Source organism: Oncorhynchus masou, unplaced genomic scaffold (assembly GCF_036934945.1).
Source record: "Oncorhynchus masou masou isolate Uvic2021 unplaced genomic scaffold, UVic_Omas_1.1 unplaced_scaffold_1253, whole genome shotgun sequence".
In the NCBI taxonomy this organism is placed as follows: domain Eukaryota; kingdom Metazoa; phylum Chordata; class Actinopteri; order Salmoniformes; family Salmonidae; genus Oncorhynchus; species Oncorhynchus masou.
Window position 1 is genome coordinate 104,023 of NW_027002353.1, and position 72,089 is coordinate 176,111.

The window sequence follows — 72,089 nt, forward strand, 5'->3', positions numbered from 1 at the left end:
GGAGGAGGAGGAAGAGGAGGAGGAGGAGGAGGGAGAGGAGTAGGAGGAGGAGTGGGAGAGGAAGAAGAGAAGGAGGAGGAGTTAGAGGTGGAGGAGGAGGGAAAGGAGGAGGAAGTAGAGTTAGAGGTGGAGGAGGAGGGGAAGGAGGAGGGGAAGGAAGAGGGGAAGGAGGAGGAGGAAGAGGAGGAGGTGGTAGAGGTGGAAGAGGAGTGAGAGGAGGAGGAAGGTGGAGGTGAGGAGGTGGAGGGAGAAGAGGTGGAAGGGAGGGAGGGAGAGAAGGAGTAGGAGAGGAGGAGGAAGGTGGAGGTGGAGGAGGTGGAGGGAGAAGAGGTGGAAGGAGGGAGGGAGAGAAGGAGTAGGAGAGGAGGAGGAGGAGGAAAGGATGAGGAAGAGGTTAAGGAGGAAGAGGGAGAAGAGAAGGAGAAGGAGGAGGTTGTTAGTTGCAATACAAATCATATTATGCCATATTTGAACTTAATTCTTTCCATATGGCAGTCAAATACATCAGTAGAATGAAGTGAAGTACATGGAAATACTGTAGTCTACTTGTCAGGCTGAACAGACTGGAGGTAGAACTTACAAACTCCTTGCATGTGTCCTCTTTAGGCTGAACGTCTGCAGGTTCATCTTCCTCTTCCTCTTCATAGGGGTCTTCACAGTCCTCGTTGGGCCTGTGGACCTTCTGTCTGTTTCCAAACTCAATGGGGCTCACTTTACGACCTGCACGGAAATGAAACGATGTCATCCTTCATCAATAAGTGATTAGAAACTTATATAAATGTATATTAATGAACTTACAACCTGTGTGAAATTATAATGATGTTACTTGATGTAATAATATATAACAGTCACAGAATATATTAATAAATAGCACGGTAATAAAACAACTTAATAAGTCATTATAAATGTTTAGATAAATGCTTACAAAGTCGTTATAAGTGACTATACATGTAATAAATGATAATATTAGCCACTTGGAATATATTGATTACTTAACACCATAAAACCTTACAGGAATAAGCTATTATAAATACTTGTACATATTAATATAAATGATTATAAGTGTGTTATAAATGACTATACATGTTATAATGCTCATGACTCGTAATGCTAATAATTGTTCTAAATGCTCACCGTTATGAACAAACTCATTGTGGACTGGAAGGCCATTGAAGTCTCCACAGAGACCACAGGTACGGTTGGTATACTCCGTGTCCAGCTCCACCTAACGCAAACAGTGATGGGTCAACTATTTTCTAAGGTCGACTCAGGGAAATGCCTTTGCCACGAGCAGCAGAGCAGATATTGAGATGAGATACAAGACTTCACTCTCACACAGTCACACACATGGCATCAGTGCATGTGCACGGGTTCGTTTTACACTGTTCACTGTTTAATGACAGCAGTCAATTTCAGTGAACTTATTGAGTCTTACAAAGCAAATAAATAAATAGACTTCTGTATGCATTCTTCTAAGTAACGTTTTGATTCTTATAAAAGCTTACCATGACGGCATCCTCTCCGTTCCACATGACAACCAGGCCAACCTTGGAGTAGAGTTTGGTGTAAACTGCATTCCTCTCCAGTTGGACTCCTCCATTGTAGTATGGCAGAGTTACACTGGGAATAAAGACGGAGAACATAATTAATGACAGAGATGACATAGAAATGTACCAACGTGTCAATTAACAACAAACACAAAATAGACACAAAATACAGTTAAATCCTTTGAATTCAAAATGGAATCCCTGGAAATATGTCAGAGTGCTGTCTCAGATGGGAATAGGTAACAGATACTATAAATACATCACCTTTTACAGAGACAAAATGTTAGATAGATAGATAGATAGATAGATAGATAGATAGATAGATAGATAGATAGATAGATAGATAGATAGATAGATAGATAGATATCAATATTTTAAAAAAAATTTGACAGTCTAATTGATTTTTTTCATGGCTCACTTGAATAATGATGTCAAGCTCAGTGTGACTTCCCTGATGAATTAGAGGACACATAACATAAAACATTTGTGGAAAACTTACATTTCTCCATTGACCGCGACCTGAGTCTTGGTCAGGTGGAAGACCAGGTCGTTGATAGTGACCACTACGTGTTTGACCGTAGGGTTCCCCTCAGCCTCAGTAGCCTCGTTCCTCTTCAGGTGCACAGAGAACTCCTGGTAGGACTCCGAGTGGCAGTCGGAGGCCAGGTTGTACTCACACGTCCCTGGGAACTGGTAAACGTCTCCATCGAAGGTCTTGAAGTGCTCTCTGCCCCAGGTGCTGCAGATGCTGTTCACATGGTTGGACAGGCGTGCTGAGGAGACGAAAACAGAAAACGTTACCCACTTGAAATGTATGGAATCAGAAAGAGACACAATTTATCACTTTGCTGTAAATTGTGCATAATGCACCATGTATTTCAAAATATCCAATTGTAGTGGATTGTGAATCAAGATATTTAAATATATGACACTCCTAGACAGACGGAACTCAGATTTGCTCCAACCAAAATTGTTCATAATAACAAAATGTGTCTGTTCTTGACTGATAGTTAACTCGAAATAGATAGAAACGTAATCTAACGCCATCTCTATACAGTATCTATTTCTATGTTTTACTGTTTGTCTTTGTCTGCATAGATCGAAATAAATCACTGCTATTTCCAAAATTATCGTGTATCGTCTCACCTTTCTTGGCTTTCATCTGGATGGTGCTCGTTAGTGGCAGAGCGAGAACACACAACCACAGAGTTGTCCACCCCATAGTTAGTGTCCAGGTGAAGTGGGCTTCAGGTAAAAGTGTAGAGTGCTGCTTGACGGCCTCCTTTATAATGCCATTGTTTAATCTGTGTCTGTCAGTTCACACCCATCAGAAGGAGGATGTCAGACATCTTTATTGAGACATGGTAAACATGTCTATTGACAGGGACAGATTACCGACTGGGCAATCAGATAACATAAGAACATGGCATAAGTCATTGCAAAATGTGAAGAATTGCAGGATATTAGCTTTAAAACAGCAACATTTTCTCTTCGTTGCCAAGAGGGGGGGTTCTCTAAAATGTTATTGTACAGTGCCCCAGATGTGGGTTTATTCCAGCCCCGTCTAAGGAAATTCAACCACTTTCAAAAGTCCCCTTTACTATCTATTATTTCCTTTATTCTGAATGTAAATGTTAAAAAATGAATAAAGCAATGTTTTGAACTCTGGACTTGAAATAAATACTATATATTCATAACGGGAGACAGTGTCGTGCCTCCTCCAATGATGCATCATTTGATTATTTAAGGTATAGCACCTCTTCGAAAACAAGGCCATGTCCAGAACCTAAAAGGGTTGTTCGGCGATCAAATCAAATCAAATCAAATGTATTTATATTGTCCTTCTTACATCAGCTGATATCTCAAAGTGCTGTACAGAAACCCAGCCTAAAACCCCAAACAGTAAGCAATGCAGGTGTAGAAGCACGGTGGCTAGGAAAACCTCCCTAGAAAGGCCAAAACCCAGGAAGAAACCTAGAGAGGACACAGGCTATGAGGGGTGGCCAGTGCTCTTCTGGCTGTTCCGGGTGGAGATTATAACAGAACATGGCCAAGATGTTCAAATGTTCATAAATTACCAGCAGTGTAACAGCTCAGGGTTCCATAGCAACAATGCTGGATGTGTAACCATGCCGACCCTGTACAGCTCAGCTTCACTTGACTCATTTGGGCCCTACAGTAAGAGTTGTTTCAATTCAACGGCTCATCTCAGCTGCACTTGACTCATTTGGGCCCTACAGTAAGAGTTGTTTCAATTCAACGGCTCATCTCAGCTGCACTTGACTCATTTGTGCCCTACAGTAAGAGTTGTTTCAATTCAACGGCTCATCTCAGCTGCACTTGACTCATTTGGGCCCTACAGTAAGAGTTGTTTCAATTCAACGGCTCATCTCAGCTGCACTTGACTCATTTGGGCCCTACAGTAAGAGTTGTTTCAATTCAACGGCTCATCTCAGCTGCACTTGACTCATTTGGGCCCTACAGTAAGAGTTGTTTCAATTCAACGGCTCATCTCAGCTGCACTTGACTCATTTGGGCCCTGCAGTAAGAGTTGTTTCAATTCTACGGCTCATCTCAGCTGCACTTGACTCATTTGTGCCCTACAGTAAGAGTTGTTTCAATTCAACGGCTCATCTCAGCTGCACTTGACTCATTTGGGCCCTACAGTAAGAGTTGTTTCAATTCAACGGCTCATCTCAGCTGCACTTGACTCATTTGGGCCCTACAGTAAGAGTTGTTTCAATTCAACGGATCATCTCAGCTGCACTTGACTCATTTGGGCGCTACAGTAAGAGTTGTTTCAATTCAACGGCTCATCTCAGCTGCACTTGACTCATTTGGGCCCTACAGTAAGAGTTGTTTCAATTCAACGGTTCATCTCAGCTGCACTTAACTCATTTGGGCCCTACAGTTTGAATTCCACTTAAGAATTGTTTTATCAAACCTCCAAAAATACTTCTTACTGGGGGTTTCTCATTTATACTCCTGATTGAACCTCTATCAAGTGTAGCTCAGCATCAGTATCACTACTTACATGATCAATATGGATAAATAGCTCATAAATAGTCATGATCACTTTATTACGTCCTCATAATCGTAAAGCCTCGTACTTCCTGTAATCTAAGGTGAATATGTAAACATTACACAGGTTAAGAGCACTTCAACCGTTCAGTTTAAACCGTGTAGTGATGCATGTACCAGTATGCTTGAGGCTTGGATGACGCCAGTGAAAGATCGTGCCTGAGGCCTGAATGACACCCTAGTCACTATTTAGTACACTACTTTTGACCAGGCCCCATAGGCCTCTAGTTTAAAGTATACTATATAGGTAATAGGGATCAATTTGAGATGTAAGCCAGTGTTTGTCCCCCAGCAGCAGCAGCAGCTCAGTAGAAGGGTTCTATCAGGGATATATAAGAGTCATCTAGACATGGTTCAGGGTTGTGTCACCTTCTATCTGCCATCTGTCTCTCTTGAAGGAGGAACAACCGAGGTGATGAGCAGTGATACATCCTGGTCCTGCCCATGTTCTGAATACTTTCAGACCCTTTACAACCTCTGGGTGTCAGTCGGTTTCTGCTCTCTTGTCAACGCCTTGTCATTTATTAGCACGCCAAACATGGCAATTTCATAAGACGAAATATGCAGTGCATTCGGAAAGTATTCAGACCCCTTGACTTTCTTCACATTGTGTTACTTTACAGCCTCATTCTATGATGTATTCAATTGTTTTTTCCCCCTTTCAATCTACACACAATACCCCATAATGACAAAGAAAGAACAGGTTTTAGAAATGTTTGCAAATTTAGTGTTGTGAAGAATGGTCTGCAATGTAGGTAGAGTGGTTTGATAAAGAATGAATACACTCCTGATCAGGCGTAAACAGAGTTCCCTCTCATGACAACCACGTTGTATTCCTTCTTTTCCCTTTGCTTGTGGACTTCAATGGACAACACATCAGCTGTATATGTACAGGCGGAAAAAACCCGCTCCAACCCAAACCGCTCCACACAGCCTACATCGTTGTCACCATATTAGCTAAAGTAATATAATAGTCAGCATAGCTAATATAACAAATGCATTAGTAAACCCTCTGAAATCATGCAGTAACGTTAGTGTACAGTCAGTAAGCAGTTACACCGGCGGGCCCTGGTGCAATAATTTAGTAATACAAAAAGCTTAACTTGACTTGGAAGAGTTTCAGTATTGTGTTGTAAATTCATAGCCAGCTAGCTAACATAGCATCCCTCTGTTATAGCCAGCTAGCTGACATAGCATCCCTCTGTTATAACCAGCCAGCTAACATAGCATCCCTTTGTTATAGCCAGCTAGCTAACATAGCATCCCTCTGTTATAGCCAGCTAGCTAACATAGCATCCCTCTGTTATAACCAGCCAGCTAACATAGCATCCCTCTGTTATAACCAGCTAGCTAACATAGCATCCCTCTGTTATAACCAGCTAGCTAACATAGCATCCCTCTGTTATAACCAGCCAGCTAATATAGCATCCCTCTGTTATAGCCAGCTAGCTAACATAGCATCCCTCTGTTATAACCAGCCAGCTAACATAGCATCCCTCTGTTATAACCAGCTAGCTAACATAGCATCCCTTTGTTATAACCAGCTAGCTAACATAGCATCCCTCTGTTATAACCAGCTAGCTAACATAGTATCCCCATGTTATAGCCAGCTAGCTAACATAGCATCCCTCTGTTATAACCAGCTAGCTAACATAGCATCCCTCTGTTATAACCAGCTAGCTTACATAGCATCCCTCTGTTATAGCCAGCCAGCTAACATAGCATCCCTCTGTTATAGCCAGCTAGCTAACATAGCATCCCTCTGTTATAACCAGCTAGCTAACATAGCATCCCTCTGTTATAACCAGCTAGCTTACATAGCATCCCTCTGTTATAGCCAGCCAGCTAACATAGCATCCCTCTGTTATAGCCAGCTAGCTAACATAGCATCCCTCTGTTATAGCCAGCTAGCTAACATAGCATCCCTCTGTTATAGCCAGCTAGCTAACATAGCACAGTGGTTTGATAAATTATGAAGTGCGAGTCTCAACTTCTCCACTGTTTTCATTCCCTGGCTACCACATTGTGAACTGCGTGAAGTGAACCCATGTAACACATTACACATTCGAAGGCTGTACATACATTTGAAGTCGGAAGTTTACATACACTTAGGTTTGAGTTATTAATAAAAATGGTTTTTCAACCACTCCACAAATTTCTTGTTGACAAACTATAGTTTCGGAAGTCGGTTTGGACATCTACTTTGTGCTTTTGTGCGTGACACAGTCATTTTTCCAACAATTGTTTACAGACAGATTATTTAACTTATAATTCACTGTATCACAATTCCAGTGGGTCAGAAGTTTACATACACTAAGTTGACTGAGCCTTTAAACAGCTTGGAAATTCCAGAAAATGTTGTTATGGCTTTAGAAGCTTCTGATAGGCTAACTGACATCATTTGAGTCAATTGGAGGTGTGCCTGTGGATGTATTTCAAGGCCTACCTTCAAACTCTGTGCCTCTTTGATTGACATCATGGGAAAATCAAAAGAAATCAGCCAACACTTCAGAAAAATAATTGTAGACCTCCACAAGTCTGGTCATCCTCTGGAGCAATTTCCAAACGCCTGAAGGTACCATGTTCATCTGTACAAACAATAGTCCGCAAGTATAAACACCATGGGACCACACAGCCATCATACCGCTCAGGAAGGAGACGCGTTCTGTCTCCTAGAGATGATCGTACTTGTGCGAAAAGTGCAAATCAATCCCAGAACAACAGTAAAGGACCTTGTGAAGATGCAGGGGGAAACAGGTACAAAAGTATCTATATCCACAGTAAAACGAGTCCTATATCGACATAACCTGAAAGGCCAAAAAAAGCAAGGAAGAAGCCACTGCTCCAAAACCGCCATTAAAAAGAGAGACTAAGGTGTAAAACTGCACATGGGGACAAAGATCGTACATTTGGAGAAATGTCCTCTGGTCTGATCAAACAAAAGTAGAACTGTTTTGGCCATAATGACCATCATTATATTTGGAGGAAAAAGGGGGCAGAAGAACACCATCCCAACCGTGAAGCACGGGGTGGAGGCATCATGTTGTGGTGGAGGCATCATGTTGTGGGGGACGCAGCATCATGTTGTGGGGGTGGCAGCATCATGTTGTGGGGGTGGCAGCATCATGTTGTGGGGGTGCTTTGCTGCAGGAGAGACTGGTGCACTTCACAAAATAGATGGCTTCATGAGGAACTGAAATTATGTGGATATATTGAAGCAACATCTCAAGACATCAGTCAGGAAGTTAAAGCTTGGTCGCAAATGTGTCTTCCAACTGGACAATGACCTCAAGCAAACTTCCAAAGTTGTGACAAAAAGGCTTAAGGACAACGAAGTCAAGGTATTGGAGTGGCCATCACAAAGCCCTGACCTCAAGCCTACAGAAAATTTGTGGGCAGAACTGAAATAACATGTGAGCAAGGAGGCCTACACACCTGACTCAGTTACACCAGCTCTGTCAGGAGGAATGGGCCAAAATTCACCCAACTTATTGTGGGAAGCTTGTGGAAGGCAACCCAAAATATCTGACCCAAGTTAAACAATGTAAAGGCAATGCTACCAAATACTAATTGAGTATGTAAACCTCTGATCCACTGGGATTGTGATGAAAGAAATTAATGCTGAAATAAATCATTCTCTCTACTATTATTCTGACATTTCACATTCTTAAAATAAAGTGGCAATCCTAACTGACCTAAGACAGGGAATTTAAATGTCTGGAATTGTGAAAAACTAATTTTAAATGTATTTGCTAAGGTGTACTTCCGACTTCAACTGTAAGCATTCCATGAATTTATAGGCTACAGTATCTTGGCTACAGTATCTTGGCTACAGCATCTTGGCCTCAGTATCTTGGCTACAGTATCTTGGCTACAGTATCTTGGCCTCAGTATCTTGGCTACAGTATCTTGGCCTCAGTATCTTGGCTACAGTATCTTGGCCTCAGTATCTTGGCCTCAGTATCTTGGCTACAGTATCTTGGCCTCAGTATCTTGGCTACAGTATCTCGGCTACAGTATCTTGGCTACAGTATCTTGGCTACAGTATCTCGGCTACAGTACATTGGCTACAGTATCTTGGCCTCAGTATCTTGGCTACAGTATCTTGGCCTCAGTATCTTGGCTACAGTATGTTGCCCACAGTATCTTGGCTACAGTATCTTGGCCTCAGTATCTTGGCCTCAGTATCTTGGCTACAGTATCTTGGCTACAGTATCTTGGCCTCAGTATCTCGGCTACAGTATCTCGGCTACAGTATCTTGGCAGCAAAACAGTAATGTATAGTTCTGTCCCATTCAAAACAGAATGACAGCCAGCCAGTTGTCAGATATGTTGCTACACCATAGAAACCCTTCCAAGGTCAAATACAGGCATCTTTATACCGTACAAGTTAAGCGCATGAGTGGAACCACTCCCTTCAGTTAGACAGCTGTATACTTGGTCATGACCTCACCCATTCCCTTCCTCCATCTGACAGCAGGTCGTCTACAGTGTTGGTTTAGGGTGGATGGCAGGGAGGCTGTATTGCCCTCCTTTCTGAGAAATGTCATTACGTTTATTAACAATGCGTTATTGTAGTCTGTTGTTGACACTGTTATGTTTGATCAAATACTTGTCACTGACTGATATGTGTGGGTTAATTCCATACACCAGACACTCCCTCGGTGAGGTTACCTGTGGGTTTTCATATTCTATGCGGGCTATTTCACCGGGAAGTTAATTTAATTGAACTTTAATTTAGGTATAATGTGTGTTTCTTTTTAATCGAAATTACAACTCGATCCTGCTTTAAAAGACTTTCATCTTATAAAGGCTTTATAATGCCTTCATAAGCACTACATAAATGTGTTAAAAAATAATCTACAAACATATGTCATGCTTTATAAAGGGTTCATAAATGTGGCGTAACTGTGTGACATAACCACCAATGTCAAATGTGACATAAGTTTATAACCCACTATGTCGAATTTGCTATAAACGTGTGCTTTATAAAGGGTGGCATTTTGTGCTGAAGGATGGCATACGCTCTAAAGTGATGTCATATGCTCTAAAGTGATGTCATACTCTCTAAAGTGATGGCATACTCTCTAAAGTGTTGTCATACGCTCTAAAGTGATGGCATACTCTCGAAAGTGATGTCATACTCTCTACAGTGATGCCATACACTCTAAAGTGATGGCATACTCTCTAAAGAGATGGCATACTCTCTAAAGGATGGCATACTCTCTAAAGTGATGTCATACTCTCTAGAGTGATGCCATACACTCTAAAGTGATGGCATACTCTCTAAAAAGATGGCATACTCTCTAAAGGATGGCATACTCTCTAAAGAGATGGCATACTCTCTAAAGTGATGGCATACTCTCTAAAGTGATGTCATACTCTCTACAGTGATGCCATACACTCTAAAGTGATGGCATACTCTCTAAAAAGATGGCATACTCTCTAAAGTGATGTCATACTCTCTAAAGTGATGTCATACTCTCTAAAGTGATGTCATACTCTCTAAAGGGATGTCATACTCTCTAAAGTGATGTCATACTCTCTAAAGTGATGTCATACTCTCTAAAGTGATGGCATACACTCTAAAGTGATGTCATACTCTCTAAAGTGATGTCATACTCTCTAAAGTGATGTCATACTCTCTAAAGTGATGTCATATGCTCTAAAGTGATGTCATACGCTCTAAAGTGATGGCATACTCTCTAAAGTCTTGTCATACGCTCTAAAGTGATGTCATACTCTCTAAAGTGATGGCATACTCTCTAAAGTGATGGCATACGCTATAAAGTGATGTCATACGCTCTAAAGTGTTGGCATATGCTATAAAGTGATGTAATACTCTCTAAAGTGATGGCATACGCTCTAAAGTGATGTCATACTCTCTAAAGTGATGGCATACTCTCTAAAGTGATGTCATACTCTCTAAAGTGATGGCATACTCTCTAACGTGATGGCATACGCTCTAAAGTGATTTGGTTACTACATGATTCCATATGTGTTATTTCATCATTTTGATGTCTTCACTATTATTATTATATAGTGTAGAAAATAGGAAAAATAAAGAAAATCCCTGGAATGAGTAGGTTTGTCCAAACTTTTGACTGGTACTGTACATTGAACATTACACAGGACTGTGAATAGTGTAGTTTGTCCCTGAGCTGGTGGACAAATGGTTATTGCCTCTCTTCCAGCTGAAGGTACTGCATGTTGGTTCCAACCTTAAAAATAACAACAAAGAAAGTTAGCAGGTCTGTTAGAAAATGCCTTTGTCTCACCATCTGGATAAGGTCTGTGCTGCACCAGGAACTCTAAATGGGCAGATGGGAAACTCCATTTGATTTGTGTTATTATATTCCTCTTTCAAATCCAAATCTCATGATGTGACTATGAGATGTGGCTGTATCTAGGGGGATTTGTACAGCATTTTGCTTAGCCTGCTTGCTAGTTAAATTTCAGCTAGCTAGCGGTTGCTCTGAAGTCACCATAATTATTTGAAATAACGATTGAGGTAGCTACAGAATGTAATCTAACTCAACTACTAAAACTATTTTAAATTACAATAAATAAATGTTAAGTTACTTGTTTTTTGCTGTCCAGTGGCAGCACAAGTTTGTATTAGATTTTATCAGCAACACTAAAAAAGTACTTCTGGGTCACGGACTTTCTGAAATAAAAGTAGAAATTGTGTCAATAACCATTCATGATATATACAAAATAATTGTCTAAACATGAACATTGATTCATATTTGTTCATATTTAAGTGACAATTGCATTAAATGTGGGTTTTAAAAGATGTTAGAAGGTCAAATAAATGGTCCCAGTGCAAATCACTGTATACAGAATACATATTGGCTTATAGAGCAAGAACTATTCTGGGTTCAGAGGTAAAAGTATTGTAGATAACACTGTAGGGTCTGTAGAATGTATATGTGGTGTAATTTCAGGGGCTGTGAGTAATACGGAGTGTTGCTGGACTTTTAATCCACACATTCTATTGGCGGCTGAATCACTTCATGTATCTTACTGTGTTACAGAAAACCCACTAACCAAACAACAGTTCAGGGTATGCTCACTGAATTAAAGGGCAAATATACTCAAAAATCTAAGATTCTTAGATTTTTTTCCAGACCTCAAAAGTAATCTTGGCCAGGTCGCAGTTGTAATTGAGAACTTATTCTCAACTGGCCTACCTGGTTAAATAAGGTTAAATAAAAAAATATATACTAAAAAATCTCCTGATGTGGTTTAAGCATTGTTGTAAACACACAAAAAAAGCACAATTCGTTGTTTTTCTATTAAAAAAAGTGAGAAAAAATGGACTAAACGAGAGAAAATGGGATTTAATTCGAAACCTGGAAAAACAAAACCAAGAAAATGTAATTTAGGAGAAAAAAAACAGAAGTAGGTCAAAAAAATATATATATATATATATATATACGGATTTTAAATAGGCCCTGCCAAAGTTTTTTATTGCACTTTAGAGTGTGTGTCATTCTGTGGCACAGCAGTGTGGGGGAAGTTGAGGTCAGGTCCAATATTGACTATGCACCCAGGAGGGAAAGAGGTTGGGCCTTCCTGGAAATGTTTTAGTGAAATAAAGTACACTATATACAATTTAGCAGACGCTTTTATCCAAAGCGACTTACAGTCATGCGTATGGGTGGTCCTGGGAATCAACATGTATGTTGTGTTTATGAAGCCTTTTATTTTTTTATTTTATTTTACCTTTATTTAACTAGGCAAGTCAGTTAAGAACAAATTCTTATTTTCAATGACGGCCTAGGAACAGTGGGTTAACTGCCTGTTCAGGGGCAGAATGACAGATTTGTACCTTGTCAGCTCGGGGGTTTGAACTTGCAACCTTCTGGTTACTAGTCCAACGCTCTAACCACGAGGCTACCCTTTATAAGCTGGGCATCATTTAGAGTGGGACCTAAAACTCAAAACATCTAACAAACTGTAGTAATATGTACCGGAACTAGGCACTTATTATAAACCATGCCAATTTCAAGTGAAGCTGGGGATTCAAATGTAAAATAAATTTAAAAAACACAACCAGGAAATGAACTATTGGAGAAAAGAAAAGGAGGGTAGAATGTGTCACCTTTCAAGCTCCTTTAGCATACAGTAGGCGCTAGGTAGCACTGGGGAACTAGCTACACACCTTTCAAACACCTGTAGCATACAGTAGGCGCTAGGTAGCACTGGGGAACTAGCTACACACCTTTCAAACACCTGTAGCATACAGTAGGCGCTAGGTAGCACTGGGGAACTAGCTACACACCTTTCTGATATTGGAAATAATCACCTGTAGAATGTGTCACCTTTCAAACACCTGTAGCATACAGTAGGTGCTAGGTAGCACTGGGGAACTAGCTACACACCTTTCTGATATTGGAAATAATCACCTGTAGAATGTGTCACCTTTCAAACACCTGTAGCATACAGTAGGCGCTAGGTAGCACTAGGGAACTAGCTACACACCTTTCTGATAGGGGAGAGGCCATACGGACACACCTGCTGCACAAATTGATATACGTATATTGCGCAGCGAAGGTCGAGTGGAGGCCAACGGATTCGATTCAGTCAGTTCAGTCAGTCCTCCTGATCAAATCAAATCAAATTTTATTTGTCACATACACATGGTTAGCACATGTTAATGCGAGTGTAGCGAAATGCTTGTGCTTCTAGTTCCAACAATGCAGTAATAACCAACAATTAATCTAACTAACAATTCCTAAACTACTGTCTTATACACAGTGTAAGGGGATCAAGAATATGTACATAAGGATATATGAATGAGTGATGGTACAGAGCAGCATAGGCAAGATACAGTAGATGGTATCGAGTACAGTATATACATATGAGATGAGTATGTAAACAAAGTGGCATAGTTAAAGTGGCTAGTGATACATGTATTACATAAGGATGCAGTCGATGATATAGAGTACAGTATATACGTATGCATATGAGATGAATAATGTAGGGTAAGTAACATTATATAAAGGTGGCATTGTTTAAAGTGGCTAGTGATATATTTACATCATTTCCCATCAATTCACATTATTAAAGTGGCTGGAGTTGAGTCAGTGAGCCCCTTCCAAGCTAGCTAGTGGCTAGAAACTTCAGTGAGAATTTTTAACTTGTCTGGCGAAGTTGGGAGCTGGGAGAGTGTTCAGAATAAGTCAGTTTATCTGAAAAGTTGTTTGGTTTTTATGTACTGTAGATGTATTTATTATTTTGTAGGGGTGAAAATCACTACACTAAATGTGCAATAACTGTCAGCCTGATTTGAAGTGGTGAGGAGGAGCTCCTGGGACCCTTCATGTCCGGAAGTCATTTAGCCATTCATTGGAACTACAGAGCCCCACAGTGGAGGTGTCACAATACCCATAAAACCTGGAGGTCAAACAGGGAAATGGTTCTAATAGTTTTTCAACCATTCATTTTTTTCCTATAAGGGGATTTTAAAAACACTTCAAATAAGACCTGTGTTTTGTGTAGGCTTACCCTGGCGTGACGATTTGATAACCATCTAAATCTCTCGGACAATGTGCCATTTATCAATATATTCTACCCTATTTACTCTAAGATTCAAAGTAGACATCATGCAAGATTACAAATTCCTTCAAGCTTTGTAGTCTTGCAACTAATACATCAGATGACAAATATTTAAGGAGAGCGAATCGATATACAATCTTGAACTCAGCTGTAACTGTCAATAGTAAAACAAAGCTAAAACCATGGTCGAATGTGAAGTCACTTCTGGAAACAGTAGACTCCTCCTCCTCACCACACTACTGGCTACAGCATTTAGCAACGTCACTCACCTTACTGAGTCAAGTGGTAAGGTCGAAAAGCCATAACACACGTTTTCTCTACAACAGGTTACGGTCAATAATATCAAAGGCTGCACTGAAATCAAACAGTTCCTACAATCTTGTTCTTATCTATGAATTTCCAATCAATCGTCAGTCATTTGTGTCAGTACATGTTCAGTGGTCTTCTCTATAAGCATGCTGAAAGTCAGTTTACAGGGAAATAGCATTGTGTCTGGTCAAACACCATGGGTTTTTTTTTTTTCAAAAAGTTTGCGGAGTTGTCAGCAAGCTGATTGGTCAGCTGTTGGAACCAGTAAAGGGTGCTTATTAGCCACTCCTTTTGTCCCGGCTCTTTGAAACCATATAGTTTTTCAATTCCTCATCAATCCATGGAGCCTTAACATTTCTAACAGTCAGTTTACTTTGGGCCCACTTTTCATCCAGACGTGAAAATACCGCCCCCTATCCCAGAGAGGTTAATAACAAGAAAAACAATTCAAGAAGTCATTTCATAAATTTATCAACTGCAGCTTCAGGATGGTCTACATTACAGACCAACAAAAATATTTTCAACATAGGAAATCACTAAAAAACATTTTGTATGATCTCTTATACACAATTTCAGGGATATATAAGAGTCATCTAGACATTTACATTTACATTTAAGTCATTTGGCAGACGCTCTTATCCAGAGCGACTTACAAATTGGTGAACATGGTTCAGGGTTGTGTCACCTTCTATCTGCCATCTGTCTCTCTTGAAGGAGGAACAACCGAGGTGATGAGCAGTGATACATCCTGGTCCTGCCCATGTTCTGAATACTTTCAGACCCTTTACAACCTCTGGGTGTCAGTCGGTTTCTGCTCTCTTGTCAACGCCTTGTCATTTATTAGCACGCCAAACATCTATCGTATGTCATTATTCTGTGAACAGCGTGAAGCAAAACCGTGCGTACCTTACATTGCGTGCATTACACATTCAAAGGTTGTACGTAAGCATTCCATGAGTTTATATGACAACAATCGCGAGGTGATAATTTCTTACATACTTCTTATGAATGAATCAAAGTGTTGTGAAGAATGGTCTGTACTGTAGATACAGGGCTTTGATAAAGATGGCAGGACATGGAGGGTAAGGTCAGTGGTCTGTATTGTAGATACAGGGCTTTGATAAAGATGGCAGGACATGGAGGGTAAGGTCAGAGGTCAGTACTGTAGATACAGGGCTTTGATAAAGATGGCAGGACATGGAGGGTAAGGTCAGTGGTCTGTACTGTAGATACAGGGCTTTGATAAAGATGGCAGGACATGGAGGATAAGGTCAGTGGTCTGTACTGTAGATACAGGGCTTTGATAAAGATGGCAGGACATGGAGGATAAGGTCAGTGGTCTGTACTGTAGATACAGGGCTTTGATAAAGATGGCAGGACATGGAGGGTAAGGTCAGTGGTCTGTACTGTAGATACAGGGCTTTGATAAAGATGGCAGGACATGGAGGATAAGGTCAGTGGTCTGTACTGTAGATACAGGGCTTTGATAAAGATGGCAGGACATGGAGGGTAAGGTCAGAGGTCAGTACTGTAGATAGAGGGCTTTGATAAAGATGGCAGGACATGGAGGGTAAGGTCAGTGGTCAGTACTGTAGATACAGGGCTTTGATAAAGATGGCAGGACATGGAGGGTAAGGTCAGTGGTCTGTACTGTAGATACAGGGCTTGATAAAGATGGCAGGACATGGAGGGTAAGGTCAGTGGTCTGTACTGTAGATACAGGGCTTTGATAAAGATGGCAGGACATGGAGGGTAAGGTCAGTGGTCAGTACTGTAGATACAGGGCTTGATAAAGATGGCAGGACATGGAGGATAAGGTCAGTGGTCTGTACTGTAGATACAGGGCTTTGATAAAGATGGCAGGACATGGAGGGTAAGGTCAGTGGTCAGTACTGTAGATACAGGGCTTGATAAAGATGGCAGGACATGGAGGGTAAGGTCAGTGGTCTGTACTGTAGATACAGGGCTTTGATAAAGATGGCAGGACATGGAGGGTAAGGTCAGTGGTCTGTATTGTAGATACAGGGCTTTGATAAAGATGGCAGGACATGGAGGGTAAGGTCAGTGGTCTGTACTGTAGATACAGGGCTTGATAAAGATGGCAGGACATGGAGGGTAAGGTCAGTGGCCTGTACTGTAGATACAGGGCTTGATAAAGATGGCAGGACATGGAGGGTAAGGTCAGTGGTCTGTACTGTAGATACAGGGCTTGATAAAGATGGCAGGACATGGAGGGTAAGGTCAGTGGTCTGTATTGTAGATACAGGGCTTTGATAAAGATGGCAGGACATGGAGGGTAAGGTCAATGGTCTGTACTGTAGATACAGGGCTTTGATAAAGATGGCAGGACATGGAGGGTAAGGTCAATGGTCTGTACTGTAGATACAGGGCTTTGATAAAGATGGCAGGACATGGAGGGTAAGGTCAATGGCCTGTACTGTAGATACAGGGCTTGATAAAGATGGCAGGACATGGAGGGTAAGGTCAGTGGCCTGTACTGTAGATACAGGGCTTGATAAAGATGGCAGGACATGGAGGGTAAGGTCAGTGGTCTGTACTGTAGATACAGGGCTTGATAAAGATGGCAGGACATGGAGGGTAAGGTCAGTGGTCTGTATTGTAGATACAGGGCTTTGATAAAGATGGCAGGACATGGAGGGTAAGGTCAATGGTCTGTACTGTAGATACAGGGCTTTGATAAAGATGGCAGGACATGGAGGGTAAGGTCAATGGTCTGTACTGTAGATACAGGGCTTTGATAAAGATGGCAGGACATGGAGGGTAAGGTCAGTGGCCTGTACTGTAGATAGAGGGCTTTGATAAAGATGGCAGGACATGGAGGATAAGGTCAGTGGTCTGTACTGTAGATAAAGGGCTTTGATAAAGATGGCAGGACATGGAGGGTAAGGTCAGTGGTCTGTACTGTAGATACAGGGCTTGATAAAGATGGCAGGACATGGAGGGTAAGGTCAGTGGTCTGTACTGTAGATACAGGGCTTGATAAAGACGGCAGGACATGGAGGATAAGGTCAGAGGTCTGTACTGTAGATACAGGGCTTTGATAAAGATGGCAGGACATGGAGGGTAAGGTCAGTGGTCAGTATGGATGCTGTACAGTTGACATGGAGGGTAAGGTCAGTGGTCAGTATGGATGCTGTACCGTTGACATGGAGGGTAAGGTCAGTGGTCAGTATGGATGCTGTACCGTTGACATGGAGGGTAAGGTCAGTGGTCAGTATGGATGCGGTACAGTTGACATGGAGGTTAAGGTCAGTGGTCAGTATGGATGCTGTACAGTTGACATGGAGGGTAAGGTCAGTGGTCAGTATGGATGCTGTACCGTTGACATGGAGGGTAAGGTCAGTGGTCAGTATGGATGCGGTACAGTTGACATGGAGGTTAAGGTCAGTGGTCAGTATGGATGCTGTACAGTTGACATGGAGGGTAAGGTCAGTGGTCAGTATGGATGCTGTACCGTTGACATGGAGGGTAAGGTCAGTGGTCAGTATGGATGCGGTACAGTTGACATGGAGGTTAAGGTCAGTGGTCAGTATGGATGCTGTACAGTTGACATGGAGGTTAAGGTCAGTGGTCAGTATGGATGCTGTACAGTTGACATGGAGGGTAAGGTCAGTGGTCAGTATGGATGCTGTACAGTTGACATGGAGGTTAAGGTCAGTGGTCAGTATGGATGCTGTACAGTTGACATGGAGGGTAAGGTCAGTGGTCAGTATGGATGCTGTACAGTTGACATGGAGGGTAAGGTCAGTGGTCTGTATGGATGCGGTACAGTTGACATGGAGGGTAAGGTCAGTGGTCAGTATGGATGCTGTACAGTTGACATGGAGGGTAAGGTCAGTGGTCAGTATGGATGCTGTACCGTTGACATGGAGGGTAAGGTCAGTGGTCAGTATGGATGCTGTACCGTTGACATGGAGGGTAAGGTCAGTGGTCAGTATGGATGCTGTACAGTTGACATGGAGGGTAAGGTCAGTGGTCAGTATGGATGCTGTACCGTTGACATGGAGGATAAGGTCAGTGGTCAGTATGGATGCTGTACAGTTGACATGGAGGGTAAGGTCAGTGGTCAGTATGGATGCTGTACCGTTGACATGGAGGGTAAGGTCAGTGGTCAGTATGGATGCTGTACAGTTGACATGGAGGGTAAGGTCAGTGGTCAGTGTGGATGCTGTACCGTTGACATGGAGGATAAGGTCAGTGGTCAGTATGGATGCTGTACAGTCGTACCTATGGATCCATGAAATGGAGTATCAGCCTTCTCAGGGACACCCACATTTCATGGTCCCAAGATCCACTGGTAAGGCTGTACATTTTCCTGTGAAAGAAACAGAATCATTCGATTATTTGATTTGGTACTGTCGCCGGTTCAGGAATGGCTGAAGATTTGTAACGTTTCCCTGCAGCTATCTCTGCAAATAGCACTGCTGGGAGATTTAAAACGTCATAGTCAATCAATCAATAATAGAATGATGCTCTTAGCAAAAATGTGTATTCTTTAATGTACAATCTGTAGAAACTATGAGAATAAAAAATGTCAGAACATTTTGTGTAACATCATCATTGTATAACATCACAGCACGGTTATGGCAAACGGAAAACGGGATGGTGTTAAGAGATAGATGGGAGGAGTTGAACGGAGCTGAAGGGTGGGACTAATAACAAATTAAATAGCATTATTGTACAATATACCGTGTCTCTAAAATGTATATAGAATGAATAAACTGGAAGTAGAAGTGTTGTTGTCCATTAGTTTACTCCACTCCAATTAGTGGAGGGGTGGTAGGGTTATGGGAAAATTATAAAGGATAATATATATATATATATATATATATATATATATATATATATATATATATAAAATATTAATATCTGTATATATATTGTGGCAGACCAGGGGGTTTGGTCAAGACGTTTACACAGATCAGAGTTATATTAGTTCGGTTTCAAGACCGTTTATTAAATAACAAACAAAGAAACAAATAGCAGGTCTCCTCCAGGAGATTCCGTCTCCTCGGTTACGGGAATCTTGCTGTTTCCTGTTGGGGAACCAAACCGAGCTCCCTCTGTTATCTCTGGTACTGCGCATGACTGTCCCCCAGTCCCCGCTCTCGTGTGTGCTGCCATTCTGGCAGCTTTACGCGACTCGTTCAGCTGCTGAGTAATCAGCCCCAATTAGTCCTGGCCGGAGAGCACGTCGAGACCTGGCACGTCCAGTAGAGGGAGCCATCGCCTCGTGATGTAGACTCCGTCTGTCACCAGGCATTTGACGAGTCTCCCCCTGCTGGCTAACCTGATGTACGTTACAATATTTACAAAAAATATATATGGGGATTGAAAATGATGCAGATAATTACATTGATGGAAACCAAAATCTATCTGCAATATTAAAGCTGATCTACCCTATTTAATTTTGTTTTAAGCCTGGACATTGCAATATGAACGTTTAAGACACGAAATAGGCAGAATAGTGAGGTGATTTCCCCAGTTAAGGTTCCACAATAAGAGCTTCGATATTTCTGGGAACTCTCAGAATTGTGAATGTGTAGGCTGATACCCCATTTCATTAACCGAAGATGCAGAGGTAAGGCTGTACAGTGCATAGAAGTATGCCCTTAAATGTAATTCTGAATTCTAATACACTACATCCACAGTCTGATTTCAAATTATTACTTTTTTTATGTCAAATTAACTATTATTGTATTTTGTTGATTTATATAACATTCCAACCTTGTTTAGTATTATATAGTCCAATTGTGGCAGGATTCCACCTTTGCTATCCGTTTGCATCAGTTTCCATGGGCATTATGGGGGACTTTTATTTTGAAGGCAAACTGTCGATTCCACGGATGATGTTCACGACTCGCACATCAAATTGACCATGTTACCCCTCGATCAAACGTTTAGGGAATTTGCGCAAAATAGTACACAGCATCATCTCGATATGTGTGCAACAACATTTCCAATATTCACCTTCTGCTACCATTTTAGTCATGCCATCAAGGCAGTTTCCAACACCCAGCACTACAGTACCAGTCAAAAGTTCGGAAACGCCTTCTCATTCAAGGGTTTTTCTTTATTTTTTACTATTTTCTACTATGAAATAACATGGAATCATTTAGCAATCAAAAAAGTGTTAAACAAATCAAAATGTATTTTAGATTTGAGAATCTTCAAAGTAGTCACCCTTTTCCTTGATGACGTCTTGGCACACTCGTGGCATTCTCCCAACCAGCTTCATGAGGTAGTCACCTGGAATGTGTTCAATTAACAGGTGTGCCTTGTTAAAAGTCAATTTGTGGAATTTCTTTCCTTCTTAATGCGTTCGAGCCCATCAGTTGTGTTTTGACACGGTAGGGGTGGTACACAGAAGACGGCCCCATTTAGTGAAAGACCAAGTCCCATATTATGTCAAGAACAGCTCAAATAAGCAAAGCGAAATGACAGTCCATAATTTCTTTAAGAAGGTCAGCCAATTGGGAAAATTTCAAGAACTTTGAAAGTTTCTTTAAGTGCAGTCACACAAACCATCAAGTGCTATGATGAAACTGGCTCTCATGAGGACCGCCACAGGAGAGGAAGACCAGCGTTACCTCTGGGATATGTTTATTCGAGTTTCCAGCCTCAAAAATTGCAGCCCAAATAAATGCTTCACAGCGTTTAAGTAACAGACACATCTCCACATCAACTGTTCAGAGGAGACTATGTGAATCAGGCTTTCATGGTCAAATAGCTGCAAAGAATCCACTACTAAAGGACACCAATAAGAAAAAGAGACTTGCTTGGGCCAAGAAACACGAACAATGGGTATTAGAACTGTGGAAATCTGTCCTTTGGTCTCATGAATCCAAATTTGAGATTTTTGGTTCCAACCGGCTTGTCTTTGTGAGATGCAGAGTAGGTGAATGGATGATCTCCGCATGTGTGGTTCCCACCGTGAACCATGGAGGAGGTGGTGTAGTGGTGCTTTACTGGTGACACTGTCAGTGATTTATTTAGATTTCAAGACACACTTAATCAGCACGGCTACCACAGCATTCTGCAGCGATACGCCATCCCATCTGGTTGGCGCTTAGTGGGAACATCATTTGTTTTTCAACAGGACAATGATCCAACACACCTCCAGGGTGTGTAAGAGCTATTTGACCAAGAAGGACAGTGATGGAGTGCTGCATCAGATGACCTGGCCTCAGCGGTTTGGGATGAGTTGGACCACAGAGTGAAAGAAAAGCAGCCAACAAGTGCTCAGCATATGTGGGAACTCTTTCAAGAGTGTTGGAAAAGCATTCCAGGTGAAGCTGGTTATGAGAATGCCAAGAGTGTGCAAAACTCTCATCAAGGCAAAGGGTGGCTGCTGTTTAACTGTGACGATCTGAAGGATCAGGTGAAAGTGGGTCCGCTCTACAGTGTGCTCTCTCTCGTAGAGGGGAGAGCGGGAAGTCGGCTGTTTTATGGCGGTCGTAAAATACACTGCCTCTACGCTCTGTAGAGTTCGAGATTGAAATGTAAACTGTGGAACACAGGGAGACAAGTGGACATCAAAAGTTTAAATAAATTAAACAATATTTATATTTTTGAGAATGTGGGAGGGGTCCGTGGACACTTAAGGGACAGTCATGTCGAGTGTGTTTCATCTTGTGATCTCATGAAGGACAGGAAACACACATTACTGTGTCTCTGGTTGTGTACATCTTTCAATTATGGGGTTTACATGTAAATGTTGTGAAAAAGATATGATTAAATATGAAACTATTTGTGAAAAGATGAAATGTGATGTTAGCCTTCTAAATGAGAGTATGGATTTTCATATATAGTTTAACTGGTCAGTGGTCACGCCCCCCATGAGCCCAGCCATTACAGCAGGTGTCATGGAACACCCCTTCTTCTACTAAGTATAAAACCACTTCAGCGGTAGCGGTAGCTACATGTTGAAATGGTTGGCAACTCTACAAGAGTCAAAAACGAAGGGACAAGGTACCCACATTGAAATGACAAAGAAATCTACAAACGAAAGAACAATTATTCAGACTGCAGCTGTTTCAATACTTTAGTCTGGTAAACGCATCCAAAACTTAAGAACATTCCCGAATGGTACTCTGAAGTATCAATTCTAACAACCTACGACTTTGATCTCTGGTGGACAAACTAGAGGCTCTCTGTCGACTGACGATCCAGCAGACAGATCCCTACGATCGCAGAGAGGGACAGCCAAAACATACACTCGGGAATATGTAAATGGCTATTTATTTTCAAATGAGTGGTTGTTCATGTTCAAGGAATTAGCCATTTCTATGAGTTATCAGCTTTGAGTTTCCCCGATCTTGAGCAGTCCCCACCCCTTTCCTTTGTCTACCAGGCTGTCATATTGGTTTCGTCCGCTAGGGACTTTTCTTGGTATCATGTAGTGACCAATGTGGGACTATTTGTGTGTGTGTTTAAGCAATTCTGTGATTAACTAAGTTAGTTAGTAAATAAATAATTAAGCCAATTTGTATTATTCATGATTCCATGCTAGGGTTCGTGCAGATATCCAAGGGTTTACGACGTTCAGTAATGAGACTGATGAGGTCAAATTAATTAATAAGTGACTGTTTGGATAAGATATGAAAATATAGTTATATTTGGGAAATTGAAACTCTCAGCATATGTGGGTTAAATGACACAAAACATAAAATGAACACAAAACTGTGAACATACACTTTGTGTGCATCACACACTCCACAATAAACAAAACGGCTCCTGACATAACGAAACATCGTCCCGTAATTACATAATGAAACATCTGTCACGGCCATCGTCGGAATGAGACCAAGGTGCAGCGTGGTGAGCGTTCATTTCTTTATATATAATGTCGCCAACAAAAAAAGAAACAAAGGAACGACCGTGAAGCATACAAGGGGTATAGTGCCCCTAACAAAGACAACTTCCCACAATCACAAAAGGGAAAAAGGCTGCCTAAGTATGATTCCCAATCAGAGACAACAATAGACAGCTGTCCCAGATTGAGAACCATACCCGGCCAAAACATAGAAATACAAAAACATAGAAAACAGAACATAGAATGCCCACCCAAATCACACCCTGACCACACCGTGCGTGACAGTATTCCCCCCGAAAGGTGCGGACTCCGGCCTCAAAACCTGAACCTATGGGGCGGGTCTGGGTGGGCATCTATCCGCAGTGGCGGCTCTGGTGCGGAAAGTGGACCCAGCTCCACCTGGGGCTCACCCCACTTTGGCGGCGCCGCTGGTGCGGGGACCCTCGTTGCCAGTCCCGGACTGGGGACCCTCGTTGTGAGCCCCAGACTAGGGACCCTTGCTGCTAGCCCAGACTGGGGACCCTCGTTGTGGGCCCCGGACTGGGGACTGTCGCTGGGGGCTCCGGACTGGAGCTGTCTCTGGGGGCTCCGTGTCATGACTCATCACTGGAGGCTTCGTGCCATTGATCATCACTGGAGGCTTCGTGCCATTGATCATCACTGGAGGCTTCGTGCCATTGATCATCACTGGAGGCTTCGTGCCATCCTCCTCAGTGAATTTCAGAAATGTTTTTACTGTAAAACATTTAAAGTTATCCTTTTTAGTTAAAACTATACTGAATATATTCTATATACTCTATAGGGTAGCACCATGTTGTAGCTGGTGGACAGCTAGCTTCCATCCTCCTCTGGGTATATTGACCTCCGTACAAAACCTAGGAGGATCATAGTTCTCACCCCCTTCCATAGACTTACACAGTAATTATGACAACTTCCCGGAGGACGTTCTTCAACCTATCAGAGCTCTTGCAGCATGAACTGACATGTTGTCCACCCAATCAAAGGATCAGAGAATGAATCTAGTACTGAAAGCATAAGATACAGCTAGCTAGCACTGCAGTGCATAAAATGCGGTTGATCAAAGAGAGAGAAATACAATAGTTGAACAGTTTTGATTAAGTTTGTTTCTTCCAAAATAAAGGAGAAGCAAGAGAGAAATTAGAGAGAATTAAAATTAACTTACTGAGCTAGCAAATGCAGCTAGCTAATTTAGCCTACTGAAACACCCTGCTCAAACAGAGGGATACTATGTTAGCTTGCTGGCTATAACAGAGGGATGCTATGTTAGTTAGCTGTCTATAACAGAGGGATGCTATGTTAGCTAGCTGGTTATAACAGAGGGATGCTATGTTAGCTAGCTGGTTATAACAGAGGGATGCTATGTTAGCTAGCTGGTTATAACAGAGGGATGCTATGTTAGCTAGCTGGTTATTACAGAAGGATGCTATGTTAGCTAGCTGGCTATAACAGAGGGATGCTATGTTAGCTAGCTGGTTATAACAAAGGGATGTGATGTTAGCTAGCTGGCTATAACAGAGGGATGCTATGTTAGCTAGCTGGCTATAACATAGGGATGCTATGTTAGCTAGCTGGCTATGACTTTACAACACAATACTGAAACTCTTCCAAGTCAAGTTAAGCTTTTTGTATTACTAAATTATTGCACCAGGGCCCGCCGGTGTAACTGCTTACTGACTGTACACTAACGTTACTGCATGATTGTAGAGGGTTTACTAATGCTTTAGTTATATTAGCTATGTTGACTATTATATTACTTTAGCTAATATGGTGACAACGATGTAGGTTGTGTGGAGCGGTTTGGGTTGGAGCGGGTTTTTTCTGCCTGTACATATACAGCTGATGTGTTGTCCATTGAAGTCCACAAGCAAAGGGAAAAGAAGGAATACAACGTGGTTGTCATGAGAGGGAACTCTGTTTACGCCTGATCAGGAGTGTATTCATTCTTTATCAAACCACTTACCTATATTGCAGACCATTCTTCACAACACTAAATTTGCAAACATTTCTAACACCTGTTCTTTCTTTTGTCATTATGGAGTATTGTGTGTAGATTGAAAGGGGGAAAAACAATTGAATACATCATAGAATGAGGCTGTAAAGTAACACAATGTGAAGAAAGTCAAGGGGTCTGAATACTTTCCGAATGCACTGCATATTTCGTCTTATGAAATTGCCATGTTTGGCGTGCTAATAAATGACAAGGCGTTGACAAGAGAGCAGAAACCGACTGACACCCAGAGGTTGTAAAGGGTCTGAAAGTATTCAGAACATGGGCAGGACCAGGATGTATCACTGCTCATCACCTCGGTTGTTCCTCCTTCAAGAGAGACAGATGGCAGATAGAAGGTGACACAACCCTGAACCATGTCTAGATGACTCTTATATATCCCTGATAGAACCCTTCTACTGAGCTGCTGCTGCTGCTGGGGGACAAACACTGGCTTACATCCCAAATTGATCCCTATTACCTATATAGTATACTTAAAACTAGAGGCCTATGGGGCCTGGTCAAAAGTAGTGTACTAAATAGTGACTAGGGTGTCATTCAGGCCTCAGGCACGTTCTTTCACTGGCGTCATCCAAGCCTCAAGCATACTGGTACATGCATCACTACACGGTTTAAACTGAACGGTTGAAGTGCTCTTAACCTGTGTAATGTTTACATATTCACCTTAGATTACAGGAAGTACGAGGCGTTTACGATTATGAGGACGTAATAAAGTGATCATGACTCTAATCTGAGCTATTTATCCATATTGATCATGTAAGTAGTGATACTGATGCTGAGCTACACTTGATAGAGGTTCAATCAGGAGTATAAATGAGAAACCCCCAGTAAGAAGTATTTTTGGAGGTTTGATAAAACAATTCTTAAGTGGAATTCAAACTGTAGGGCCCAAATGAGTTAAGTGCAGCTGAGATGAGCCGTTGAATTGAAACAACTCTTACTGTAGGGCCCAAATGAGTCAAGTGCAGTTGAGATGAGCCGTTGAATTGAAACAACTCTTACTGTAGGGCCCAAATGAGTCAAGTGCAGCTGAGATGAGCCGTTGAATTGAAACAACTCTTACTGTAGGGCCCAAATGAGTCAAGTGCAGCTGAGATGAGCCGTTGAATTGAAACAACTCTTACTGTAGGGCCCAAATGAGTCAAGTGCAGCTGAGAAACAACTCTTACTGTAGGGCTGTTCACCGGACGTGCTACGTGTCCCAGACCTGCTGTTTTCAACTCTCTAGAGACACCAGGAGCGGTAGAGATGCTCTCAATGGTCGGCGATGAAAAGCCAACTGACATTTACTCCTGAGGTGCTGACTTGTTGCACCCTCGACAACTACTGTGATTATTATTATTTAACCATGCTGGTCATTTATGAACATTTGAACATCTTGGCCATGTTCTGTTATAATCTCCACCCGGAACAGCCAGAAGAGCACTGGCCACCCTCATAGCCTGTGTCCTCTCTAGGTTTCTTCCTGGGTTTTGGCCTTTCTATGGAGGTTTTCCTAGCCACCGTGCTTCTACACCTGCATTGCTTACTGTTTGGGGTTTTAGGCTGGGTTTCTGTACAGCACTTTGAGATATCAGCAGATGTACGAAGGACTATATAAATACATTTGATTTGATTTGATTTGACCGCCGAACAACCCTTTTAGGTTCTGGACATGACCTTGTTTTCTAAGAGGTGCTATACCTTAAATAATCAAATGATGCATCATTGGAGGAGACACGACACTGTCTCCCGTTATGAATATATAGTATTTATTTCAAGTCCAGAGTTCAAAACATTGCTTTATTCATTTTTTAACATTTACATTCAGAATTAAGGAAATAATAGATAGTAAAGGGGACTTCTGAAAGTGGTTGAATTTGCTTAGACGGGGCTGGAATAAACCCACATCTGGGGCACTGTACAATAACATTTTAGAGAACCCCCCTCTTGGCAACGAAGAGAAAATGTTGCTGTTTTAAAGCTAATATCCTGCAATTCTTCACATTTTGCAATGACTTATGCCATGTTCTTATGTTATCTGATTGCCCAGTCGGTAATCTGTCCCTGTCAATAGACATGTTTACCATGTCTCAATAAAGATGTCTGACATCCTCCTTCTGATGGGTGTGAACTGACAGACACAGATTAAACAATGGCATTATAAAGGAGGCCGTCAAGCAGCACTCTACACTTTTACCTGAAGCCCACTTCACCTGGACACTAACTATGGGGTGGACAACTCTGTGGTTGTGTGTTCTGGCTCTGCCACTAACGAGCACCATCCAGATGAAAGCCAAGAAAGGTGAGACGATACGCGATCATTTTGGAAATAGCAGTGATTTATTTCGATCTATGCAGACAAAGACAAACAGTAAAACATAGAAATAGATACTGTATAGAGATGGCGTTAGATTACGTTTCTATCTATTTCGAGTTAACTATCAGTCAAGAAAAGACACATTTTGTTATTATGAACAATTTGGGTTGGAGCAAATCTGAGTGCCGTCTGTCTAGGGGTGTCATATATTTAAATATCTTGATTCACAATCCACTACAATTGGATATTTTGAAATACATGGTGCATTATGCACAATTTACAGCAAAGTGATAAATTGTGTCTCTTTCTGATTCCATACATTTCAAGTGGGTAACGTTTTCTGTTTTCGTCTCCTCAGCGCGCCTGTCCAACCATGTGAACAGCATCTGCAGCACCTGGGGCAGAGAGCACTTCAAGACCTTCGATGGAGACGTGTACCAGTTCCCAGGGACGTGTGAGTACAACCTGGCCTCCGACTGCCACTCTGAGTCCTACCAGGAGTTCTCTGTGCACCTGAAGAGGAACGAGGCTACTGAGGCTGAGGGGAACCCTACGGTCAAACACGTAGTGGTCACTATCAACGACCTGGTCTTCCACCTGACCAAGACTCAGGTCGCGGTCAATGGAGAAATGTAAGTTTTCCACAAATGTTTTATGTTATGTGTCCTCTAATTCATCAGGAAGTCACACTGAGCTTGACATCATTATTCAAGTGAGCCATGAAAAAATCAATTAGACTGTCAAAAAAATCTATCTATCTATCTATCTATCTATCTATCTATCTATCTATCTATCTATCTAACATTTCGTCTCTGTAAAAAGTAATGTATTTATAGTATCTGTTACCTATTCCCATCTGAGACAGCACTCTGACATATTTCCAGGGATTCCATTTTGAATTCAAAGGATTTAACTGTATTTTGTGTCTGTTTGTTGTTAATTGACACGTTGGTACATTTCTATGTCATCTCTGTCATTAATTATGTTCTCCGTCTTTATTCCCAGTGTAACTCTGCCGTACTACAATGGAGGAGTCCAACTGGAGAGGAATGCAGTTTACACCAAACTCTACTCCAAGGTTGGCCTGGTTGTCATGTGGAACGGAGAGGATGCCGTCATGGTAAGCTTTTATAAGAATCAAAACGTTACTTAGAAGAATGCATACAGAAGTCTATTTATTTATTCACTTTGTAAGACTCAGTAAGTTCACTGAAATTGACTGCTGTCATTAAACAGTGAACAGTGTAAAACGAACCCGTGCACATGCACTGATGCCATGTGTGTGACTGTGTGAGAGTGAAGTCTTGTATCTCATCTCAATATCTGCTCTGCTGCTCGTGGCAACGGCATTTCCCTGAGTCGACCTTAGAAAATAGTTGACCCATCACTGTTTGCGTTAGGTGGAGCTGGACACGGAGTATACCAACCGTACCTGTGGTCTCTGTGGAGACTTCAATGGCCTTCCAGTCCACAATGAGTTTGTTCATAACGGTGAGCATTTAGAACAATTATTAGCATTACGAGTCATGAGCATTATAACATGTATAGTCATTTATAACACACTTATAATCATTTATATTAATATGTACAAGTATTTATAATAGCTTATTCCTGTAAGGTTTTATGGTGTTAAGTAATCAATATATTCCAAGTGGCTAATATTATCATTTATTACATGTATAGTCACTTATAACGACTTTGTAAGCATTTATCTAAACATTTATAATGACTTATTTAGTTGTTATTATTACCGTGCTATTTATTAATATATTCTAAGTGACTGTTATATATTCTTACATCAAGTAACATCATTATAATTTCACACAGGTTGTAAGTTCATTAATATACATTTATACACATTTATATGCGTTTCTAATCACTTATTGATGAAGGATGACATCGTTTCATTTCCGTGCAGGTCGTAAAGTGAGCCCCATTGAGTTTGGAAACAGACAGAAGGTCCACAGGCCCAACGAGGACTGTGAAGACCCCTATGAAGAGGAAGAGGAAGATGAACCTGCAGACGTTCAGCCTAAAGAGGACACATGCAAGGAGTTTGTAAGTTCTACCTCCAGTCTGTTCAGCCTGACAAGTAGACTACAGTATTTCCATGTACTTCACTTCATTCTACTGATGTATTTGACTGCCATATGGAAAGAATTAAGTTCAAATATGGCATAATATGATTTGTATTGCAACTAACAACCTCCTCATTCTCCTTCTCTTCTCCCTCTTCCTCCTTAACCTCTTCCTCATCCTTTCCTCCTCCTCTCCTACTCCTTCTCTCCCTCCCTCCTTCCACCTCTTCTCCCTCCACCTCCTCCACCTCCACCTTCCTCCTCCTCTCCTACTCCTTCTCTCCCTCCCTTCCAGCCACCTCTTCTCCCTCCACCACCTCCACCTCCACCTTCCTCCTCCTCTCACTCCTCTTCCACCTCTACCACCTCCTCCTCTTCCTCCTCCTCCTTCCCCTCTTCCTTCCCTCCTCCTTCCCCTCCTCTTCCACCTCTACTTCCTCCTCCTTTCCCTCCTCCTCCTCCTCTAACTCCTCCTCCTCCTTCTCTTCTTCCTCCTCCCACTCCTCCTCCTCCTACTCCTCTCCCTCCTCCTCCACCTCGTCTTCCTCCTCCTTCCCCTCCCTCCTTCCCCTCCTCCTCCACCTCTAACTCTACTTCCTCCTCCTTTCCCTCCTCCTCCACCTCTAACTCCTCCTCCTCCTTCTCTTCTTCCTCTCCCACTCCTCCTCCTCCTCCTCTCCCTCCTCCTCCACCTCTTCCTCCTCCTCCTCCTCTACCTCCTCCACCTCCTCGTTATTCACCTATACCTTCTCCTCATTCACCTCTTCCTCCTCTTCCTCCTCCTTCCTCCTCAGCATGCCCAGTGTGACCAGCTCCTGCGCTCGCCGTTGTGGAGCTCCTGTGGTGCGGTCGTGAACCCTGACCCCTACATCCAGGCCTGTGTTCAGGACCTGTGTGGCTGCAGCAACACTTCTGATAGCTTCTGTGTCTGCAGCACCCTGGCAGAGTACTCCAGACAGTGCTCCCACGCCGGGGGACAGCCACCCCACTGGAGAACAACAGCCTTCTGTGGTAATGGGACATCTCAATAACTGTCTGGGTGTTCAGGAAAACATTTATTGGATGACAGTAGAGTTGTAGATCAAAAAGTCACATGCAAAAAATAACTCTTTATTGTCCATAGTCAGCTTCAGATTACACAAATGTCTTTAAAAATAACATAAAAATATTTATATACACATTTACATATAATAATGAAATGCACTATAATTTATTTCCTTTGTTTTCTTAGACAAGCAGTGTCCGTTCAACATGGTCTATCTGGAGAGTGGCTCTCCCTGCATGGACACCTGTACCCACTCAGACACCAGCTCACTGTGTGAAGAACACCTGATGGACGGCTGCTTCTGCCCCCACGGTCAGCCTTTAACCAGATCACACCTCAATGTATCAGTATAACAGTGATGATAGAGATCTAGATCACACCTCAATGTATCAGTATAACAGTGATGATAGAGATCTAGAACACACCTCAATGCATCAGTATAACAGTGATGATAGAGATCTAGATCACACCTCAATGTATCAGTAGAACAGTGATGATAGAGATCTAGATCACACCTCAATGTATCAGTATAACAGTGATGATAGAGATCTAGAACACACCTAAATGTATCAGTATAACAGTGATGATAGAGATCTAGAACACACCTCAATGTATCAGTATAACAGTGATGATAGAGATCTAGAACACACCTCAATGTATCAGTAGAACAGTGATGATAGAGATCTAGAAGACACATCAATGTATCGGTATAACAGTGATGATAGAGATCTAGAACACACCTCAATGTATCAGTATAACAGTGATGATAGAGATCTAGAACACACCTCAATGTATCGGTATAACAGTGATGATAGAGATCTAGAACACACCTCAATGTATCAGTATAACAGTGATGATAGAGATCTAGAACACACCTCAATGTATCAGTAGAACAGTGATGATAGAGATCTAGAACACACCTCAATGTATCAGTATAGCAGTGATGATAGAGATCTAGAACACACCTCAATGTATCAGTATAACAGTGATGATAGAGATCTAGATCACACCTCAATGTATCAGTATAACAGTGATGATAGAGATCTAGAACACACCTCAATGCATCAGTATAACAGTGATGAAAGAGAACTAGATCACACCTAGTAACACACAATAGTAACACGTTGTCTGTTTTCACCACTCTGTAGGGACTGTGTCAGTAACACGCTGTCTGTTTTCACCACTCTGTAGGGACTGTGTCAGTAACACGTTGTCTGTTTTCACCACTCTGTAGGGACTGTGCCAGTAACACGCTGTCTGTTTTCACCACTCTGTAGGGACTGTGTCAGTAACACGTTGTCTGTTTTCACCACTCTGTAGGGACTGTGTTTGATGACATCTCAAAGAGGGGGTGTGTCACTCAGGACCAGTGTCAGTGCAAACACGACAAGGTTTACAACTCTGGAGAAGTATTCAGACAGGATCGTGAGGAATGGTGAGTCAAAGGTTTAGACTTAAAATGCTCAATGTAAAGCACTGTACTGTTAACATAACAAGTTACATTAAAACCTGATGGGGCTACGGGTTCCCAACTGGGAACCCCCTCCCCCCTTCAGCCCACAACGGTGGCGCAGGGAAAGCAAAAATATTCTTAAAAATATTTAACCTCCACACATTAACAAGTCCAATAGCTTAAATGAAAGATAAACACCTTGTTCATCTACCCAGCATGTCAGAATTTTAAAATGTTTTACAGCGAAAACATAGCACATATTTATGTTAAACCACCACTAGGGAAACATACAATATGTAGCCACATGGCTATGCAAATTAGCACAATCACAAACGCAGGATTAAAAGAAAAATAATTCACTAACCTTTTGAAAATCTTCATCAGATGACAGTAATAGCACATGTTACACAGTACATTTATGTTTTTTTCAATAATATGCAATTTATATCCATAAATCTCCATTTACATTGAGCCATGTTCAAAAATGCAGCAGAAATGACCGGAGAAATTATAAATATCTCCAGCAGCTAACGCCAGATAACAGCAATAAACATCATAAACTTTGACTAAATATACATGTTCTACATATATTTAGAAAGATACACTTCTTCTTAATGCAAACGCTGTGTTACATTTATTTTTAACGTTACAGAATTCGTTCACTATTCAATAATCTGAGACGGCGCTCAGCCATTAGCATTATTTCTCTACTATGTTGGAATCGACAAAAATACAATTTTATAACATAAATATTCCCTTACCTTTGATGGTCTTCGACAATAATTCCGTGGAAGGAGTTATACTTACCTAACATAACGTTTGGTTGCAGTTGGTGTGTCTTTGTATTAGCAAAAGCTAACATCTTCAGGTGAATTACCCCAAAAAGGACTTCTGATCACGAAAATTGCGCATCAAAAATTCAAATTTACATATTATATGTCGACTAAACTGGTCAAACTAAATGCAGAATCAAGCTTTAGGATGTTGTTAACATACAAAACAATTGGCGATTAAATCAAACGTAACGAACTCACTTCAACCAGTTTGGAAAAACGTCCGTTTTTCCAGAGCGCGCTCCTGAAAACTCGTGACACCTCAGTATTTGGCCCACCCAGCAGTCAAAGCTCGTGCTATTTTCTCCGTTGCACGTCTCACTGTAAGATGGGAGCACGCTGAAGAGATAGAAACTGTTCCCAGAGCCATAGCTGGTTGGCAAGGGTGGGGGCGATGACGTCAAAGTTGGAGGAATTTTCTAAGGAGGGAGAGAGAGTTTGGGAGAATGGCTGCCCTGTGAGTTGTGCTTTACATACAGACATAATTCGAACGGTTTTAGAAGCTTTAGAGTGTTTTCTATTCAATAATAATTATTATATGCATATATTAGCAATTTTTGACAGTTTTTTTTTAGTTTACTTTGGGCACACAATTCATCCAAAAGGGGGCAATATTTCCCATAGCCCCATCAGGGACAGAAGTCGTAACAGAGGGTTCAACCTGGTTTATCCAGTAAATGACTTCATTGTTTGTTCTGTGTCTGTGTTCTGTGTGTCTGTTTGTGATTCAGTGTCTGTCATCATGGTCAGTGGTCCTGTAAATGACTTCATCATGTGTTCTGTGTCTGTGTTCCGTGTGTCTGTGATTCAGTGTCTGTCATCATGGTCAGTGGTCCTGTAAAAGTCTGCCCAGCCCTGCTACATGTGCCGTTGAGGAGGGTTCACACGTGACGACCTTCGATGGGAAAGCATTCACCTTCCATGGGGACTGTTACTACCCCTTAGCCAAGGTGGAAAGCAAGGTAACTGACAATTACACTATACTTTTCTGGAGAGACAATCTGGATGAGAAGTGGATGACATTTTATATGTCACAACGTTTTCTCATCATTTTGTTTTTGTTTTCCCTTCTCTGTTTCAGGATGAAACCAGTCCAAAGTTCACTGTACTGGTCCAGCTGGTTCCCTGTATAAGACAGAAGTTTGACACTTGCCTCAAGAGTGTTGTGGTCTTGCTAAACAATGATAGAAACAACGTGAGTATTTCCTTCATTAAAAGATGGAGATTTGACATATACACTTGAACATATACACATGTATATTATACACTATCTCTGTGTATTTACAGTCAGGTCCAAATGAAAAGGCATCCTTGATAAAGATGAGCAAGAAAGACTTTTAAATGAAGCTCTTTGGCCACACGCACCAATGGTGGGTTTGGTGTCAAAAGGGAGAATCATGTGCAAAACAGAGCCTGATTCCTGCTGTATAAAATGGTGGTGGATCTTTGATGTTATGGGGCTGTTTGTGCTTCCACTGGTCTGTATGGGAGGAATGGTTCTAAGATACTTCCCAATGTGTCCTCCAATCTCCTAAAACCTTGTAGAGAAAGGCTCAGTGTTGTTATCCTCGCAGGGTGAGGTATTGAAAAATAATGAAAACAGAGGTGCTAATCATTTTGGATCTGACTATAACTACTCACATGTAAGTGAAATGTATATAGTGCACAGCTAGTCTTGTGTTGAATAGGATTAGTTGATCATGGCTGTTGTTTTCTTTTCCAGGCTTTGGTGATTACCGCCGATGGGAAGGTCAGCCACAATGCACAGATCACTCTGCCTTACAACACAGGTGGGACATGGAATAATTAACAATAAGGCCTGAGGGGGTGTGATATATGGCCAATATACCACGGCTAATGGCTGTTCTTGGGCACGACACAACTTCCCTTACCAATGGTACATTGGCCATATACTACATTCCCCCATGGTGCCTTACTGCTGTTATAAACTGGTTGCCAACATAATTAGAGCAGTAAAACTACATGGTTTGTCACCCCGTCTGATATACCACATCTGTCAGCCAATCAGCATTGAGGGCTAGAACCACCCAGTTTATAATAAAGATTATGCACACTTTTATAAGTTATGAAAGTGCAACCAGTAACATGTAATGAAACATAGAATGAAACATTCGCCTGTATAGATATCAACTGCCTAATTCTATTTATTATTACACGGTACTTCCAAAGCTATTGACACAGTAATAAGTACAGTAATGTTTTAAATAAAAAATAAATCATATTTAATTGAATGATTATTAGCCCCAAACCCCTCTTTCTGTTCCCAGCTGACATTAGTGTACGGTGTCTATATTAGGACAACCTCAGTCTCAGCAGGAGCTCTTTCAGTCTTGTTCCCAGCTGACATTAGTGTACGGTGTCTATATTAGGACAACCTCAGTCTCAGCAGGAGCTCTTTCAGTCTTGTTCCCAGCTGACATTAGTGTACGGTGTCTATATTAGGACAACCTCAGTCTCAGCAGGAGCTCTTTCAGTCTTGTTCCCAGATGACATTAGTGTACGGTGTCTATATTAGGACAACCTCAGTCTCACAGGAGCTCTTTCAGTCCTGTTCCCGTCAGTCATTAGTCTATTTGTTTTTCTTCCCATAGCTGACATTAGTCTATTTGTTTTTCTTCCCATAGCTGACATCAGTGTGTTCAAGCCCTCGTCCTTCCACATGATGCTCCAGACCAGCTTTGGGCTGCAGGTTCAGATCCAGCTGGTCCCTATCATGCAGGTCTATGTCACCCTGGACGAGAGCTACAAGACCAAGACACAAGGTAAGTTAACTCCCAAGCTGTAGGCATATAGCTCTGAAGGTGAGCAGATATCAGTTATATACGGAGTTTGAATTCTACTTTATGTAAATGTAATAAACATTGGTAATCTTACTCACCAGGGCTCATTAAACTAGTAAAGACAGCAAGAAAGTACAAAAATGTTGTTGATTTCTGTATGGTGTAGGTTTATATGGTGTTGATTTCTGTTTGGTGTAGGTTTATATGGTGTTGATTTCTGTTTGGTGTAGGTTTATATGGTGTTGATTTCTGTTTGGTGTAGGTTTATATGGTGTTGATTTCTGTTCGGTGTAGGTTTATATGGTGTTGTTTTCTGTTTGGTGTAGGTTTATATGGTGTTGATTTCTGTTTGGTGTAGGTTTATATGGTGTTGATTTCTGTTCGGTGTAGGTTTATATGGTGTTGATTTCTGTATGGTGAAGGTTTATATGGTGTTGATTTCTGTTCGGTGTAGGTTTATATGGTGTTGATTTCTGTTTCTATTTCTTCTAGGTCTGTGTGGGAACTTCAACAAGGTTCTGTCTGATGACATGAAGACCCCCCAGGGTATGGTGGAGGGAACAGCCTCTTCATTTGGGAACTCCTGGAAGGCTAATCCTACCTGCAGAGACAGAGAGGAGAGGCTGGACGACCCCTGCTCCCTCAGCGTGGAGAATGGTAAGCCCTCTTCACTAACTCTTTAATTGAAGGTTAACCCTTACATAACTCAATGAAAAGCAGAACATAAGCATTTCATAAATGTTTATGTCAACAACCACAGTATCATGTCGTTGGATTCAAATCGAGGCAGGAAGCAGCAGTTTATACTGTATCAGACATATTTGAACTCTTACCATGTTCTGTTTACTCAGAGAACTATGCTAAACATTGGTGCTCCATGCTAAGAAGTTCTGACAGCACTTTTGCCAAGTGCCATGCCATGGTGGACCCCGAGCTTTACTACAAGGTAATACATTTTCTATAACTGTAACTGTCACATTTCATTGAGTTACATCTGGTTTGGAATGCTCACAATTATACATATTTGTCCTGAACTTTCTTACTGTTTTTAATGCTGTTTGTAATACTGTTTGTCATGCGAAAGCTCTGGCCAATGAGATTTGTTAAATATTTATTACGTATGGAACATTTACTTAAAGTTGATATTTTCTACAGCGATGCACGTACGCTAGCTGCAACTGTGAGAAGAGTGAAGACTGCCTGTGTGCCGTCTTCTCCTCTTATGTGCGAGACTGTGCTACCAAGGGAGTGGTCCTGTCGGGCTGGAGAGAGAACATGTGTGGTAAGTGATTTACACTTCTCATATTTATGTCTTGTCGTATATTGGTGAAAGGAGATGACAGTATAGGCCTCTCCTGACTACCAATGAAAGGTTCACTGATATTCTCATTAGAATATATGCGTTCTGCAAATGGTTCTACTGCCATCTCTAAAAGTATGGGAGACAGAGGACAACCTTGGTAGATTCCACTGCCATTGCAAAAAGTAGGGGAGACATGGGGTAACCCTGACAAATTCCCCTACTCAGGGGAAATTGCGGTGCCCGGTCAAACGGTTGTGGATGTTTGTAAAAGTTTTTATTTTATTGTGATGTCAACTTTTACCTGTTACGGCTGGGGCTTCCGCTAGCGGAACGTTTCGACAACATCCAGTGAAATTGCAGAGCGCGAAATTCAAAAGAAATTATTAGAAATATTTAACTTTGATACAATCACAAGGTTATACACCAAATTAAGGTTTAACTTCTTATTAATCCAGCCACTGTGTCAGATTTCAAAAAGGCTTTACGGCGAAAGCAAACCATGCTATTATCTGAGGACAGCACCCCATCAAACAAACACATGACAGTCATATTTCAACCCGCCAGGTGCGACACAAAACTCAGAAATAACGATATAATTCATGCCTTACCTTTGAAGATCTTCTTCTGTTGGCACTCCAATATGTCTCAGAAACATCACAAATGGTCCTTTTTTCTATTAATTCTGTCGTTATTTCTCCAAAATGTCCATTTATTTTGCGTGTTTGATTCAGAAAAACACCGGTTCCAACAAGCCCAATATGACTACACATTATCGAATAAGTTACCTGCAATCTTGGTCCAAACATATCAAACAACTTTCCCAATACAACTTTAGGTACCGTAAATAATTGATCAAATTTAAAACGGAATAAACCCTGTTCAATAGTGGATAAAATGAAAGTGGAGCGAGCGCCAGGTCGCGCTCCCCAAACACAACTGTATACCAGACTCGGCCCTCGTTCTGAACAGCCATACTTCTTCATTACTCAAAAGAAAACATCAACCAATTTCTAAAGACTGTTGGCATCTAGTGGAAGCCCTAGGAACTGCAACCAGATCCCTCAGAAATGTAGATTCCCATAGAAATCCAATTGAAAACATGGTCACCTCAACAACAACAATTCATGGATGGTTTGTCCTCGGGGTTTCGTTTGCCAAATAAATTATGTTATACTCACAGACGCAATTTTAACAGTTTTAGAAACTTTAGAGTGTTTTCTATCCAAAACCAATTATATGCATATCCTAGCTTCTGGGCCTGGGTAGCAAGCAGTTTATTTTGGGCACTCTTTTCATCCTGACGTGAAAATACCGCCCCCTATCCCAAACAGGTTAACAACACTTACTTACTTAATCCTCTTCCTTCCTGGAGTAAAATAGAGCCTTTAGTAAAGTTTTCCAACACTGCCAATCTTAACTTTATCCAACACTTTCCATATTTCCCTACAAACAGACAAATACATTGGTCACTGCCCAGCGTCTCAGACCTACTCTGACCAGCTCCAGAGATGTCAGCTGACCTGTAGCTCCCTGGCCAGCAAAAACCAGGGTTGTACCAACGACTTCCTCCCCGTGGATGGTTGCTCTTGCCCGGACGGACTCTACATGGATGACAGGGGCACCTGTGTACCCATGGACAAATGCCCTTGCTTCCACAACGGGGTCCACATCAAGCCTGGGAAGTCCATCAACATTCAGGAGGAGCACTGGTGAGAGACTGTTTCCATCTAATAAAGTGTTTAGCTACCTATTTAAGTGACTACTTACCTACCTACCTACCTACCTTCCTACCTACCTACTTACCTACCTACCCATCTACTTACTTACCTAATTTACCTACCTACCAAAGCAGCAAATGTGTCATATTACCTGCTAGTATAAAAAGTACAGTCCTGCAATGTTACTCCAATATTAAAATATCTCTTGACGTCATGTGTGTTCTACTAGTGTCTGCAACAACGGGAAGCTTCACTGTCGTTCCTGGAAGATGCGTTCAGAGAGTAGTAAGTAGCCTTTCTGTGTCCCCTTGCTATTCATATCCCATTAATCCTCTGATGTATACAGTATTGTACCTAGACTTGGGTTCAAATACTATATGAGAGATCATTTCAATTACTTGAGTCCAGGACTAGGATTAAACCTGTTTTAAACCGGCCCTGGAAGTATTTGAAAGATAGTATTTGAACCCAGATATAATTTGACAACTTATTGTGTAATAATAATGAAACTGCTTCTGTTACAGCCTGCCAGTCGCCGAAGGTGTTCTTGAACTGCTCCAATGACCTGGGAGTACAGTGTACACGGAGCTGTAGGAACCCGGATTTCATGGACTGTGTGAGTTGACTTGTTGACTTCCATTAGTACCTGACCTAAGGGTTGACTTCTTTATTTAATTCCCGTCTCTCTCCTTGACCACAGTTCTCCGCAGAGTGTGAGTCTGGGTGCAAGTGTCCCACGAGTCTGTGGGAGGATGGGAAAGGCATGTGTGTGAAAAAACATGAATGCCCGTGCAGCCATGACGGATTCCTCTATGCCCCAGGAAAACAGATCCCAAACGGATGTAACACTTGGTGAGTTATTGACACGTTACTTACTGATCAAAACGATACAATGTGAGGTTATGCGGTATGATATCACGTTATATGATACAATACCATTATAAAAAGGAATGGAGATGAAAATGAAATGGAATGAGATTTCATGACACGAGATGAGCGCTTCCTTCATCCTCTCTAGCTAATGTGATCAGGATTGTATTTGAAGAGGATTTTTGACTTAGTGTCTCTCATACTGTACACATGTAGCACCTGTAAGAGTGGGAAATGGGAGTGCACAGATAAGAAGTGCCCAGGAACCTGTACCATCTATGGCAGTGGCCATTACAAAACCTTTGATGAGCGCACGTATGGCTTCCAAGGAAAATGTGGCTATGTGGCTGTCCAGGTAATTAATGCTCATCAGGACATTTCAATACATTTCAATTCAATTGTGATGTGTTTTTATACAAAAAATATGTTTGTATAATTGTACTGCTATTGTCTTCTATATTACCAACTAATCATTTAAATGGCAAAAGTCTCATTTGGTTTCTAAAGTACTCTCTCCCTCTGTCTCTCTTTAAGAACAAATGTGGGAACCGGCCTGTCCAGGACAAATTCATGGTGATCACAGAGAACATACCGTGTGGAACCACAGGCACCACTTGCTCCAAGTCTGTCAGGGTTCAACTGGGGGTAAGACTGGACAAATGATACACACCAACAGGCGGCTGGTGGCACCTTCAATGGGAAGGATGGGCTCATAGTAATGGCTGGAACGGAATGAATTGAATGGCATCAAATGCATGACTGGTTTTGATGTGTTTGATACCATTCCATTTACTCCACTCCAGGCTTTATATTGAGCCATTCTCCTCTCTATACCCGTTGGATCATAATGAGAGATCATTTGACATTCATACATACAAAAAAATACATCATTTTGCATTATTTAGCAAATGCTCTTATTCAGAGCGACTTATTCAGAGAGACAGTACAATTAGTGAATTCAACTAAAGTAGGTCAAATCACCATCACAATCATTGCAAGTAAAACTGTCTTCCAAATAGCCACTAACTACAAAAATCAGTACGACATTCAAGCCATTTTTTTCTTCATATAAAGCTTTATAAAGTGTATTGTCTGTCAAATTTTTGCAAAATTCCGGTAACTTTCCCCAAATTCCCTGTTTTTCCAGAAATAATGAATTAATTGTCTGTGAACAGGAAGTGATAAAAGTGATAAATCCTTATCCTTACAGAGAACAGAGCTGAAACTATCAAAGAGGACCCATGAAGTGGTGGACCTAGGCGTGGGCTCTCAGATCCAGTACCGAGTGAGGACCGTCGGTCTGTACCTGATTGTTGAGTCAGACATCGGGATCGCAGTGCTGTGGGACCGCAAAACTACCGTCCGCATCGTCCTGGAGCCACAACATAGTGTAAGTTTAGTGTTGAAGGGTCAACACATAGAGAGGCTGTGATGAAATAGATGAACAAGACATCAGACGTCAGAGTGCATTTTGTATTGCTGACAGTGATTGATTTGGTACAGTTCCACTGTGTTTGCCTTATCGTTTCTATGTGTCTACAGGGAGCAGTGTGCGGCCTGTGTGGGAACTATAATGGAGAAGGCAGAGATGACTTCACCACACAAGGTCAGATGATAGTCAGCAGCCCTGTGGAGTTTGCTAACAGCTGGAAAGTGTCAAGCACTTGCCCCGACGCAGAAAGCAACGTGGACCCATGTGGAGCCAGACCCAACCGTCACAACTGGGCTAAGATGCAGTGCAGCATCATCACAGGAAAGACTTTCCAACTGTGTCACAAGAAGGTACACTGCTGAAACTGATTGCTCTGTATAAACCGTACAACTATAAACCAGGTGAAAGGTTCAGACAGGACACTGATAGGCTGGTGGACAGTCAAACTTCTCAACCAAAAATACACCCAAATCGTTTTAAACATTGACTTTCTTGTCATCCTCGATGATTTTATTCATGTCTGTTGTTATATGTGTTTTGAATAATTCTCTAAGAAACAAACAAAAAAACAAATAAACACAGTATTAGTGCATCATGTGTGTTCTCTCTGTATGTGTTTTAAAGGTAGACCCTAGTCTGTACTTTGAGAACTGTGTGAAGGACTCCTGTGCCTGTGATAGTGGTGGAGACTGTGAGTGTTTCTGTACAGCTGTAGCAGCCTACGCCCAGGCCTGCACCGAAGCTGGAGTCTGTGTTGCATGGAGAACACCAGAAATCTGTCGTAAGTACAACAAATCTTTTGGGGTTCATTATGCTTGTGTCCCAAAGGTCACACACTTCCACTGTTTGACTGTCAGGCTTGGCATTGAAATGATTTGGCATGTCTGGTGTAATTTGACTGATTAGAATTTACAATGCGAAGTAAATGAATATGTTGTTGAAAGAACCCAAAACATGGTGACAATGTGAGGATGTGGATCTAAAGTATATTTTAGCTGGTTGGTTTAACCAGATATCTTAATGTGTAATGTTATAGTGGATGATTTTGACCAGGGTACATAGGGTTCTGATAATAAGTCATGCACTTCATATGGAATAGGGTGCCATTTGCTGAGGGCATGCAATGTGTATTCAGTGTATGAACCTGTACGTTTTCCCTTTTGTAGCTGTGTTCTGTGACTACTACAACGATCCAGGTGAATGTGAATGGCATTACAGCCCTTGCCACACACCTTGCTTCAAGACCTGTCTGAATCCAAATGGGACCTGTGACAACCCTCTTCCCAATCTGGAAGGTGAGGCAGCTGGCTATTTGATGTGATTGGCATCAGCCTGTTTGTTCCATATGCACATGCTCTTCTTTGCAAAACATCAATTCATTTTTCTTAACCTCAACTTCATTTTATGTAATAACTCAATCAAAACAACTAAATCACAATGTCTTCTTTTTAGGTTGTTACCCACAATGCCCTCCAGATAGGCCAATATTTAATGAAGAGACCGGGGAGTGTGTTGAGGAATGCACACAACAACAACAACCCCCAGGCAACCACACAAACAACACCAACAACAACACCGTGACACCAACAACTACCACATTGACAACTAAACCAAAGCCAACAACAACACCAATGCCACCAACAACAACACAAACACCACCAACAACCACATCACCATCAACAACACCAATGCCACCAACAACAACCACACCAAAGCCAACAACAACCACACCAAAGCCAACAACAACACCAATGCCACCAACAACAACAACCACACCAAAGCCAACAACAACCACACCAATACCAACAACAACAACAACAACAACATCAATACCACCAACAACAACAATACCACCAACAACAACAATACCACCAATACCAACAACAACCACACAAACACCAACAACCACACCAATTCCACCAACAACAACAACAACCACACCAATACCACCAACAACAACCCCCAGACACCAGAGCCAACAACTACTCCTTGTATTCCTACCTGTGAGTGGTCAGAATGGTATGATGAAGATGATGATAAAGACAAGAGTGACTGGGAAACGTATTGGAATATCACGCAGAGTGGAAAAGAAGTGTGTGAAGATCCACAGGATATTGAATGTGTAGCTACAGACTATCCAAATACAAGCTTAGAGGACTATGTAGCTTCGACAGGCCAAGTTGTGGAGTGCGATCTTGACTTCGGGTTAATATGTGAAGAAAATAAACAAACTCAGAGACCATTTAAGTGCTATAACTATAAGATTAGAGTCCTCTGTTGCGTTGAATGTTTATCAACAACATCACCAAAACCAACAACAACACTAACAACAACAACAACAGCACCTTCACCACCAACAACGACCACACCAAAACCACCACCAACAACGACCACACCTTCACCACCAACAACAACCACACCAATACCAACAACAACAACAACAGCAATACCACCACAACAACACCAGCACAACAAAAACACCAACAACAACAACACCAGCAACAACAACAAAACTAATACCAACAACAACAACAACACCAACACCACCAACAACAACACCAATACCAACAACAACAACTCCAATTCCACCAACAACAACCACACCAATACCACCAACACCATCAACTACACCAATACCAACAACAACAACCACACCAATACCACCAACAACAACAACACCAATACCACCAACACCAACAACAACCACACCAGTACCAACAACAACAACCACTCCAATTCCACCAACAACAACAACACCAATACCTCCAACACCATCAACAACACCAATACCAACAACAACAACAACAACAACAACACCAATACCACCAACACCAATAACAACACCAATAACAACACCAATACCACCAACAACAACACCAATACCAACATCAACAACACCACCACCAACAACAACAACAACACCATCAACAACAACAACACCAACAACAACAACACCAACAACCACACCAATACCACCAACAACAACGACACCAATACCACCAACAACAACAACACCAATACCACCAACACCAACAACAACACCAGCAACAACAACACCAATACCACCAACAACAACACCAATAGCAACATCAACAACACCACCACCACCAACAACAACAACACCACCAACTCCATCAACAACAACAACAACACCACCAACACCATCAACAACAAAAACAACAACCACACCAATACCACCAACACCGTCAACAACACCAATACCACCAACAACAACAACAACAACAAAACCACCAACAACAACCACACCAATACCACCACCAACAACCACACCAATACCACCAATACCATCAACAACACCAATACCAACAACAAAAACAACACCAATACCAACAACAACAACAACACCAAAAACAACAACAACACCAACACCAACCACACCAATACCACCAACAACAACAACACCAATACCACCAACACCATCAACAACACCAATAACAACAACAACAACACCAAAACCACCAACAACAACACCACCAAGAACAACCACACCAATACCACCAACAACAACCACACCAATACCACCAACAACAACAACACCAATACCACCAACAACAACCACACCAATACCACCAACACCATCAACTACACCAATACCACCAACAACAACCACACCAATACCACCAACACCATCAACAACACCAATACCACCAACAACAACAACACCAATACCACCAACAACAACCACACTAATACCACCACCAACAACAACACCAATACCACCAACAACAACCACACCAATACCACCAACACCATCAACCACACCAATACCACCAACAACAACCACACCAATACCACCAACACCATCAACAACACCAATACCACCAACAACAACCACACCAATACCAACAACAACAACCACACCAATACCAACAACAACAACAACATCAATACCACCAACAACAACCCCCCAGACACCAGAGCCAACAACTACTCCTTGTATTCCTACCTGTGAGTGGTCAGAATGGTATGATGAAGATGATGATAAAGACAAGAGTGACTGGGAAACGTATTGGAATATCACGCAGAGTGGAAAAGAAGTGTGTGAAGATCCACAGGATATTGAATGTGTAGCTACAGACTATCCAAATACAAGCTTAGAGGACTATGTAGCTTCGACAGGCCAAGTTGTGGAGTGCGATGTTGACTTCGGGTTAATATGTGAAGAAAATAAACAAACTCAGAGACCATTTAAGTGCTACAACTATAAGATTAGAGTCCTCTGTTGCGTTGAATGTTTATCAACAACATCACCAAAACCAACAACAACACTAACAACAACAACAACAGCACCTTCACCACCAACAACTACCACACCAAAACCACCAGCAACAACCACACCAATACAACCAACAACAACGACAGCAATACCAACAACAACAACAACACCAATACCAACAACGACAACAACAACACCTACAACAACAACACCACCAACAACCACACCAACAACACCAACAACAACAACTCCAATTCCACCAACAACAACCACACCAATACCTCCAACACCATCAACAACACCAATATCAACAACAACAACACCACCAACAACAACACCACCAACAACCACACCAATTCCACCAACAACAACAACAACCAATACCACCACACCATCAACAACACCAATACCAACAACAACAACAACACCAATACCACCAACAACAACCACACCAATACCACCCGAAACAACCACACCAATACCACCACCAACAACAACAGCACCACCACCAACAACAACAACAACAACCACACCAATACCACCAACGACAACAACACCAATACCACCAACACCATCAACAACACCAATACCAACAACAACACCAATACCACCAACAACAACACCAACAACAACCACACCAATACCACCAACAACAACCACACCAATACCACCAAACAACCACACCAATACCAACAACAACAGCAATACTACCAACAACAACACCAACACCACCACCAACAACAACAACAACACCAATACCATCAACAACAACACCAACAACAACAACAGCAACAACAACCACACCAATACCACCACCAACAACACCACCAACACCATCAACAACACCAGCACCACCACCAACAACAACAACAACCACACCAATGCCAACACCAACAACACCACCACCAACAACAACACCAATACCAACACCACCACCAACAACAACCACACCAATACCACAACCACCAACAACAACAACCACACCAACAACACCACCAGTACCACCAACAACAACAACCACACCAACAACAACAACAACAACACCAGTACCACCAACAACAACACCAATACTACATCCACCAACAACAACAACACCAGTACCACCAACACCAACAACCACACCAACAACAACACCAATACCACCAACACCATCAACAACACCAATACCAACAACAACAACACCAATACCAACAACAACACCAACAACAACCACACCAATACCACCAACAACAACCACACCAATACCAAAACAACCACACCAATACCAACAACAACAACAACAGAAATACCACCAACAACAACACCAACACCACCACCAACAACAACAACACCAATACCATCAACAACAACACCAACAACAACAACACCAACAACAACAATCACACAATACCACCAACAGCAACCACACCAATACCACCAACAACAACCACACCAATACCAACACCAACACCATCAACAACACCAACAACAACCACACCAATGCCAACACCAACAACACCAACACCACCAACAACAACCACACCAATACCACAACCACCGACAACAACAACACCAGTACCACCAACAACAACAACCACACCAACAACAACACCAGTACCACCAACAACAACAACCACACCACCACCAACAACAACAACACCAGTACCACCAACAACAACAACACCAATACCACATACACCAACAAAAACAACAACACCATTACCACCAACAACTACCACAGCAACAACAACACCACCAACAACAACAACACCAACAACAACAACCACACCAATACCACCAACAGCAACCACACCAATACCAACACCAACACCATCAACAACACCAACAACAACCACACCAATGCCAACACCAACAACACCAACACCACCAACAACAACCACACCAATACCACAACCACCGACAACAACAACACCAGTACCACCAACAACAACAACCACACCAACAACAACACCAGTACCACCAACAACAACAACCACACCACCAACAACAACAACAACACCAGTACCACCAACAACAACAACACCAATACCACATACACCAACAACAACAACACCATTACCACCAACAACTACCACAGCAACAACAACACCACCAACAACAACAACACCAATACCAACACCACCACCAACAACAACCACACCAATACCACAACCACCAACAACAACAACACCCGTACCACCAACAACAACAACCACACCAACAACAACACCACCAACTACAACATCAACCACACCACCACCACCAACAACAACAACACCACCAACAACCACACCACCACCAACAACAACACTACCACCAACAACTACCACACCATTACCACCAACAACAACCACACCTAAACCACCAACTACAACGGAAGCCATAACTCTAACCACAACCCCAACGACAACAGAAGAATCAACCACAACCCCCAGGACAACTAAAAAACCAACCACAACCCCAACGACAACAGAAGAACCAACCACAACCCCAACGACAACAGAAGAATCAACCACAACCCCCAGGACAACTGAAAAACCAACCACAACCCCCAGGACAACTGAAAAACCAACCACAACCACCCCTGTCATAGACACCACAACCACTAAAGCTCCTACAACAACACCCAAACCACCAACTACAACAGAAGCCACAACTCCAATGACAACCACATCAACAACAACCCATGAATCGGTTGTCACTGGTCCTCCAATAACACCAGAACATCAAGTCAGTTCAATACCAACCACAACTGGGTCACCAACCCCTCCACCAATCACTTGTCCTGAGTGGGACAAAGTGGTAAGTACCTCAATATAACCATCACATAATCAACTGGGCTCCCTTAACGTCGATAACACATAGCCAACATTTGATGTCAACGAGGTCGAAAAGTCCTTTCAGAGACTTATTAAATGATTCCTGTGTGAATTGTGAAAGCTCTCTGATGACGTGCAATTTTCTTTTCTCTCTAAAATATCAGCAAAATGAAACTTTCTGGCTCTGCAACTGCACATTGGCCAGATGCATTGAAAACAACACCATTGAGATAATTCCGTATGAATGCCCAGTGCCTGAGCCAATCACATGTACCAATGGCAAGAAACCAGTGCTACAATGGGATGAGTTCTACTGCTGCCAACGATTCGTGTGTGACTGTGAGTTGTGAAAGCTTCTTCTTCTCCTCTGACCTGGTCAGGAAGGTAGATGGCCATGTCCAGTTTCTGTAACTATTAACATACACGTCCTTATCCCTAACATTTGGAATAATACTCAATATAAATACTCAATATAAATATTACTTCATACATTTAAAAAAAAAATCATTTGACAGAGGATCGTAATGTCTGTCTGCTTCATAACGGTGTTTATTTTCATGACAGGCGTCTGTGAGGGTTGGGGAGACCCCCATTACATCACCTTCGACGGGCTCTTCTACAGTTTCCAAGGGAACTGTACCTATGTGCTGATGGAGGAGATGTTGCCGCGTCACCACTTCAAGATCTACATCGACAACGTCAACTGTGATCCCACCGAGGACGTGTCTTGTCCTCGATCCATCATCGTGTCCTACAGCTCAACAGTTATAACACTGAAGAATCACAACCTCATTGGAGCTGCTCAGTTGGAGGTAACTTAAGTGGATAAACTGGCTCAGAAATCAATATAAGCAATAGGCCATATATATGTTGAATGGCTGGATTTGGGGCCTAAAGGACTGAAAAATGATTTATGTGAAAATGAAAGACAATTCTCTTCCACTATTTCATTCTCTGAACTGAATTGTGCATTAGTTCTCAACATCCGTAGCTTTCATTGATACAACATATGAATTTGATGTTCTCCATCAACTTAATTCAACCTGTAATGTCATGATATTAGTAAGTATTGCGGTCACCTTGACTTTCTTTAAGAGATCCTGAAGATTGATCTCTCTCTCTCTTCCATCCCTTTTTCCTATCCTTTTCTATCCCCCCTTTCGTCCATCTGTCTTTCATCCCTCTCTCCCTGCCATCTGTCTTTCATCCCTCTCTCCCTGCCATCTGTCTTTCATCCCTCTCTCCCTGCCATCTGTCTTTCATCCCTCTCTCCCTGCCATCTGTCTTTCATCCCTCTCTCCCTGCCATCTGTCTTTCATCCCTCTCTCCCTGCCATCTGTCTTTCATCCCTCTCTCCCTGCCATCTGTCTTTCATCCATCTCTCCCTGCCATCTGTCTTTCATCCCTCTCTCCCTGCCATCTGTCTTTCATCCCTCTCTCCCTGCCATCTGTCTTTCATCCCTCTCTCCCTGCCATCTGTCTTTCAGGCTCTTATTGATGGAGTCTCCCTGAGACTACCCTTCACGCGGCACGGTGTGAAGGTGATGAACTCTGGTATCAACATGGTCTTGGAGATAGCACACCTCCAGGTGGTAGTTACCTTTGGAGTCACTGGCTTCAGCGTCAACCTTCCTTGGCAACACTTTGGCAACAATACACAGGGTCATTGTGGTAAGGACTTAGTTTCATTCATTTGTTGTCCTTAAACTATGTATCTTGGGCATTTAAAAATAAGAGCTGAGAAATGATTGTGAATCACTGAACTTAAACAGAGAGCGGTCATTTGGTATTCTGAGCATGGTGTGAGAAGGCCTAATGGAGAAGTCTTTGAATTGATGGAAATCATTTATCCAAGGTTGGAGGTGAAAAACTAGCCTGGTCCCAGATCTGTTTGGGTTCTTTTTTACCAAAACCCTATGTTTGTTGTCAGATATCGAACCATAGGGTTTGGCAAGACAGCACAAACTGATCAGGGACCAGGCTAGCAAACAATGGTTTGGGCTTTCCTGTCTGATGTCTGTGTCTGATATTTTTACTGTATGTGCTGTACTAATTGTGAGAGAGCTCCAACAAAGATGTCCAATGTATGTATTACTTTTAATAGCTGCAAATGGTAAAATAAATGACTTGAACCTGAACTGTATGCATCTCTTCCAGGAACATGTAGCAACAACCAGGCTGATGACTGCATGTTGCCTGGAGGTCAGCTGGTGGAGAACTGTGCTGTGATGGCAGACTACTGGCCAGCCAAGGACCTCTACCAGCCTGACTGCCATGTGCCACCTGGAATCCCCACCAACTCTCCTCTCCCTGAACCCACACAGAAGCCATGCAAGCCAGACTCCTCTGTCTGTGATCTCCTGAGACTCCTCTGTCTGTGATCTTCTGAAGGACAGGTAAACCTCCCTAAAGGCACTGTGATCTCCCTGAAGGACAGGTAAACCTCCCTAAAGGCACTGTGATCTCCTGAAGGGCAGGTAAACCTCCTAAAGGCACTGTGATCTCCTGAAGGGCAGGTAAACCTCCCTAAAGGCACTGTGATCTCCTGAAGGACAGCAGGTCAACCTCCCTAAAGGCACTGTGATCTCCTGAAGGGCAGGTCAACCTCCCTAAAGGCACTGTGATCTCCTGAAGGGCAGGTCAACCTCCCTAAAGGCACTGTGATCTCCTGAAGGACAGGTAAACCTCCCTAAAGGCACTGTGATCTCCTGAAGGACAGGTCCACCTCCCTAAAGGCACTGTGATCTCCTGAAGGACAGGTCCATTGGTGTCTGACAGAAACCAAAATGAATCTTACAGTGTATTTGGAAGGTCTGTTTCTCATATTCTTTCTTCTCTGGTTTTCAATCCACAGCATTTTTGCAGCCTGTCATCCATTTGTCTCACCTGACAACTTCTACAAGGGCTGTGTCTATGACAGCTGCCACGTGTCCAACCCAGCGGTGGAGTGCACCAGTCTGCAGACATACGCTGCTGCCTGTGCCCAGTTTGGAGTATGCATCTACTGGAGAAACCACACCGAGTTCTGTGGTAGGCTTACTGTACTCGTTGAAAACATCCAGACTCACCATGTTAAATAAGACTCACCTCATAAGGATAGATAAATATGTCCACCATTGAAGAGATATGAAGTACTGTGTAGAAGACCAGGATCAAGGAACTGTGTAGATGAGACCAGGAACAATACTATACTAACACAACTTAGTGTGTGTTGTAGATCAGACCAGGAACAATACTATACTAACACAATAGAGGAGGGGGTTTCTATTTATAAATATTAGATTAGTGCATTTTTGTATTTGAAGTGATAAATGATGGAGATAGTGGACATCCTTGTCTGGTTCCCCTTTGTAATGTGTAATATAGTATCGGGCTTCAGTCCTACAATCAACTGATTGTAAATAATTACTGTAGTCAGAACATTTTTCCATTGTGATAACACTTTTTACATCAGCAGATGTCACAAAGTGCTTGTACAGAAACCCAGCCTAAAACCCCAAACAGCAAGCAATACAGATGTAGAAGCACGGTGGCTTGGACAAACTAGGAAGAACCTGGGAAGAAACCAGAATCTGAGGGGTGGCCAGTCCTCTTCTGGCTGTGCTGGGTGGAGATTATAACAGTACATGGCAATTAAAGCCAGATCGTTCAGCAGCAGGTTCGGTAGAGAGAGAGAGAGGGAGAGAGAGAGAGAGAGAGAGAGAGAGAGAGAGAGAGGAGAGAGGAGAGAGAGAGAGAGATGGAGTCACAACAGCAGGTCCGGGACAAGCACATCCATTGAACAGGACAGGGTTCCATAGCTGCAGTCACAACAGCAGAAATTGGATCAGCATTATGTCCAGGTTGACTGGGGACAGGCACAGCCAGGAGTCGTCAGGCCAGGTAGTCCTGAGGCATGGTCCTTGGACTCAGGTCCTCTGTGAAGGGAGAAAGAGAGAAAGAATTAGGGGTAGCATACTTAGGAATCACACAGGACACCAGAGATGACAGGAGAATTATGCCAGATAGGACAGTCTGAACCTAGCCCCCGGCACGTAGACTATTGCAGTATATATACTGGAGACTGAGACAGGGGGTTCGGGTGTCACTATAGACTGAGTTGTATCTTTCTTCAACAGCCAGCGACTGTCCAGCTGACAAAGTCTACAAGCCCTGCGGTCCTGCAGAACAGCCAACCTGTGATGACAAGTAGGTTTCTAATTAGAGATTGGCTAGCGCAAAAACATCCTTGCTTTCATGTTTTATGTTAACTGAGGTAGACAACTGTCAAATAAGACAAAGAGAAAATACCTACCTACAGTTAAATATAGAGTTGCTGTACAGAGGAAATAGGAGTTGTCACTGTAATGTTGTGTTCTACAGTCCAGACGAGTCTAGGATGAACTTCACCACAGAAGGCTGCTTCTGTCCTGATGGGATGAAACTCTTCAACAAGGACTCAGGGATCTGTGTTGATAAGTGTGGTGAGTGTTCCCAGCTACTGCCATTGGTCCATTTCATGTTGACGACACAGAGAAGATGGTTAGGACTTAACCTTTCCAAGGATGTTTCAGGTCTATGAATGTTCTACTAAATGGTGGTGTTTGTGTTTCTGAAGGATGCATTGACCCCGAAGGAGTTCCGCGAGAGGTAAGTTAGGCCTTTTGGTTTTCATTCATCCTTATTTTATTTGACTAATTAATATGGACTGTTATCTAGTCCACTGGCTCTGTCATGGATGATGCCAGAGGTTTATATGAGGACCTACTTACAGCGTCCACACAGTATTATCCACATTGTCTGAATGCCAAATGGCCCCCTTATGCCCTATATTTAGCCCCCTATGTCCTATTTAGTGCACTACACTTGACCAAACCCATTGATAGAACCACACTCCCTTCTTGTTGTATCTCATCACAGTTCAACGAGAGGTTTGAGTACAAGTGCCAGGATTGCGTTTGTTTGGAGTCCACCAAGACTGTGACCTGTAAACCCAAGGTCTGCTCCAAACCACCAGTAGAGATATGCACTGGACCAGGCTTTGTATATGTCAACCAAACCGATCCATCCGATCCATGCTGCTCCAACCTCGCCTGCCGTAAGGATCTCACAACACTTTTTCACCTTCCATATTATACTCAGATCTATTTCAACAGTATTGTGCCGACCTGAACCGTACTGTGCTGGCTTGGATATGTTCTTTTCACATGGTCCTTTCCAGCACGGGTCCAGGATCTAGGGTTGATGTGTAACCAGGCCAGTGCCGTACAGCTGGGCTCAGCTCAGTCGTGTTGAAAACACACACATAGTGAAGACATGAATCAGCTCATATTATCATGTCCATACTCTGCTATTGTTTCCCCTCCTAGGTTGTGACAGCAGCACTTGCCCAACTACCGACATGAACTGTCCTATTGGGTTCATGCCAGTGGTTTCAGTCCCTGAGGGGAAATGCTGTCCAGAGCACACATGTGGTATGGTCTCTTTACCTAGATCTATACTATCTACACTATCTACACTATCTACATGTGGTATGGTCTCTTTACCTAGATCTATACTATCTAGACTATCTACACTATCTACATGTGGTATGGTCTCTTTACCTAGATCTATACTATCTAGACTATCTACACTATCTACATGTGGTATGGTCTCTTTACCTAGATCTATACTATCTAGACTATCTACACTATCTACAGGTGGTATGGTCTCTTTACCTAGATCTATACTATCTAGACTATCTACACTATCTACATGTGGTATGGTCAAATCAAATCAAATCAAATTTATTTATATAGCCCTTTACGTACATCAGCTGATATCTCAAAGTGCTGTACAGAAACCCAGCCTAAAACCCCAAACAGCAAGCAATGCAGGTGTAGAAGCACGGTGGCTAGGAAAAACTCCCTAGAAAAGCCAAAACCTAGGAAGAAACCTAGAGAGGAACCAGGCTATGTGGGGTGGCCAGTCCTCTTCTGGCTGTGCCGGGTAGAGATTATAACAGAACATGGCCAAGATGTTCAAATGTTCATAAATGACCAGCATGGTCGAATAATAATAAGGCAGAACAGTTGAAACTGGAGCAGCAGCACGGCCAGGTGGACTGGGGACAGCAAGGAGTCATCATGTCAAGTAGTCCTGGGGCATGGTCCTAGGGCTCAGGTCAGTTGAAACTGGAGCAGCAGCACGGCCAGGTGGACTGGGGACAGCAAGGAGTCATCATGTCAGGTAGTCCTGGGGCATGGTCCTAGGGCTCAGGTCCTCCGAGAGAGAGAAGGAGAGATTAGAGAACGCACACTTAGATTCACACAGGACACCGAATTGGACAGGAGTATGGTACTCCAGATATAACAAACTGACCCCAGCCCCCCGACACATAAACTACTGCAGCATAAATACTGGAGGCTGAGACAGGAGGGGTCAGGAGACACTGTGGCCCCACCCGAGGACACCCCCTTTCAGGGCCAAACAGGAAGGATATAACCCCACCCACTTTGCCAAAGCACAGCCCCCACACCACTGGAGGGATATCTTCAACCACCAACTTACCATCCTGAGACAAAGCTGAGTATAGCCCGCAAAGATCTCCGCCACGGCACAACCCAAGGGGGGTATCCTGGTTCCCCCAGACAGGGTTGACCTGATGACCACATCAGTGAATCAACCCACTCAGGTGACGCACCCTCCAGGGACGGCATGAGAGAGCCCCAGCAAGCCAGTGACTCAGCCCCTGTAACAGGGTTAGAGGCAGAGAATCCCAGTGGAAAGAGGGAACCGGCCAGGCAGAGACAGCAAGGGTGGTTCGTTGCTCCAGAGCCTTTCCGTTCACCTTCCCACTCCTGGGCCAGACTACACTCAATCATATGACCCACTGAAGAGATGAGTCTTCAGTAAAGACTTAAAGGTTGAGACCGAGTTTGCGTCTCCTGACATGGGTAGGCAGACCGTTCCATAAAAATGGAGCTCTATAGGAGAAAGCCCTGCCTCCAGCTGTTTGCTTAGAAATTCTAGGGACAATTAGGTAGGCCTGCGTCTTGTGACCGTAGCGTATCGTGTAGGTATGTACATTGGGTAGGACCAAATCAGAGAGATAGGTAGGAGCAAGCCCATGCAATGCTTTGTAGGTTAGCAGTAAAACCTTGAAATCAGCCCTTGCTTTGACAGGAAGCCAGTGTAGGGAGGCTAGCACTGGAGTAATATGATCAAATTTTTTGGTTCTAGTCAGGATTCTAGCAGCCGTATTTAGCACTAACTGAAGTTTATTTAGTGCTTTATCCGGGTAGCCGGAAAGTAGAGCATTGCAGTAGTCCAACCTAGAAGCGACAAAAGCATGGATTAATTTTTCTGCATCATTTTTGGACAGAAAGTTTCTGATTTTTGCAATGTTACGTAGATGGAAAAAAGCTGTCCTTGAAATGGTCTTGATATGTTCTTCAAAAGAGAGATCAGGGTCCAGAGTAACGCCGAGGTCCTTCACAGTTTTATTTGAGATGACTGTACAACCATTAAGATTAATTGTCAGATTCAACAGAAGATCTCTTTGTTTCTTGGGACCTAGAACAAGCATCTCTGTTTTATCCGAGTTTAAAAGTAGAAAGTTTGCTGCCATCCACTTCCTTATGTCTGAAGCACATGCTTCTAGCGAGGGCAATTTTGGGGCTTCACCATGTTTCATTGTTTCATTGTCTCTTTACCTAGATCTATACTATCTAGATAATCTACACTATCTACATGTGGTATGGTCTCTTTAACTAGATCTATACTATCTAGATTATCTACACTATCTACATGTGGTATGGTCTCTTTACCTAGATCTATACTATCTAGATTATCTACACTATCTACATGTGGTATGGTCTCTTTACCTAGATCTAGACTATCTACATGTGGTATGGTCTCTTTAACTATATCTATACTGTCTAGTATTCCTGTGTTTGTATTTCTGAGATAATACCAGTTCTTTTAGACAGTCCCATGGATTGGTTGTCTGTGTCTCTCTCTCAATTGGTTGTTTGTGTCTCTTGTCTCTTTCAGAGCCTAAAAGAGTTTGTCTTCACAAAGGCGTTGAATACCTGGTAATGACAAACTATTCTGCTCTCTCATCTGAAATGTTCATTACATAAATAAACACTGTTGGTTTTTACTTGTTTTAATATATTGCAGTATGTGTACAGTTGTCTCATACGCTATATGGGTTCATGTCAAATAGTGTCGGAGAGAGTGGGTCTCCTGGTTCCCTTGTGTCAGAGACAGTGGGTATCCTGGTTCCCCTATGTTAGAGACAGTGGGTATCCTAGTTCCCCTGTGTCAGAGACAGTGGGTATCCTGGTTCCCCTGTGTTAGAGACAGTGGGTATCCTGGTTCCCCTGTGTCAGAGAGTGGGTATCCTGGTTCCCCTGTGTTAGAGACAGTGGGTCTCCTGGTTCCCCTGTGTCAGAGACAGTGGGTATCCTGGTTCCCCTGTGTTAGAGACAGTGGGTATCCTGGTTCCCCTGTGTCAGAGACAGTGGGTCTCCTGGTTCCCCTGTGTCAGAGACAGTGGGTATCCTGGTTCCACTCTGTCAGAGACAGTGGGTATCCTGGTTCCCCTGTGTCGGAGACAGTGGGTATCCTGGTTCCCCTGTGTTAGAGACAGTGGGTATCCTGGTTCCACTCTGTCAGAGACAGTGGGTCTCCTGGTTCCCCTGTGTCAGAGACAGTGGGTATCCTGGTTCCCCTGTGTCAGAGACAGTGGGTATCCTGGTTCCCCTGTGTCAGAGACAGTGGGTATCCTGGTTCCCCTGTGTTAGAGACAGTGGGTATCCTGGTTCCCCTGTGTTAGAGACAGTGGGTATCCTGGTTCCCCTGTGGTAGAGACAGTGGGTATCCTGGTTCCCCCTGTGTTAGAGACAGTGGGTATCCTGGTTCCCCTGTGTTAGAGACAGTGGGTATCCTGGTTCCCCTGTGTTAGAGACAGTGGGTATCCTGGTTCCCCTGAAGTAATGTGTAATGTAATGAGTTACTTGTTCTTCTAGCCCAATTCTAAAGTACCGGGATCAGAGTGCCAGGAGTGCACCTGCACCAACAAAGTGGACCCCAAGTCTGGCCATTACCAAATTGACTGTGGATTCATGCAATGTGACGAAGATTGTGAAAAGGTAACAACTGGTATAGCTGCCGTGTCTGCTCACATTTGAATTATTTACCAAAAGTTGAAATACCATTGAGTAGCTTAAATGTATTCAGTCAACAAGTTTTTATACTGGAGTCAGCTGGTTTCCTAGACCCAGATTCAGTAAGTAACTGCCCACAGATTAAGCCTCGTCCCTGCTTTTAAAATAATTCTCAATTGGTGGTGAGACATCTGTTCTTCAGTTCTTCTATTCTGTAGAGTTTACTGGGAAGGCAATCGGTTGTACTCACACTTTAATAACGTGTGTTATCGTCCTCATCATTCTGTTTTAGGTGTTGCAGCAGGTCACTCATGTGTTCCTCTTCTCCTGCAGGGATATGAGTACCAGGAGCCGGGCTACTCCTCAGATGACTGCTGTGGGAAATGTGTTCAGACCCACTGTGTCCTCCAGATCAATGGGACCAAGCAGTTGTTGAAGGTAGGTACCGTTTCTGTCCGTTTAACTGTCACAGATTAACTAAGAAGTAGTAAGTAAGTCTCTGATAAATGTCTATATTGATTGTGCGGCTGTGTGTGTGTGTGTGTGTGTGTGTGTGTGTGTGTGTGTGTGTGTGTGTGTGTGTGTGTGTGTGTGTGTGTGTGTGTGTGTGTGTGTGTGTGTGTGTGTGTGTGTGTGTGTGTGTGTGTGTGTGTGTGGAACAAGCTTCCCCATAATATGAGGACAGCAGGAGTGCCTGCCCATCTCCCGAAAACCACTGACACCCTACCTCTTTAAGAGCGTGTTAAATAAGTCCCAATCCGCCCCACCCCCTACGAGTGTTGTATGTTGCTGTCTCACTTAGCGATCTTAAGACAAATGCACGAATGTAAAAACGTTTTGATAAGAGCGTCTGCCAAATGACAAACATTTAATGTCAATGTGTGTGTGTGTGTGTGTGTGTGTGTGTGTGTGTGTGTGTGTGTGTGTGTGTGTGTGTGTGTGTGTGTGTGTGTGTGTGTGTGTGTGTGTGTGTGTGTGTGTGTGTGTGTGGTGTGTGTGTGTGTGTGTGTGTGTGTGTGTGTGTGTGTCAGCATGGAGATACGTGGTCTGCTCCTGGTGACAAGTGTCAGCAGTACAGCTGCGTGAAAAACCAGGTGATAGTTATCTGACCCAGAGCTCCAACATCCATTGCCCACCCTTCCAGCAGGCCAACTGCCAGCCTGTGAGTACGGTACTCAACACAACAAGAACAGATAGGCCAGCCTGTGAGTACAGGACACAACGTAACAAGAACAGAAAGGCCAGCCTGTGAGTACATTTCTCAACATAACAAGAAACAACAGAAAGGCCAGCCTGTGAGTACAGTACTCAACATTATAAGAACAGAAAGGCCAGCCTGTGAGTACAGTACTCAACATAACAATAACAGATAGGCCAGCCTGTGAGTACTGTACTCAACACAACAAGAACAGAAAGAACTGCTGACTGCATATGCTCTCGATTACCAACCTTATTGATAATTTTTCGATCCACAATCATTTTCATCAGATCCACAGCACAGTACACACAATATACCAGTTTTCATTTGACAGAAAAATTACTTCTCTCATCCTAATATGAAATGTATTATGTAAAGAAAACATTGAAACTTTTTTTCTCCACAGGGTTCAATTCAGACCGCTGCCAACGGCTGCTGTAGAATTTGTAAGTATGAAAGTGAAATAATCAAAGCTGTTAACAATTTTATATCAGGATTGGAATATGACCAGGTTCATGCATCATAAAACCACTGATATTCCTAATTGATAATGATTGACATGGAGAGCCACCTTGTAGTCAGTGAACTCAAACAGGTGCAGCTCTTTTTCATGGTCTTTCCAGACGGATCATGTATAACGGTGTGTCTCCCTCCAATACCAGGTGTGGAGAAGGACAAGGCCTGTAAGATAGGATCCATGAAGAGTTTCATCAACCACAAGAGCTGCCAGTCTGTTGAGGAGGTGGAGATGCCGTACTGTGAGGGATCCTGCAACACCTTCACCAAGTGAGTGTGGAAACAATGCTAATATCACAACCCAGTGGAGCTTCATCACAGCCATAACACCACGGGAGGGTTTCAGTATCCAGTTTAAAAAGTCTAGTCATGGACTGAAAATCATTTTCAATTAATCTCCATTGAACATGCTTCTTAGTCCAGGACTCGGTTTAATCTGTGTCTGGGACACACACACACCCCCTAAATGTATTTGTGTTTTGTGAAACATGTCATTTGTTGAGGTGTCTTTGTCTCTTGGGAGTAGATGATCTATGAATCTCTGTGAACACCTCTTTTTCACTCCCGTCCTCCAGGTACTCTGCCATGGCTGCGTCTCTGGACCACTCGTGTGCCTGTTGCCAGGAGTCCCGGTCCAGTAACCGCACGGTGGACCTACGGTGTCTGAATGGAGATGTGGTGCCCTACACCTACCTACACGTGGAGGAGTGTAGCTGCAGACACAGCGACTGCAACAGAGCCATTAGGGTGCCCGCCCGCAGGACACGCAGCAACACGCTGGTGTAAATGGGATCTGTACTAATACAGATGGGAATGGTCCAGCACCAATCCACTCGCTGCTTACTGAGGAACACCCTGCTACCCTGCTTCACATGGCTGTTATTTATCTAATCGCTTTGATTTATCTATAAAATGTAGATTAAATCATATTTAAAATGTAGAAACCTATGCTTACTTATCTTATTAAAATGCAACCTTCAAATACTTATGTCCGTTGTTTGTTTTCTTATAGAAGTGCATGCACCTTGTTTTAGAAAGCTTTGGTTTATTAAGCTGTGAAACCTCTGTAGCCTTCTTCACACTGGCAGTTTGAAGGATTCCTCCCCCCAAAACATGTTGCATATCAGATTAGAATCTGTATATTTTCCAACAGTTTGAACAGCCAAAAAGCACATGGAAGCAGATATTTCCAGCCACATTTCAAACCACTTTCGTAGGTCTTGTGTCTGAAAGTACAAATCTTGCTCAATTTGACCTCAGGTGGTTTTTAGACTGTTATTTGGCATTTTGCTTGCTAGCTTATTTGATGACAGTTTAACAAGAACGTTTGGTAGCTAACTAGCTTGTTAATTGTTAATGAGTGAATATGCTAGAAAGCTAAACAGCTACCTAGCTAGCTAGTTGACTGCTGTGGCTAGCTAAACAGCTACCTAGCTAGCTAGTTGACTGCTGTGGCTAGCTAAACAACTACCTAGCTAGCTAGTTGACTGCTGTGGCTTGCTAAACAGCTACCTAGGTAGCTAGTTGACTGCTGTGGCTAGCTAAACAACTACCTAGTTACCTAGCTAGTTGACAGCTGTGGCTAGCACGTAGCTAGCTAGTTGACTGCTGTGGCTACATAGCTAGCTAGTTGACTGCTGTGGCTATGTAGCTAGCTAGTTGACTGCTGTTGCTAAACGTAGCTAGCTAGTTGACTGCTGTGGCTAGCTAAACAGCTACCTAGCTAGCTAGTTGACTACTGTGGCTAGCAAAAGCCGACTTGTTTTGAAAGTTGGATATTCGTGTCCTTCGAAGCTTTAAAGGTGTTCTTACACTATGATTCTGGACATTCAAAACAACTAGGAAATGTCCATGGCAGGCATTATTGTCACCTTAGCTTGCTACTTAACTTCTGAGTGATAGGAAGTATGAGCGCCACCACCAATCAGCCTACACCACTGCTCACACATTACTAAGACAACTAGCATAGCCATGTCAACAAATGACTGCTGTCTGAATACACACATTACTAAGACAACTATGTGTCAACAAATGACTGCTGTCTGAATACACACGTAAAGGTGATTTGGTCACTTGTAACTGTTTGGACAGTCAGTATTCCAGAACAGATTTGAAAAACAAAACTGATCTGAGCGTTAAGGCCTGCAGTGTAAACAAGGCTTTAGAGCTTTGGTGAATGACAGTTAGAGAGTCATCCCTGACATTATAATACAGAAATATATATTTGTTGTTTTGTGTTTTATCATACTGTACTAAAGTAGTACTATGTTTACATGAGGTTAGGATTAACCCTGCAAACAAAAATTAACATCACGATATCAAATCAAATCAAATTTTATTGGTCACATACTCATGGTTAGCAAATGGTAGCCTAGTGGTTAGAGCGTTGAACTAGTAACTGAAAGGTTGCAAGTTCAAATCCCCGAGCTGACAACGTACGAACAGGCATTGCCCTCATTGAAAATAAGAATTTGTTCTTTACTGACTTGCCTAGTTAAATAAAATGTTAATGCGAGTGTAGCGAAATGCTTGTGCCTCTAGATCCAACAATGCAGTAATAACCAACGAGTAATCTAACCTAACAATTCCACAACTACTACCTTATACACCAAAATCTAAAGGGGTGAATGAGAATATGTACATATAAGTATATGGATGAGCGATGGCTATGCAGTATAGGCAAGGTGCAATAGATGGTATAATATACATGTGATATGAGTAATGTAAAATATGTAAACATGTTATTTAGAGTGGCATTGTTTAAAGTGACTAGTGCTCCATTTATTAAAGTAGGAGCCTATCTCCTGTTTCTGTAGTGAGAGTCAGCTTGATGTACAGTACACCCCCTGGACAGGACACTAGTCTATCTCCTGTTTCTGCAGTGTGAGTCAGCTTGATGTACAGTACACCCCTAGACAGGACACTAGTCTATCTCCTGTTTCTGTAATGTTCCACTTTAGGGCTTACAGAATGTGGTTGTTTTAAAATTATTTCGTATAAGACTGGAATTGGATTGAATGGGGAGAACTCAATGGCAGTTCCATTTTTTGGAATTGACCCAAAACCTTGTTCCCACCTGGAAAGAGCTGTCCGGTAGACAAGATTAAATTGACACCAACCCTGTTTGTGTGTCTCCCGGATGCTAGGTACTCTGCATAGAAAAACACATTGATGTCAGGTGATGTCTACCAGTAACAGGAAGGTGGAGATGGGCAGTACCAGATTTACGTTGACAAGTTTGGCTGTCATGACACTGAGTGTGACAAGCAGAACCCTTCAATGTGGTTGAATTAACAATCTTTTGAAATGGCTGTATCAGCTATGTTATTTACATTAAAGGGACGATCTGGGTTTCAAACAATAACAAATAGTTTTTTTGTTTTGTTTGTTTTTGTAAAAAAAAAAAAAAAAAGAATGCCACTTTAACTGCATGAAATAATTAACTAGGCAAGTCAGTTAAGAACAAATTCTTATTTACAATGATGCCCTACCGGGAACAGTGGGTTAACTGCCTTCTTCAGGGGCAGAACAACAGATTTTTATCTTGTCAGCTCAGGGATTCAACCCTGCAACCTTTCGGTTATGGCCCAAAACTCCAACCACTAGGCTACCACTAGGCTACCTGCCACCCCATTTATCTTAACACGGAACCCAAACCGGCTGCTCCCGTGCATGCGCTATCATGCATAAATGTATTTTGTCCCCCTACACCAAACGCAATCACGACACGCAGGCTAAAATATCAAAACAAACTCTGAATCAATGACATTAATTTGGGGACTTATAGACTATCTTCATCTCTACATTATTATAGACATGCATTTCTCTAGCTTTTCTATGCAAACATATTAAACTTAATTAAAAAGCATTAAGGCATTTTTAGACTTCGCTTGTTGTTTCACCGGAGGAATTTGAATGTTGCACAATTTGGCAGCCGTATCGATGGAGGAGCACGAAGTACAAGTGGGCACAGTTTTATCATAAATATCGCGTTTAAATAACAATTACACGTAAATAAATTGTATGCTTCACATCGGCACAACACGAAACCAATATATCAACTGCAACAGCGTTGGAGTTTGAGGTAATTATGATTGATTTAGCTAACGTTACATGGACTTTTCTTGACAAGTCTGTCTCCGCGGTTGAGTTAGCCAGCTCGCTACCTAGCTCGTTAGCATTAGCAAGCTCAACAGTCGACACTCTGTCCGGATTTGGTGTGCTAAAATGTGCATATGCTAAGCATTTGTAACGTAACAGCTAGTTGTTAATTGGGTGCATTTGCAACATAGTGCAGAGTGTCCAATTTTAAAAACGCATCTTTTGATCAATGGGTCAAATATGTTAATTGTGTAGATGATACTTTTAAGAAAACCAATGATGCAAACATGTCTCTCATCTGTTCAACAAGTTTGAGTTTTTACCTTTTTTTGTAGGATGACTAGAATTAGGGTGACTACATCAATGGAGGCCAGAGAAAAAAGTGGTTAAAAAAAAATCTGGAAAATTGCATCGCGTCAGTTTGGCTGGATTCAGTGCAATAAATACAGGCTACCTGGCAGGCTCACTTTCCCGTTGAACTAATCATCTTTCTAATCGAATCCGCAGGACATAAAACTATATATGGTAAAAAATAAACAGGTAGTATTTATATATTTTAGTATACGGTGTTCATATTAATTCGGAATTTCTGTTATTTTTCCGAAGATTACTCTCAAAAACAATCCTGTCTCTGAAATGTAAACGGAGCACTGAACGTATAACTTTACCAAGCATTTTATATTTAATTCAGCTCCTGTCATGCTAATTTAGGTGTTTGCGACTCGCAGAAACAACTATGAAGACGATGACCACAACATGGAAAATGATCAAGTTTTACGAGCAACCTGCATAAGAAACCTGCGTCGATGTCAAGAGTTACGGATGTAACTCCGGTTACGAAAATCCGACTTTTGGATAAAATGCTAATGATATCTGAGAGAGAGACCCCACTGAACGATTCCGAACATTTTAATGATGATATTTGTTATAAAATATCAAGACAAAGGAAGTGACATTTCGTCACCAACGCGTGTTTTAACCCACTGGACACTACATAGTCTAAGCGCAGACTTTCTTTATTAAAGCAGAGCCGCAACATAGCGAGAACCGGGAACTCTTGCAAAACAGACCAGGCCGGGTTTTGTGAAGTCAATGAGAGAAAATAATAATTTACTTCTTTCTCCCATAGTTGTTAATTTTCTCAATCTAAAAAGGCACGACCTAGATTCGGGCCAATGGTTTAAGTATCAATCAAATTGACGGTACAGTTGAAACTTATGTTCATCCATGAAGAGTACACTTCTCCAGCTGCCAGTGGCCATTGGGGTGGCAGGGTAGCCTAGTGGTTAGAATGTTGGACTAGTAACCGAAAGGTTGCATGTTCAAATCCCGAGCTGACAAGGTACATCTGTCTGTTCTGCCCCTGAACAGGCAGTTAACCCACTGTTCCTAGGCCGTCATTGAAAATAAGAATTTGTTCTTAACTGACTTGCCTAGTTAAATAAAGGTAAAATAAAAATTAAATACATTTTTTTTCCCATTGAAGTCAGTTACTGACGCCAAACTGCAGTCAGGTTAGGACCCTGGTGAGGATCTGCGTGCGCGTCAAACTGAGACAGTTTGTGCAGATATTCTTCAATTGTGCAAACCCATAGTTTAATAAACTGTCCAGATGGCTGGTCAGATAATTTTGCAGGTGACGAAGCCAGGTGTGGAGATCCTGGGCTGGCGGGTTTACATTACATACATTTCTGGGGTCTTTTTATTTCAGCTCACGGACATGGGACCAACACTTTGCATGTTGCGTTTTTATATTTTTGTTCGGTGAATATAAATGGCTCTTTACCTTACCACTAATATGCATATTCTACCCCTCTTCTCCCTCGCAGCCATGGCAGCGTTGTCGGAGGAGGTGCTGCTGGTGGTGAAGAGGGTCCGACAGAGGAAGCAGGATGGAACCCTCTACCTGATGGCAGAGAGGATAGCCTGGGGACCGGAGGGGAAAGACCGTTTCACCGTCAGCCACCTGTATGCTGACATACGCTGTAAGTGCTGAGTACCAGGCTACCGGCAGAACGGCTCACACAACACTTTGGCTTGGCTCAGTGTTGTGAAAGTCTATCTGCTGGCTACACACCCATCATGGTTTCTGATTTAAAAAAATATATATTTATACATGTATATATATTTATTTATTTATTTATTTAACCTTTATTTAACCAGGTAGGTTAGTTGAGAACAACTGTGACCTGGCCAAGATAAAGCAAAGCAGTTTGACACAAACAACAACAGAGTTACACATGGAATAAACAAACACACAGTAGAAAAGTCTATATACAGTGAGGGCAAATGAGGTAGGATAACGGAGTTAAGGCAATAAATAGGCCGTGGTTGCGAAGTAAATACAATATACCAATTAAACACTGGAGTGATAGATGTGCAGAGGATGAATGTGCAGGTAGAGATACTGGGGTGTAAATGAGCAAGATAAATAAATAACTAAATGCAGTATGTGGATGAGGTAGATAGGTGGGCTGTCTACAGGTGGGCTATGTACAGGTGCAGTGATCTGAGCTGCTCTGACAGCTGGTGCTTAAAGCTAGCGAGGAGATATGAGTCTCCAGCTTCAGTGATTTTGCAGTTTGTTCCAGTCATTGGCAGCAGAGAACTGGAAGGAAAGGCGGCTAAAGTAGGAATTGGCTTTGGGGGTGACCAGTGGAATTGGCTTTGGGGGTGACCAGTGAGATATACCTGCTGGAGCGTTTGCTACGGGTGGGTGCTGCTATGGTGACCAGTGAGCTGAGATAAGTATGGGCTTTACCTAGCAAAGACTTGTAGATGACCTAGAGCCAGTGGGTTTTGCGACGAGTATGAAGCGAGGGCCTACCAACGGAGCGTACAGGTCGCAGTGGTGGGTAGTATATGGGGCTTTGGTGACAAAACAGATGACACTGTGATAGACGGCATCCAATTTGTTAAGTCGAGCGTTGGAGGCTATTTTGTAGATGACATCGCCCGAAGTCGAGGATCGGTCGGATGGTCAATTTTACGAGGGTATGTTTGGCAGCATGAGTGAAGGAGGCTTTGTTGCGAAATAGAAGCCAGAGAGCCAAGTCACAGAAAAACACAGCCATTTTTCCAGCCAAAGAGAGGAGTCACAAAAAGCAGAAATATAGATCAAATTAATCACTAACCTTTGATCTTGATCAGATGACACTCATAGGACTTCATGTTACACAAGACATGTATGTTCTGTAAAGTTCATATTTATATCCAAAAATCTCAGTTTACATTGGCGCATTATATTCAGTAGTTCCAAAACATCCGGTGATTTTTGCAGAGAGCCACATCAATTTACAGGAATACTCATAATAAACATTGCTAAAAGATACAACTGTTATGCCAGGATTTATAGATGCACTTCTCCTTAATGCAACCGCTGTGTCAGATTTCAAAAACACTTTACGGAAAAGGCAAACCATGCAATAATCTGAGTATGGCACTCAGACGACAAAGCAAGCCAAACAGATATCCGCCATGTTGGCTACAACAGAAGTCAGAAATAGCATTATAAATATTCACCAACCTTTTGCTGATCTTCCTCATAATGCACTCCCAGGAATCTCAGTTCCACAATAAATGTTTGTTTTGTTTGATAATGTCCATTTATGTCCAAATAGCTTTTTTGTTAGCGCGTTTGGTAAACAAATCCAAACTTACGAAGCTCGTTCACTAGGAGCAGACAAAGTCCTAAAGTTCTGTTACAGTCTGTAGAAACATGTCAAATGATGTACAGAATCAATCTTTAGGATGTTTTTAACATTAATCTTCAATAATGTTCCAACCGGAGAATTCCTTTGTCTTCAGAAATGCAATGGAACGCAAGCTAACTATCACGTGAGCGTGCGAGACTGAGCTCGCGGCTGCTGACAGACCTGACTCTCCCATCATTCAGCCCCACTACACAGTAGAAGCCTGAAACAACGTTCTAAAGACTGTTGACATCTAGTGGAAGCCTTAGGAAGTGCAAGATGACCCCATAGACGCTGTATTCGATAGGGCAAGAGTTGAAAAACTACAAACCTCAGATTTCCCACTTCCTGGTTGGATTTTTTCTCAGGTTTTTGCCTGCCATACTCAGACTTCATTCAAACAGTTTTAGAAACTTCAGTGTTTTCTATCCAAATCCACTAATTATATATATTTATATATTTATGGCTTTTAATCCAAAATTCCAATGCTGCCCCCTGCCCTAGAGATGTTTGATGTGAGTCTGGAAGGGGAGTTTACAGTCAAACCAGACACCTAGGTATTTGTAGTTGTCCACATATTCTAGGTCAGAACCATTCCAGAGTAGTGATGCTAGACGGGCAGGTGCGGGCAGCGATCGGTTGAAGAGCATGCATTTTTATTTTACTTGCATTTAAGAGCAGTTGGAGGCCACAGAGGAGAGTTGTATGGCATTGAAGCTCGTCTGGAGGTTAGTTAAGTGTCCAAAGAAGAGCCAGAAGTATACAGAATGGTGTCGTCTGCGTAGAGGTGTATCAGAGAATCACCCGCAGCAATAGCGACATCATTGATGTATACAGAAAAGCGAAATCGGCCCGAGAATTGAACCCTGTGGCACCCCCATAGAGACTGCCAGAGGTCCAGACAACAGGCCTTCCGATTTGACACACTGAACTCTATCAAAGAAGTAGTTGGTGACCCAGGCGAGGCAATCATTTGAGAAACCAAGTTTGAGTCTGCCGATAAGAATGTGGTGATTGACGGAGTCGAAAGCCTTGGCCAGGTCGATGAATACAGTGGCACAGTAATGTCTCTTATCGATGTCGTTTAGGACCTTGAGCACCCTTGACCAGCTCTGAACCCAGATTACATAGCAGAGAAGGTACGGTGGCATTCGAAATGGTCGGTAATCTGTTTAACTTGGCTTTGAAGACCTTAGAAAGGCAGGGTAGGATAGATATAGGTCTGTAGGAGAAATGGGGGAGGCTTGGGCAAGTTGCTGTGGAGGGTACAGTGCAGGTGATTGGGGTCTGGGTAGCCAGGTGGAAAGCATGGCCAGCCATGATGCTGGAAAGACGATGTGGAAATAACATTTTCAAGCACAGTACTGTGAAAAAGGGGTAACGAGAGGTTCCTTGTTATGAATGGTTGCATTGATTGTTTAGATGTTTAGTAGTAAGACCTAAGATTTTTTTATTTTTTTCCCAACCCTGTGCAGGTCAGAAAATCAGCCCAGACGGCAAGGCCAAGATTCAGCTACAGTTGGTCCTGCACACGGGGGAGAGCACCAACCTCCACTTCTCCAATGAGAGCACTGCCCTGAAAGACCGCGATGCAGCCAAGGACCTCCTCCAGCAGCTGCTGCCCAAGTTCAAGAAGAGGGCTAACAAGGAACTGGAGGAGAAGAACAGGTGAGGAACAAATTACATGGATCCCTTAACTTTCTCGGTCACTGAAGTGTTCACCAGAAACCAAACAGGTAGGGAGTTACCTGAATTTGTCCATTTAGAAATACTTCTGTTTGTTGCAAAACATTTTTGTTGTGCGATTTTAATGAATACACCCTCGATCTCCATAGTTTTCAACTTCACGGAAAGATTCCAGCGCCACTTACCACTTATCCTTAACTAGATTGCAAAAGAAAAATGGCAGCTAATATTTACTTTTGCTTACCCTTAGAGCGTTGTGTTTGTGATTTCTGACTAGAATATCTTATTGACTTGATTGTGTGTGTGTGCGCTAAGTGAATAACCAATCGAAAGGCTGTTTGTGATGCATTGTTTTATCTCTAGAATGTTACAGGAAGATCCGGTGCTGTTCCAGCTGTACAAGGATCTGGTGGTGTGTCAGGTGATCAGCGCTGAGGAGTTCTGGGCCAATCGGGCTGAGCATAAACAACGTGGACCACTCCCTCTCCAACAACAAGCAGGAAGTTGGCATCTCGGCAGCCTTCTTGGTGAGCTCAGTGATTTTAATGATGGGCTTGTGTCCCAAATGGCACCCTATTCCCCCCCCCATGGGTTTAACCCATAGTAGTGCACTATAAAGGGAATGGGGTGCCATTTTGGATAAAACCGATGTTTCCCATGGTCAAACTGTCCCAGCGTCCTGTATCTGTCTTGTCTTGCCCATGCTGATACCACTCCAAACGGGGATTGTGGATGGATAAAGCTCTTTTGCTATTTCAGGCGGACATCCGGCCCCAGACAGATGGCTGTAACGGCCTTAGATACAACCTTACGTCTGACATTATCGAGTCAATCTTCAGAACGTACCCTGCAGGTAAGACACCTCGGGTTCTCGGTCATGGAAACCAATGGGAAGAGTTGAAATGTAATGAGGGAACTTTGGGCCCTGTTAGAATAGCGTTCCCATAAATGTATGTATGCGTGACTAAGTTGCTTTGGATAAAAGCGTCTGCTACGTCCTCCCGGGTGGCACAGTGGACTACGGCACTCCATCACAGTGGACTACGGCACTGCATCACAGTGGACTACGGCACTGCATCACAGTGGACTACGGCACTGCATCACAGTGGACTACGGCACTGCATCACAGTGGACTACGGCACTGCATCACAGTGGACTACGGCACTGCATCACAGTGGACTACGGCACTGCATCACAGTGGACTACGGCACTGCATCACAGTGGACTACGGCACTGCATCACAGCGCTAGCTGTGCCACCAGAGACTGGGTTCACGCCCAGGCTCTGTCGCAGCCGGCCGCGACTGGGAGGTCCGTGGGGCGACGCACACCGGTTTAGCGTCGTCCGGGTCAGGGAGGGTTTGGCCGGTAGGGATATCCTTGTCTCATCTCGCACCAGCGGGCCGGGGCGCAGTGCACGCTAACCCAAGTTGCCAGGTGCACGGTGTTTCCTCTGACACATTGGTGCGGCTGGCTTCCGGGTTGGAGGCGCGCTGTGTTAAAGAAGCAGTGCGGCTTGTTTCGAGGACACATGGCTTTCGACCTTCGTCTCTCCGAGCTCGTACGGGAGTTGTAGCGATGAGACAAGATAGCAGATAGCAGACAAGATAGTAGCTACCAACAATTGGATACCACGAAATTGGGGTAAAAAAAGAAAAGCGTCTGCTAAATGGCATAATTATATTTATATTATATACGCTGAGTGTACAAAACATTAGGATATTCCTAACATTGAGTTGCACCCCATTTTGCTCTCAGAACACCCTCAATTCAATTAGTCTGGGCATGGACTTTACAAGGTGTCAAGTGTTCCACAGGGATGCTGGCCCATGTTGACTCCAATGCTTCCCATAGTTGTGTTCAAGTTGGCTGGGTGTCCTTTGGGTTGTTGACCATTCTTGGGGAAACTGTTGAGCGAGAACCCGGCAGCGTTGCAGTTCTTGACTCACTCAAACCGGTGCACCTGTTCAAAGGCACTTGAATATTTTGTCTTGCCCATTCACCTCCTGAATCACACACACTCACACTCAATTGTCTCAAGCGTTAAAAATCCGTCATTAACCTGTCTCTTCCCCTTCGTCTACACTGATTTTGAAGTGGATTTAACAAGTGACATCAATAAGGGGTCATAGCTTTCACCTGGTCAGTCTGTCATGGAAAAAGCAGGTGTTGCTAATGTGTTGTGCACTCTGTGTAGGTAAACTTCGAATGCAGCCTTCTTCACTTCCTTAGTTATCCCTGATCAGTAAATGATTGGATAAGGGGCGATATCCAACCAGATCAGTGATTTACATAAAAGGAGGAAGGATGTATTATGTATTCAAACAGGGCCATTTTTTTTATTTTTTTTTTGCATCACACTAGTGTCCTATATTGTCCTGTCATTGACTCACTTAACGTTTCCTTCCAGTGAAACAGAAGTATGGTGAGAACGTTCCTCATAACATGACAGAGAAGGAGTTCTGGACGCGGTTCTTCCAGTCCCACTACTTCCACCGAGACCGCATCAACACGGGCCTGCAAGACATCTTCTCAGAGTGTGCAAAGCAGGACGAGAAGGGTACGATCACTTCTCACTCGGAGGAGAGCAGTCAATGGGTTTATAGTCTTCTGGTTCAGAAAGTTAGCTTATTTTTTTTGTTCATAGAGAAGTTCATGTCTATTCACTTCCTGGATTGGGTAAAAATAAAATAAATTGTCCAGCTCCTTTTATTATATTAGTTGTGTGTATAGCCTCTACCATCTACACCTAAAGCATTCTGCAAGAGAGCGATACCAATATAATGATGCTGCAATGATTAGTGTCAGTCTTAATTTCTGTGCTTTTCCATATTCTGCAGGCCTGAAGTCCATGGTGTTCCAAGGAGTGAAGAACCCAATGGTGGACCTGCTGTCACTGGAGGATAAGTCGTTAGATGAGGTGATGTTTACGTTATTGGGCACTTTACACCATTAGGAACCAAAAGGATCTACCTGAATTCGTCTAAAATAAACTCTTAATTTATTTTTTTTGCAACGGTTTTTGCAAATTAATACATCCCTACAATTTACAATCCAGGGTTTCTCCAAGCAGATTAGCCGCCTCAACTTGCTCAATTTCCACATTTATTTATTACAAGTTTAAGTTGAGGTTTAGTTTATGATTTGTCCCAAATACAAAGCTTTTACTTTTGAAATATTTGGGACTAGCCTTTTTCTTGGCACCCATTCTGGAACTGACTGCAGCTCTTTGTTAATTGTTAGTCAATTAAGTTGCTGTGGTAGCTGCCGTGTATAGTGTTGCGTCACCGGCATACTTAGACACATGGGCTTTGCTCCGTGCCAGTGGCAGATGTTTTTGAAAGTACGGGGCCTAGACAGCTGCCCTGTGGAATGCCTGACTCTACCTGGATTTTGCAGGAGAGGCTTCCATTAAAGGACACCCTCTGTGTTCTGTTAGACAGGTAACAGAACACAGATAGTACTCGCTGTTTCACTCTTTTGTGCGTTTTTCACATCCCCGCTTATAATCTTGGGACACCACAGAATCTAGG

General features: G+C 42.6%; 1 protein-coding gene and 2 pseudogenes across 1 annotated transcript in view; 2 read left to right on the top strand and 1 right to left on the bottom strand.

Annotated features, from left to right (window-relative positions):
- Positions 1-2,793, bottom strand: part of LOC135530095 (mucin-2-like) — a 16,153-nt gene extending 13,360 nt beyond the window's left edge. The window contains 5 exon segments of the mRNA XM_064958487.1: positions 581-720; positions 1,135-1,225; positions 1,506-1,620; positions 2,047-2,320; positions 2,694-2,793. Of these exon segments, the coding sequence (XP_064814559.1) occupies positions 581-720; positions 1,135-1,225; positions 1,506-1,620; positions 2,047-2,320; positions 2,694-2,769 (696 nt within the window). The 5' untranslated portion in view covers positions 2,770-2,793.
- A 24,745-nt stretch (positions 2,794-27,538) lies between these two features.
- Positions 27,539-60,062, top strand: LOC135530096 (mucin-2-like; annotated as a pseudogene).
- A 2,918-nt stretch (positions 60,063-62,980) lies between these two features.
- The window catches only part of LOC135530097 (general transcription factor IIH subunit 1-like), a 14,005-nt pseudogene continuing 4,896 nt past the window's right edge, over positions 62,981-72,089 (top strand).